The sequence below is a fragment of the Centroberyx affinis genome, unplaced genomic scaffold (genome assembly GCF_046629955.1).
Source record: "Centroberyx affinis isolate AG114_WGS23_722 - 3 ecotype Tasmania unplaced genomic scaffold, CSIRO-AGI_Caff_v1 ptg000467l_1, whole genome shotgun sequence".
Lineage (NCBI taxonomy): Eukaryota > Metazoa > Chordata > Actinopteri > Beryciformes > Berycidae > Centroberyx > Centroberyx affinis.
Genome location: NW_027279126.1, coordinates 1 through 71,961, shown reverse-complemented (window position 1 = coordinate 71,961; position 71,961 = coordinate 1). Strand labels below are relative to the sequence as shown.

General features: G+C 40.5%; 3 protein-coding genes, 1 long non-coding RNA gene and 1 pseudogene across 4 annotated transcripts; all 5 read right to left on the bottom strand.

Moving 5' to 3' along the window:
- Nucleotides 1-2,154: 2,154 nt before the first annotated feature.
- LOC139642353 (C-type mannose receptor 2-like) lies at nucleotides 2,155-5,560 on the bottom strand. Its single transcript, XM_071517155.1, has 6 exons — nucleotides 5,511-5,560; nucleotides 5,239-5,276; nucleotides 5,088-5,126; nucleotides 4,162-4,506; nucleotides 3,116-3,463; nucleotides 2,155-2,315 (listed from the first exon to the last, which is right to left on the bottom strand). The coding sequence occupies exons 2-6, from the start codon at nucleotides 5,270-5,272 to the stop codon at nucleotides 2,155-2,157; spliced, it is 927 nt and encodes a 308-aa protein (XP_071373256.1). The 5' UTR covers nucleotides 5,273-5,276; nucleotides 5,511-5,560.
- A 559-nt stretch (nucleotides 5,561-6,119) lies between these two features.
- On the bottom strand, nucleotides 6,120-8,382 carry LOC139642348 (uncharacterized). The gene is made up of 3 exons (XR_011695040.1): nucleotides 8,288-8,382; nucleotides 7,905-8,001; nucleotides 6,120-6,465 (listed from the first exon to the last, which is right to left on the bottom strand). It is a non-coding gene; the product is annotated as an uncharacterized lncRNA (long non-coding RNA).
- A 1,144-nt stretch (nucleotides 8,383-9,526) lies between these two features.
- On the bottom strand, nucleotides 9,527-12,135 carry LOC139642352 (macrophage mannose receptor 1-like). The gene is made up of 3 exons (XM_071517153.1): nucleotides 12,009-12,135; nucleotides 10,965-11,348; nucleotides 9,527-9,873 (listed from the first exon to the last, which is right to left on the bottom strand). The coding sequence occupies exons 1-3, from the start codon at nucleotides 12,133-12,135 to the stop codon at nucleotides 9,527-9,529; spliced, it is 858 nt and encodes a 285-aa protein (XP_071373254.1).
- A 34,221-nt stretch (nucleotides 12,136-46,356) lies between these two features.
- Nucleotides 46,357-64,916, bottom strand: LOC139642351 (FACT complex subunit SPT16-like). The gene is made up of 24 exons (XM_071517152.1): nucleotides 64,569-64,916; nucleotides 63,201-63,293; nucleotides 62,603-62,773; nucleotides 61,428-61,580; nucleotides 61,008-61,154; nucleotides 59,794-59,945; nucleotides 59,154-59,326; nucleotides 58,339-58,429; nucleotides 58,164-58,237; nucleotides 57,717-57,829; nucleotides 57,028-57,093; nucleotides 56,409-56,507; nucleotides 55,877-55,992; nucleotides 55,260-55,413; nucleotides 54,532-54,659; nucleotides 53,517-53,779; nucleotides 52,506-52,624; nucleotides 51,747-51,985; nucleotides 50,699-50,774; nucleotides 50,029-50,198; nucleotides 49,676-49,805; nucleotides 49,314-49,440; nucleotides 48,578-48,652; nucleotides 46,357-47,330 (listed from the first exon to the last, which is right to left on the bottom strand). Exons 1-24 carry the CDS (start codon nucleotides 64,632-64,634, stop codon nucleotides 47,227-47,229), a joined length of 3,099 nt encoding a protein of 1,032 aa, XP_071373253.1. The 5' UTR covers nucleotides 64,635-64,916; the 3' UTR covers nucleotides 46,357-47,226.
- Nucleotides 64,917-65,536: 620 nt separating this feature from the next.
- Nucleotides 65,537-71,853, bottom strand: LOC139642350 (TOX high mobility group box family member 4-like; annotated as a pseudogene).
- Between the last annotated feature and the right edge of the window lie 108 nt (nucleotides 71,854-71,961).

Genomic DNA, 71,961 nt, shown 5'->3' with positions numbered 1-71,961 from the left:
GTTATCTCTCTACCTGCAATACAGATAGTCATGGGATTCTGGACAAAATCATATCTAACAATAAAAAGATTCTCAGATTTGGGTCCGAGACAAAATCTCATCAAATGGGGGTCTGTGGCCTTAATGTGGACTAAATTAGGAGTACTTGATATGAAAAAGGTTGAGAATCACTGTATTTGGGTATTAATGGTCTGTGCAGCCTTTTCCCACCTTGTGAGCTTCACCAAACACTTGGACAAGCTGAGATTTTTCCTGTGGCTGTAAAAGTAAAAAAAAAAAAAAAAAAAAAAAGGGGGATGTTGACTGCCTTATGACTGTGTGTTATTGGTTGTATTACTGTCTGCTGTTGGTTGGTTGATTGACTGTATTATATCACAGTCTGTCCACTGTTGACTGGTTACACTGTAATGGCTGTGAAAAAGTTTCCTCAGTGAGGACAATGAGGATGATTTTTTTTTTCCTTCTCTATTCTACCAATTTGTTGACACTCAACTACCAGTCAATAATGAAAAACCCTTTGCAATATATTTTATTCACTGGAAGTGGGTCTGTTTTTCAAATACACCATCAGTCAAAGGTTTGGACACACCACATTTTTCTTTATTTTTACTATTTTCCACAGCTTAGAATAACAGTAAAGACATCAAAACTATGAAATAACACAAATGGAATTATGCAGTAGCCGCCCTTTGCCTTGATGGAAACGAAAGGCTTTGGAAAGAAATTCATACATAGACATCAACTTCACTGTTTATATTTGTCTAAGAAACCAATTCCAAGCATTTAAGCGTAAGCCTTTAGATCAAAATGGCTTTAAGAGAATGAAAAACATTAAATTCAATCAGCGTCCTCTCTAGCCCAGTATGTGGATGTGAGAGTTAAATGTAGTTGGGCCATATGCAAACCCTCTAGCTATACATGGTGTGTGATGGGACGGCCTGTCAGTATTTGGCTACCGCTGTACCATGCAGCCCAGGATGAAGAAAGCATATACAATACCTTATTGAAAGAGTCAAAAGGTTACAGCCATAATTTCTTATTGAGCAACACAAAATTAATAATTACACATACAGGTGAGGTGACAAGGTACATGTTTATTTTATTGCTCTCAATCCATCATTCTTCAGTTTCTCTTCAACTCCACCAGTTGTAGGGAAATTAGCATCCTGTAATGACAAAATGAGTCTTAGAGTTAAAGTCTAGGGGGGAAAAAAGGTCTTTTACTTTAAACAAAACGATGCAAATTTGAAGTCTTATTTAACCAAGCAGGTTTACCAGGACGATTCAGGTTTTTAGCTTGTTCCTAAGCAATGTATGTAATGTTTTATATTTTTGTGTCATAACTTTATCATATTACTGTTGGGATAGTGGGCTTTCTCTGGTGAGACAAGATATAATGAGGAAAAACCATCTCTTCTTGTTTATTCAAGCAGCAGCGTGTCGTCCGGACGTCAGCTGATGCAGGCTGGTGCTGAAAGGTCCGTACGCCACGAGACACTTTGTGTGTTCGGAGCTGAGCGCGACATTTCAGAAGTTTCTTTCCTGGAGTCGACCCTCACCTGGCCGCCCGGCCGCTCCCTGCTGCTCCTGGCGTTGGAAGATCTGTCCGTCTTTGTCACTCCGCCAGCTCAGCTTGAAATCAGACATTCTGTGATTTCTCAGGCTTGTCTCCAACTGAAGCAAACACCAATATTACAAACTTAACTCTCTTCCTGTCACACTCTCCAGTTGTACCTGTAGCTAAATGTAAAACATGTCACTGTTTCTCTCTCTCTCTCTCTCTCCTTTATCAGTTCCCCAATGCTTCTCCACTAGGGATTGGACAATATATTGAAATTCAATATATTGCGATACAAAAAATGTGACAATGCGTATCGTGGGGCAGAAAAATGAATGAATGAATATATTAGCTCCGTTTTATTCTGCTATAGTAATCACAAATGAGACGCTTGCCCATCACAGTTTCACAAGTTCTCCATCCAAATTATATTACTTACATTTTGTAATGACATTTTTAAATTGTTGTTTACATTCTAGCGAGCCAATGCCATTGTTAGAAAGATTTGTGGCTCAGAAATAAACATAATTCTGCACAGTCAGACTTTGTTGTCATTGAACTTTTTATTTACTACATCGTATCGTGGCTGTATTGAATCATGAACCCCGTAGCCCTAACAGCTCTTCCTCTCTCATAACAACTCTCTCTCTCTGTTTCTTCCTGACCTTTTGTAGTAGTGTGGCGCTGACTGTAGAGTCAGTGAGATCCACACCGGTGCTCATCTTCATCCTCACCACCATTTTCCTAGCTTTGAGACCTGCAGCATCCCAACACAGAACCACACAGTCAGATGATTGAATCTGATGAATCAGATGATTCAATTCAGTGCACTTTTTTTTTTTCCTATCGCCATTAATGCCTATGAAGAGTCTAAACCCACCGATGTATTTGCCAGTCAGATGCTTCTATTGTCTGTACTACTGCAGGTTTGCCCGACCCACCGGAAGTCCCATTGTTTTCAGAAATACATTAAAACAGCTCGATGAGACACACTGCTGCATTGACAAATACAATCCATCATTTTAAATTACGCATGTATTGCAGTTTTTCCTAACAGGACTTCATCACACAGCTAGTTCTTGTGGTTAATGGGCACTATTTTCACTTTTTCCATTACTGCGCACTACGGCAGTGAAGAGGCATAACTGAACTTAAGGCAAATACGCACAATGATCTCTTCGCACTCAATTATGGCAGAAAGGAACTATTTTTGATGCAACTGCAGTGATTGTTCCATTATAAATAGGAAAAAAATACAAAATACAATTTTTGTTATTTAAAAAGATGGATTACCTTTGTAAAAAAGACAAAACATTGCACTGGTATTACCCCCAACTGCTCTAGTGGAGCTGCTGCATGGCAAACAGTAGAAGATTGTGGTTATTTTTGACAATTTCAAGGTGTGTGTGTGACTGTATGAATGCTAAGCAGGGCGTTGCTGTAAACAAACCTGTGTGCTCTGTCAACAACTTCTTCTCTTCTTCTTGAACCACAACTGCAGAAGGTTAAGTTTTGATAACCCCTACTTGATCAAAGCCACTTGTTTCAGTAACTCACCTCCCTGGCAGACGAACGGGGCCCTGTGATCGCACGGAGCGTCGTCCCAGCGCCCGTGCAGCGACATTGCGACAGCAGCGCACTTCTCGTTTCCGAAGTAATTGTCAGGACCGCCGTTCAGCCAGTACCTGAAGGAGGTGCCGCTTCCGTCGGACCACGTCCAGGAGTCCTTGAACAAGCCGATCCACGCTTTGTTGTTCCCGGCCAAGTTGTTAATCACCACGTTCTCCTGGCCATTCCTCACGCGGGCCAGGTCGGTGTGCTGCTTTCTGCAGATATCTTGACCCTGCACCCAGGTCCAACTTCCACCTGAGTAGAATACATACCTTACCATGCCATCACTCCTACCTACAAAGACACAAGACATTGAATATGAGGTTCTTATTCCGCAACAGGGTGGTGAGGTGAGTCGGTAGACCGCTCTTCAACTGAAATCCCCGGATTCAAGCCCCCCCGCAACAGCAAGAATCTGCTCTGCCGAAGTGCCGTTGAGCAAGACACTGAATCAGTAGATCAATAGTAGACATTTTCCCTAACAGATTTGTGTAGTTGTTTTATGGCTTTAGAGTTACAAGCTCTCGAGATGCAGGGACATGCATGCAAAGCCACATCCTCTGACATCATACAGCCGCCTTGCCTGAAGATGGCTGAAAGGAAAATTTTATGGAAATTTTAGGAAAATGTCCACTTTTTGTACAATAACAAACTAAAAATCACTTTTGGTGGAATTCACCTTTAAGTTAGTGTTAAGCCTGCATAAAGCTAATATAGTGAGTTCTGGCTGTATTAACCAATGTAGTGATTCAGTGTTAGTGAATGAGGATCTGTTGCATAAAGATTAACCCAACAGAGACTTAACTGTATAATGTTAAATACATTGTTTGTTTGTTTTGATCTCACCTTAACAAATTTGTTTTTGTTTTTTTTGCTTTATCTGTTATGTTTAATCTGTTTTATCACTTCACTTCACTTTTATTATTGTACAAAAACCCAAATCAAACTTTGCAGGCAGAGAGTTGAGTAAGCTGTGTGTGTTTTCTACTCACGTTCATAACACACAAAAGACCTGCCGTCCCCGCACACGTGGTCGTTCCACGTCCCTTCCTCTGAGATCTCTCCACACCCCTCCCTGCCCTCTGCGTCGTTCGGTTCACCTTCTTTCCAGTTGGTGAAGTGAGCGCTCCCGCTGCCGTCGGACCACAGCCACCGCAAGGGCCCTCGCCTCTCGAGCCCAATCCAGCTGGGTTTTATATCGCCGCCCAGAGCCTCGGCCAGCCGGTTCATGTCGTCCATGTTGTCTACGGTGGCCAGGTCAGCGTGCTTCAGTCTGCAGTAGCTCTGGGCTTCAGGCCAGCTCAAGGACTGGTTGATGAAGTGGTACTGGTGAGGTGCTGTGGAAAGATAAGATAAGATTTGGAGCTGAATTAAAATGCTATATCCATTTGGGGGAAGAAAAAAGAGAAAAAAACTCACTTATTATTGGCAAAATATCAGCATTTGATTTATAAATTATTTGAAAATAATATAATTAATAATTCATTCTGATTAATTGTCATGCTCATCAAAAAACCATGCCATAATCTAAAAGTTGCACATGACTTTAAAGTCACAAAACAGGGTAGATAATCAGATTAAGGTGCAGGTTTTTCTTAACAAACGTGGCAGTTCTTCTTTATTCACATTTTTTTTATTTTTTATTATGATTTATTTATGGGTTTTTTCAGGTTTACAAATCAAACAGTATATCACAAACAAAACATAGGTACATCTCAATACAACACATGAAGCTTCACAGTTACAACAAGAGAGATTAACAAACAACAATTTATTCACATTTTTATGCGCTACCGTTTTGAGCACCTTTTCCAACTGTTCCACATTGTTGAAAAACATGCACAGTACAAATTTCACAAATTCTGTTAATGTTAATTTGTTCTTTGTGAATTAGTTCTAATTCTGAACATATACTTACTGGGTTGAGCGGTGATCCTTAGAAACATGAGGAAAACCCCTTTGAATGAAGCACATCATGTTATTATTTTCAAAAACCATTATAGTCAATCTGCAACAGGTGAAAACACTGTTGCTCCAGTAAGTTAACAGTGCTCAAGTGTAATGCTCACCAAAAAGAGGGATAGCACCATGTAGCCAAACCATTGATCTATATGAGACAACAATATAGCTTATCATATCTGAATTCATATCTGAAATCATATCATTCAATCATAACATAACATAGAAAAAATAAGTATGAAATAAGTAATAAGAAAGTGGAACCTCAGACTCTTCACAGTGTATGTACTGTACTCCAATAATCTCCAATATTCAAATGATTTTAAAATAATTACACCATTAGTGTAGTTTCATTTAATATCTCAAAAAATGTTCAGCTTACCTCTCCTGTTGGTCCAAGCTTCTACACAACTTGGTTCTCTCAGTATTTGGCCTCACAGAGACACACAGGGAACATTTCTGTCACATTTTCATGCCATTTCATGCAAAACTGGACCAGTGGTGAGGAGCAAACAGCAGCATATTTGGTTACCAGTGGTCCTTTGACATCCAGCTCTGTGTTTCCTCTGACTGTCAAAGTTTTCATGTTATTTGTTAGCAGTGCTGCCTTGCCAGTCTGTCACTGTCTTTATTCTGAGTTTCCATTCTAGCCAAGTTAGCACTGATTGACTACCATAAAGACCATAAAGATTTTGTTTTTATGTATACATTTTACCAAGCACTAAAATAAATGTAAAAATTCACTAAATTCTGTCCATTCAAATGGATTAATTGAAGTTACATTTGTATCCATGTTCAGAAGTAGCATGATAAAATAGACTTTCTAAGTAACAATGAAAAAAAAAAAACTAGCTCAGTGTAATACTTAATTAATATTACATATATACATTTATTATATTTATTGCAATTGCATTTATTGGATTTGAAAAACCATAAATAAATGGAAGGCAATGATATTTGAAAAGCAAAAATCAAGTGAAGAGGCAGCCCAAACACTGTCTAAATCTAGCTGCAGTTCATTTGTATTTACATGGAAGTATCTTGGATCCAAATGCAAAACCTTTGAGGAAATTTTGACCACATACTGTGCAGCAAGAAAAAATGGATCTGATGCGATGGCTTCCTCATTGAGTATATACAAAACAAATACATGAGAACAATAGACACTCAAAAGTTCATATAATAGGACAGTTACAAATACACTGCATTTGATCTCACACTGCTGTCATCTTACTCTACTTTCCCTTCCAGATCTGTTCAAGTTCCTCAACCTTCAACTCCAGTCCAGTCTCAGTAATGGGACTCCATGTTCTACTTCCCTCCGGCTGCACACTCACCTGTTGGGAGAGAGAGCACACATTTCTATAGTCACACTCCCCCTATAGGTGAGCAAACAGTGTGGAGCAGAACTGTGAAGAATACACACCAGGGTTGGGGCCATTCATGAACTGAACTGAGAATGCCTGGTGAATTCCAATTCAATTCCTGGAGTTGGAATTGGAATATGAATGTCACCCAGCTCCAAGGAAACAGAATTGGAATTCTAAGAGAGGTTGTCTTGACTCGCTAAACATTATAAATCAAAACATTATGAATCAAATAAAAGACAGTTCAACAAATCAAATGCATTCAATCGTAATGTATGTATTACAATAAGATGTTATGCATCAAATACCAGCTGAAAGGTTCCTCTATCATTTTATGATATTCAGTATTGATAATATATAACACTACATGTAATCTGAGATATGTGGTAAGAAAAAAAAACAAAAAAAAAAAAAACATGGATTTTCACAGCATTTTATTGAATTAAATTCAACTTCCTGAAATTCCAATTCAATTCCAATTCTGTTTGCTGTAGGTTTTTTTCAAATTCTAGTTCCAATTCCTAAGTTGAACTGGAATTGATGAGTTAATTCATGAATTGACCCCGACCCTGATACACACACTGGGCCTTGAGTATTCATGTGGCAGGTGATGATGCCGGCCTCTTGAAAAATAAATCTTTAGAGAGTTTTAGTTATACCTTTAGTTTCAATTATACCTTTAGTCATACCTTTAGTTTCAGTTACACATGTAGTTATACATTTTGTTTTCAGTTCTATCTTTAGCTATACCTTTAGTTTCAGTTATATACCTTTAGTTTTAGTTATACCTTTAGTTATAACTTTAGTTTTGGTTATACCTTTAGTCATACCTTTACTTTCAGTTATACCTTTAGTTTCAGTTACACATGTAGTTATACCTTTTGTTTTCAGTTCTATCTTTAGCTATACCTTTAGTTTCAGTTATATACCTTTAGTTTTAGTTACACCTTTAGTTATAACTTTAGTTTTGGTTATACCTTTAGTTATAACTTATTTAGTTATACCTTTATCTGTCCAGCAGCTGTAGAGTATAGATTGGAGAAGTAAGCTCAAGACTGGGAGATTGGGAGAAGCTGGGGTCAAAAAAAAAAAAAAAAAAAGAAAACGAACACTATCATGGATTCCCATGCATACAACATATTTCCACATCATAAATACATCAAATGTAAGCATATTTTGTATTTTAGTGTCCCTGCCATGATGATAGCCATGTTGACATTTACATATCTTACACATTTGCCTGTCTGCTCCGTCAAATGCCTGTAATGGTTAGAATTAATAACTTTTGTAATGCTTACAAGAATGCAAATGCAAATAGATTAGTAGCATCGCTAGCAAGTTAGCTGTGTCCTACATGTACCCATAAGGCCAGTGTGTGTCTATACTGGAGAGATACAAGAGAGACTCACTCTTCTCCTCTTTTGTCTCGTCCTTGTGAAACACTTCTGATTTCACCCAGCGGATCTTGAATTCCCTGATGCCTTTCTCTCTCATCTCCGCCTCCAGCTAGGAAACATGCACAGGAATCGGTCTTCACATTAACATTTACATTACATTTCCTCAACCTCCAGCTGAAGAATGCTGTAGTGGTAAATGAAAAGGTGGATAAGCTGTGAACTAATGACAATAATGTATACCATTCATTTATTTTAGAAAGATTTTGTTTTTTATTTTATCAGTAGATAAATGAAAATGTGGTTAAACTGAGTAGCTGGTTTTACCTTCACTACACCCCTTCAGACAGGGAACAGACTTGTCAAAACATTTCTCAGTAAAAAGTCTCTTATCTCACCTGCTGTAGGATTTGTTGTTGGACGACTGAGTCAGTCAAGTCAAAATCAGCCTGGATCCTCGTCTTCAGCACAACCCTCTTGTGAAAGACTGAAAAATAGTTGTTGATGTTATGGCTAAACTTACATAGATCTGTTGAACTTCTAACAGCTGCTGAGGACTTCTGCTATCTGTGGCTACGTTCACACAGCAGCTGAAAGTGTCTCAATTCTGATTTTTTTCCCCTCACATGTGACACATATCTGATGTTTTCTAATCAGTGCAAACAGTAAAAAGTGTGTTGAAATTCCATTGAGCGGGAACTTTTTTCTTCCAAAACATTGGAAAGTATGAAAAGTGAGTTTTGAAAGCCAGAAATCTCAGCACCTGGAGAGGTAATATTGGTTTTGATCAACAACAGATTATGGTAATTTTTGTAAAAACTTTACTTATTGCCTTAAAGCTGCACTAAGCGATTTTCCAACCACTAAAGGGTGATAGCAACTGCAACACATTTGTAAATAAACCAGGTGGACTACGCAGGCCACAAAGGAGAAATCTGACGAAGGACCGTGCATAAAGGCTAGTAGCTAATCTAAACGTACCTACGGAGAAGTGTCACGGGTTACCAGTCTCGCTTTGACAGATTTTTCTCACGCTGAAGGTCACATGTGTCCTACAATGACAAGTGAAGAGGGAGGTAGCAACTTTACTAGTTTATCAAGTTTACTTGCTCGCTTTGTCGATTCCGCCATTATGAGAATTTTTGTCAGGAATGGGAGGGGGAGAGCGGCGCTTTTAAACAGTGAGAGAGGAGACAAGCTAGTTTTTAAAAAAAATAAAAGATGAAAATGATTTTGACAACAAGCTTTAGAAAAGAGGTGAAAACAGCAACACAGCTGGCTGCTGTGTGGATATTGGTTTATATCATTATGTCTCAATGAAATCTCCACATAGCACACATTAGTTTCAGGATTGGTTATAAGGTCTGATATTGCTTATTGCAGGACACAAATGGACAGAAAATGTTTTCAATTTGGATATTTTTTTTTTATAGGAAGTCTCTCTTTTCCATCGTTCTAAAATTGCTGGTTGGTCAGCCTACAGACAGTAAAATGTTGAGAATGAATAACTTTGTAATGCTAGTGAGCATGGAAACAGTGAGCAAACTGTACCATGCAGGTACACAGAGCTGCTAGTACTGGGTACAGTAGCTGTACCCTACATACTGATAATGTGGAGATGATGGAAACTAGCTTGTCTAACACCTACAGTGGCAGAGAAACATGGATTTGGTGTCGCACGGCCTCGCGCTCCATTTCCAGCCGTCAACATGAGCGCAGTTAGGACCCTCTCCTCCATCGTCGGGTTGCTCCTGCCACCAGTATCTGAATGAGGAGTTGCTCCCGTCGGACCACTTCCAGGAGTCTTCAAACAGGCCGATCCAGACCAGCGTTCCCTCCGGCACCAGGCTCTGGATCTCCTGGTTCTCTGTCTGGTTCCTCACACTGGCCAGGTCTGTGTGGTACTGCCTGCAGTAGCGCTGAGCGTCGGTCCAGTTCTTTGCTGTTTCCACAAGAATGATGGTCTTCGGGGCGCCGTTTCTGCCTGTGACCACAGAAACAATCAATGCTAACAAATGAAATGCCAACACACAAATATAATAAATAAGTAGGAGTGTGTTGAAAATGGTGCTCAAGGCTGATCACTAAACTTGTAAACACCATGCTGATAAAATGGCTAGCATTCAGCAGGGATGAAGGATGAACGCTACTGCATTTAAGTTGTTCATATAGCTATTGTTAAAATCACAATAACACCACATTTTGAGAGCATCTTGCTTCCTTAATGGGATGTATTTCCTGTTGAAACAGGATGTTGGGGCGGGACATAACGCAGGGACGGATCATTCAAAAGTCTAAACCAATGGGATATCGGTTAGGGGGAGAAAGGCAGTTGTATTTGATGGGAGGATTAGTTTGATATAAGAATACATAAATTGTCAGATAGGTGTAGGTCTGATAGAATGAGCTAAAAAGGTGCAAAGGTAATTTTTCACACTGAAATCGGTGTGACTTTAATGTAGACTGAGACTCTTGTGCTTTGTTTGGGTGCTTCCAATGCAATAAATTACTCAAATGCATTAGTGGTGCTTCATCCCAATTGAGTATGAGAGCCCATGTATTGTTCTGGAGCACACAAATATAACATTTACTGAAAAGGAGCAAAGATTTCATACAGAATGTCAGAGCATGTGTGAAGGTACAGTAATAGTATTTGTAAATCTCATGTCTTTTGTTTGAAGGAAATTGTTTGTGGAACCATGACTTATGTTAAATGTGTGAATGTTGTGGAATGAGTACATTGTTGGTTATAAATGAACAGTCAAATTGATGTCATTGTTATAAATATGTTTGATATCAATTCTTTGATATCAAATTGAGAAGTGGGATGCGTTAATTTTGTAAATGGAAACCTTTTTCCTTTTACCCAAGTTTATTTTGTTAAAGCATCTCAAAGACCATCTTATCGACCCAATAAAGAGTGAATGGTCAAAAAATTCCTTGGGTCCTAATGTTTTTATAGACATTCTGGTGCAGAAACTGTTAGAATATTCTTTTTTTTAAGCTAGTTACAGGCAGAACAACAACAAACACATTTCAAAATTAAAGAAGCTGAAGTCTGGTCCATAATATTACCATCAAAACATAAGAAGAAGTTCAGTAAACCGCAGTCTTGGTGTTTCCATTCCCCTGTGTCTCCCATGGCGGCACACCGCTGGATCCCTGTCTCGTTGATGTGTTCGTCACCAGCCCACCCCCTGAACTCAGCTTCTCCGTCTCCATAGTAACCCTCGTCCGACAGGGACCACCTCCACCTGACGACGTCTTCATGCAGCCCAATCCAGAAGTCGTTGAAGTCGTCGCCGATTATGTCCGTGACCCTGTTCATGTCCTGAGCGCTGCCGATGGTTGCCAGGTCGGTGTACCTCTCCCTGCAGTAGGTCCGGGCTTCAGACCACGTCTTCGGTTCATCGTGAATGAGAACGTAGTCGCGGCTGCAAGACGAGGAGGAGCAGTATTCTGTTGGCAGAGGGGAGAAAATCAAGCAAAAGCGTTGTGTTTTGCAAAACGTTTATCATAGTTTCAAAGACTGTCGCATATGCCCCTAGGTTTCTATTGCAGTAGAGTGGTAGCAGGCTTCCCGGTGTTACCGGACAGGCAGAGCAGGCAGCTAGCGAAGTTATGGTTTCTACTAATAGGGATCATGACTGAAAACATGTTATTTGGGCCCAGGGTTCAAAATACTGAACTCTTCCTTTAATTTCAGACTTTCTGAGTCGTTTTTAGCACTTTGTTGGCTCGTTCATGTGCGCTTTACTGGTAATTCTCATATTTCCAACATGACTTGAAGGCAGCATAAGACACGGGGAATCTTTCATAGATATCAGGCCAATAAAGAGGCTAAAGAATGTAATGCAGTGTTATCTTAAGAAAACATGAAATGCCAGTTTAAATTGTCTGAACCCGATCTATAAAGTAATTCAATAAAAGTGGATCACAAAGAATGTAACACAAGTAACGACCAATCTGTTAGATCAGTCACTGTAATGTGATTACAGTAACTGCAGCATTAGTTTATACTTTACTCCCAACAGTGTTTGTGAGTCATGAGGCTCTTGCTCAGGTGTTTTGAGGTTTTTGGTGTCAGGAGGTTTCTGTGAAGCGGTGTGATGTGTTCACCGTGCGGAGGGGGCCACTGAGGGAACGTGTCGACGGGAAGCTCCTCGGTGCTGTAGACTTCCACCTCACACACTCTCAGCGCCGTTTCCGACGAAGGCTGGAACACGTTGACGTAGCGACCCTCCATCCCTCCACAGTCCCAGATGATCACGAATTGTCCAGTGCTGGGGACGACGCCACATCTGAGATGGAGAGAGGGAAACCGGTAAGGGAGGGATACACAGAGGGTCACAGGGGCAAAAATATAGGGATGTTGTTTGTGTGGTGTCATGTACCAAAAATACTCTCAATCCATTTTTACACGTTAATTTTCCAGCATCTCTGTGCTGTGTCTTTAAGGCTCATTAATGTTAACAACCCTCTGTTCTGATTGGCTAACCATTTCAAGAGTGAACCATGAGACACCGTGGCCCGGCAGCTACAGGTAGGGAAAACTCTCAGGTAATAAACAATGACAACCGCTCAACACTGTTAGTCTATTATTTCTTACAAAAATTATAATGAGTGAACCTTTGTGACGCCACAAAGTTACGGAAGTCCAAACGGCTTGTTTAGAGGCTCGCTTTTCTAATATGGATTGTGTGGATTTAGTTGGCTATCGTTTTTATCGTTAGCGTTTTGATACTTTCACCATGCTTAGACCATCCAGGTCCTTTATAATCAAAGAGAATCCGCAAAAGGAAAGGAAATCCATTTTCCACAAAATGGGACCTTTAACAAGGAAGAACACAAATAGGTATACGAGTTATAAAGGTTAGAATTGTATTGAAATAAGTTCTGCTTAATGGATCATAGCTACGCCAAATTTACCAGTGGATCCTAATGATCTGGAAAAGGTGTTAAGCCATGTTCTATGAGGCATGTATGTATATTTGCAAACAAGCATGGCATTATTTAAATGCCAAATTTCAGACGTGGAGTTTAATGTCACATTCTTTCTCATACAAAAAAAGAACAGCATGTATCTTGACTATTACAAATCTCACATTACCTCGGATTGTCGTTGCCGTTGTTAACCAGCGAGTTGCCAATTCGGACCTCAGCTCCCTCGCAGCAGCTCTTTCTGAAGGCAATGTTGACGCTGGTTACTTTGTAGGGAGCCAGCAGATCCACTCTCACCCACTGGCCAGGTTCGTCTTTAGTGAAGCTGCAGGTGTTTAACTGTTTACCATCTATAACTTTTCTGGCTTCACCTGGGGTTGTCAGTTTTCGGGACGACTGAGCAGCCACTCCTCTCAAAGCCACGTTTTCTGGTAATGAGGAGAGAGTTAAAGAAGAAGAGTAACAGAAAAATCAAGCAAAAATGATGCATCTGCAAAACTACGTTTTTCAGGAAGAAAGACAAGGAGGCTTTTTGTGTTTGATGCCCATGCACTTTTGGAATTAAACAATCAAAATGTCATTTCTGTCTTTCTTCATTTTATGTGCATCTTGTGTTTTCATTTTGGTTACATGAAATGTTCAGACTGTGTTACCAATGGTAGGGACACACCAATACCATGTCGAAACAATTTCAACAACTGCAATCTTACCTCCCTTTTTACACTATAATCATTACCTCCAACAAAGTGTGAAGGAGGTTATGTTTTCATCTCTGTCTGTTGGTTTTTTAGCAGTATATCTCAAAATGTAGCAAATGGATTTGAATGAAATTTGGTGGAAAGATAGCAGTTAACCCAAAGATCAGTTGATCTGATTTTCATGATAATCTGGACCTGGGATTTCTGCCATGATTTCTGCCACGATTATCGTTTGTTAGCTATAACTATCATGCTGTGTTCATGTGCTGATGGGAAACTGGGACTTCCAAGTCGCTTGGTAAACAGTGTTGCATTCACATGATATTTTCTTTGAAATTCAACCCTGAAGGCAAATGATAAACATAAATCATTACGGAGGCTGCAGCTTTGCAAGTTGGAGAATTGTTCAGTCTTTTACGCATCTTTTGTTTTGTTGTCACTTGTAATGGAAAATTATATAATGTGCTTATAATTATGATAGGTACTTTCCTAGGTTGATTTTGCTTACTAAACCTTTCTCAGTGGCCGGGACATGACCCCAGCCGAAAGGGCAACTTCTGCTATCATACTCAGACTTCTGCTATTGTTCAGACAGAACAGAAAACAGACTTATGCTATTTAAAGGGAACTTCACCCTTTGTCCTTATCAGTCTGCATGAGATCTTGTATGCTCTGTAACTGATCCTTCCCTGCGCAGAGAAGCTTAATAAAGAATAATCAAGAGAGTTGTTCAAATTTGCCTTTATTACCAGAATTTCCATCACACACTCTTCCAACATGGCATGCCCATTGGAAACATAGGCTTTCTTAAAACACTCTGTAATAGGCCACTATCTTTTATTGAATGGGAATAAGCATTTTTCCTTATTTACAGTATGGAGTATAAGGAGCTTACCAACAGCAGTGCCATACACCTGAACTTCACACAGAGTCAGTGTCTTCTCCTCACCAGGGAGAACTACGTAGATGTAGCGGCCTTCCATTTTTCCACACAGGTAAGTGTATATGTGCTCTGTGGAGGTAGCGGCGATGACAGCACACCTGACAGGAAGGACGTGTAGCAGTAAAAAGAAAACAAAAAAAACCTGGGTCAAATAGGATCATCAGGTCATTTTTAACATTTTGTTTTAACCTGATAATTAAATATCAATTGGATGAGGATAATTCAGATAAGGTCAGGCACACAGTCACAGATACATAAAGGATTCTTAATTGTCTTTAAAATATACTGAACAAAAATATAAATGCAACATGTAAAGTACTGGTCCCATGTTTCACGAGCTACATTAAATGTCCCCTAGTTTTTCCACTTAAAGCTCATTTCAACTCTTCTGCACAAATTTGTATGTTAGTCAGCATTTCTCCTTTCCCAAGAATTTCTTTTAAATAAATGATTTTCTTGTATGAACTATAATTAAGTCAACTCTTTGAAATTGCTGCACGTTGTGTATATATTTTTGTTCAGTAAAATTTCTGGGAAACCCCTATACCCCAGTATAGTTTATGGAAAACCCCCATTTCAAAAGGAGCATACCAAGGCACTTTGACCTGCAGATACTGAGGCAAATGGCCAATGTGCTGTGGTCCACCAGGCATTTAAAAAAAAATTGAAATGCTCCTTTACCATTTGTATATGTAGCAGTAAGAATTATTTGCAGATACCATTTGACACAGGTCTGGGTGGCAGTAAGTGGCTTAAAAGCTACTGTTATCATGATTGTTATATAATAGCACAGAAATGTCATTTTATAACTCTGTGGGTCCTCTAGCCCCAGTACGTTCTCCCCTTTACATCGAACTCTTTGCCAAAATCTGTCAGAATAATTTATTTATGTTTATTTCTTTATCAACATACAATCATTGTAAAACATAACCTAAGGACCTTGAGTCACACTGCTCTGCGCCCCACAGTGAATTTTAGTGGCAGAAGATGTAGGAATACAAGGCAAATCAGTTATAAAAGCTGACCTTTTACAGAAACATGTGGTACTTGCCGAATCATAGTGTGCCAAAATTACCAGTGAACCCTATCAAGCCGGAAAATGTCTTAAATCATGTTCTGTGAAGTATGTGTTGGCCAATAGGCAAGGAAACAGATTTTGGCATGGTGTTTGACATGATCTCTCCCACACAAAGTCCAAAAAGAAGAACTGAAGAACGTATTGTGACTATATGGTTCGTCTTGTATCACCTCGGGTTGCTGGTGTCCCTTTTGAGGCCGATGCGGACCTCAGCACCGTCCAGCTCCTCTGAACAGCAGCCGCTCTTGTTGGCAATGACGGTCACAGCAGTTATGCGGTAGACATTCTTCAGGTCCACTGCCCACCATGGGTCGTCCTTCAGCGGGACTGAGGTGCAGGTCGTTTTGTTACCCTTAACCCCAGGACGTCCATCGATGGCATAGCGCGGTACTTCAGAAGCAGACGTAGTCGATTGTAAAGCCCGTCCTCTCAACGCCAAGTTAGCTAGCAGGGGAGGTGAGAAGGACATGCTGTTGGCTACGAAAACGTCTACGAATAAGTTTTACTAAGGTGAATAAAATAGATTTATAGATTTCTTATATAGATTAGATCAGAAAGATTTCTTGATTTCTTTTTTTTTTTATTCTATCATGCTTGCATTTTAATCCTGTTGCGCCAAGCTTGGCAGCGAACACGACTAATTTTGTCTTTAGGGAATCTAGGTTTTGCTGGAATTTGCAGATTGCAGACTGTGTTATTAGTCACAAATACCCAATTGACACTTGTCCTACTGTAAATACTAGATGGGCAGAGAAATTTAAAGCCACCTGGATAGAGTCCAGGTGCTCAAGTTCAAAACGAATGCCTCTTCACCTCAATTCACGCTGCCTATAGCAAAGTTACACCTACTGTGTCTCTTTCCGTTGGCCTCCTTCCATCGACTTTGCATGCATTCGTGCCACCTCTACTTGTTTTTTGCATTCAGTCTGAACACATGGTACAATCTGAGGTTAGAGACAAAAGCCACTCTAGCATCTTTATCCGCCTTTGAAAACTTTGACATAAGGTCTTTCAAAATATCACGTACAGGAAGGTTTGTAATTTATTTGGTTTTTAGGCCTACTTGCCTTTCGCTCTCCTACATTCTCTACTTATTGGGCCTCATGCAGCAACATTCTCTTAAATTTCTCTTTTATTTTCTCTTAATTTTCTGTTAAGAGAAAAAAAAAGAGACGTAAACTCCAGATGCACCAAATGTTCTTAACCATCCAAATCTGCTCTTACCCAGGTGTGCTGAATGATGAATCCCACTTGATCATAAATTGGAGGCGCGTGGCTGATTGCTTGTTATTAGCATAGGTAACGCCCCCTAAACACCATATAAGGGCAGGTGTTGTGCCGTGTGCAAATACTCTGGCACATGGCCAAGAATTAGAGAGGCGCTCTTGGCAATCTGAAACGGCTCAGCAGCCATTCATCCGCCTCATCAAATAGATATGTGCGATCTCTAAAAACATGTTCTCTGTAAGGCCTGGATGGCCAAAGCATCTCAGAGCAGCATGTAAGCCATTCAGAAGCTGAACGCACGCAATATCATCCAAGGGTTTTTATAGTCTTAATTGGGATCAATGGACCAATAGTATTTCTTTAGCCCACAAATTTAATAATCCAATCATTATAATTACTCTAAAACATATAATAATCTAAATTTGATTATATGATATTCATGCATTTTTTTATGTTCCTCAAATTTAAAACTTATGTTTCCTTGCGTTGGACAAACAATTTGTGGACTGTGAAAACAAGATTTTTTTTTTCTTATCTTGGTAAGAGTGCTCTCGACCACTGGTAAAATTTTCTCTTACCTAAGAGAAGAGCAAAAATAAGAAAACATTGGTGAATCCCAGAAATCAATGGGTACTAACAAAATAAGAACAAACTGTGGATACGAACAAAAAAAAATATATATATACAGTATATATCGCGTATATATCGCTTCCTGCATGAGGCCCATTGTCTGCTTGTGTTCATTGAGCCAGGGCAGAGCTTTCCTTTTCACCTACTGTATTGTACTGTTGTATTAAACTATTGATAACAATGGCATGAAGTATAGGCTACACAAATTTATAAGGTGCTGCAAGTGACTTTGGAGAAGCAGCTGCCTCGTGATGTTTTACCCTTTTTCTTTAAGTGAGTGCAGTACTGCTTAGGCCAAATCCTACAATATTTACAGAAATATTTATATTTAGCTGTGCTGCCTCATACCTCAACTTTATACATAAAGAGAAAGTAAGAAATAACAAGCAATTAAAGAGAATTTAGAGATGGGGCAAAACCTTTTGTGTCAATGGTATCATGTTACCTCTGGTGACATCAGCAGTGGCGAACACTTTCACCTCACATAGCTGAACTCTCTTCCTTTCTCCCGGGAGGAAAATGTTGACATACCGGCCCTCCATCCCACTGCAGTGGTAGACCTTGTAAGACTGCCAGTCCACAGTGATGACTGCACACCTGAAGGGAGGAGGCGGGGTCAGGGGCAGACACACAGGTAATCAAAGTAGACAAAGCCGTTGGAGGAAGTCGCTAGCTTCTACTAGCTTCTACTAGCTTCTACTAGATTAGCTAGTGTGCAAATCAGAACTAGACCGATGGTTAGCTGACCAGATACTATGGTTAGCAAGCTGACATCATCTAAACACAAAATCAATCAGATCGTATCAGTGGCAAAGTCATGATCAGTTCCCAGTCAAACACTTTAAATTAACTAGGTTACATCTATTCAATTCCTTTGAGATGGCCAAGTTGTACATTTAGAAACACAAACAGCTGTTCTCAGAGCACTGTTGCCCAAGAGATAAAGACCTCCAATATGGCCGCCAGAGGGTGTGTTACATCACCTGAAGTCCTCGAGATAGATAGATAGATAGATAGATAGATAGATAGATAGATAGATAGATAGATAGATAGATAGATAGATAGATAGATAGATAGACAGTAAAGAAAAATGGATTTATAAAAATATAACACAAACATAAAGAAGCAGTAAATATAGGCTATATAATTGGAAAAATGACTAATAGACATTTTGACATAATGAGATATTTTACAGGGATATTTAGAAATATTTAACTGGAATTTATTCATATGTTGGCATACTGACAGTGCATTTAATTCAGTACAGTCGTATCACCTGGGATTGCTGTTGCCGTTGTTCTCTATTGAGCTACCGATGCGAATTTCAGCCCCTTTAATCTCATGACTACAGCAGTCTGATCTTTGGACGACATGAACCGACAAGACTCTGTACGGGCCCCTCATGTCCACTCTCCACCAGGGGTCGGCCTCCCACCTAGTGGCAGTGCAGGACTTGTATCTGAAGTGTGATGCGGTGTTTCCATCGATCACTACTCTCGGTGGATAGGTGGATGAATAGAGAGAAGACTGCGCAGCCACTCCGCCTCGCACCACGTTAACTGGAGAGTTGGCATAGAGACATAAGCAGTCCTCGATGTCAACATATGTACAAACCGAATAAGACTAATAAGAACATGCAACAGTGGAAAGCAATTGCTGAAAGAAATTCTAATAATAATAATAACAACAATAACTACCACTTAGCAAGTTACAAAATGCTGTAAAATTAAAGGAACAAAACAAAACCATACTATCCAATTCAGTGCATAGCATCGTCTTGTGTCTGTGCTTTACATCATGATTTACTAATTCTTTCTTTTGTTTGTTTTGAGTTGTTTTTTACATCTCACCTGCACAATGTTATAATTTCCCTCTTCTTTCTATTTTATCCCTGTGCAAACACTAAATAAACTAAACGAAAAACCCGAACCATCCCCTTAATACAAACGCTTTTCTTACCTGCCTGGTGAGTGACCCTCATGGTGAGAGAGAGAGTCCCTGCAGATAGAAGCGTAACGTTGATACAAAAACACATTAGCACACATGTGAGTGTACAGAAGTAAGAAATAAGAAAGAAATAAGTCCTCCAGTATGGAGTGGTTAAGCTCTTATCTGTTATTCCTACAGTTTTATTCTTGGGCAAAGTGGAATTCCCTCTGGTTAAAAAAACTAATTTTAGTTATATCCCAAAATTAAATATATTAATTTGGAAAAACAACATATCATTAGTTCATTTACTATCTGATTCAGTCTGTAAACACATATGAATATTGTTTTATCAATCATTTTGTGAGACTATTTGTCACTTTATTTAAATGGTGGATATCTAATTTCCACATTAATATGACAATGTGTATGTATGAATGAATGTATGACAATGTGAATTACTCACCCCAAAAAAATATGCTTTTCCAACTCCAATCCATGATCTACAGGGGAAAAAAATAAAGTTACTTTATGGTGTAGCATATTGCATATCAATATCAATAGCTCTGAATATTAAAATGAGCTTAAAGCCCAAACCTGTGGTTGCGGTATGACCTCCACTGAAAGACTGTTGTCCCACTACTGGTTTTGTATACATTGGGCCTGATTCCGAGTTTGACTTAAGCACTGTGCAGTGGGGCTAAAGCTGTTTTTTTTCACCCCCCGGATATGCAGCCTTCTGCAAGATGTGCGCTTGAGATGAGGAATACGCAAATCAAGGCAAAACTGCTTCACATTTTAATATGCAGATTCTGACCCAAACTTAAGTTTGTATGCATCTCTCCTTACATGCTCAAAACCACAAAATATGTTGAGCGCTCTCATTCTTTTCATAAATGCCAAATACATCAAATAGGACATGATGGTTTAGTCACAAAAACTTGAACTTGTCCTGCCATTTGTGTGCTTGTCGAGTTTTTAAAGGATCATCAAAGGATCGTCTTCTTCATAGCTCCTCTGCTGAATGTCCTTCATGTTGACTTTTCTGCATGGATGCTGAAAATTTGTTTAATAATTTGATTATTCAAATAATAAAGGATGTGTGATTGTGTATATGCACATAGGATTGTGCATTTGTGTGTGTGTGTGTGTGTGTGTGTGTGTGTGTGTGTGTGCACGCACGCACTTTAATTCTTTCGTACCATAATGAAATATCAACCATCTGAAGTACACTGACTGTACAAAATAATAGGGACACTCTTTTCATTAAGTACACTGTTGAGGTGAATCCAGGTTAAAGCCATTATCCCTTGTTGATTTTCCCTTATCAAATCTATACCAAATTGGATAAATACCAAAATTGACATTTTGAAAATGAACTCTACAATAACAACACATATTGTCACAACATATTTTATTCTCAATGTGTATGCAGTGTTGAAAAGTAACATTACTGCCTTTAATTGTGTATGTGTGTGTGTGTGTGTGAGGCTTTCATTATGCATTTTATCATTGCCAAGCCTTGAATGGTGATTTGGTTACGTTTTGCTGTCCTCAAATCAAGCAGACCAGGATCAACAAATGAACAAATATCATGAACAAAATGTGAAACTATTTCATTGCGATCATGAAAGGAAGTCCAAACTGAATGCCAAGAATGCATTCAAAGGGTAATAAAAATAAGAGAATATAAGAAAAGGTTAAAACTGAAAAACTAGTCCTCAGATCTCCAATCCAGTTTGAGTGTGAAAATCTGGCTCCAGGTTTTACTTCACTCCTTCTCCACACACACCTGTTGGAGAGAGACGCTGCAGGTAAATCAGGATCTGTGTTTGAAACTGCCCACTATCCACACTTAACATCTTTGGTTTGGTTTGGTTTTAATCTCACCTGAACAGATTAGTAATTGTTTCTGTGTGCGTTTATAGTGTAATATTTATAGTAACATAATGTGGTATTTTATTGATCCCCATTAGGAAATAATTTTTTGCACTCCACCACAGGGAGCTCAGCAATTAAATGAAATTAATCACAATTAAAGCTGCTACAAAGAAAAAAACAATACTGTTATTTTTTTTTAGTGTCTGTACCTTTCTTGTCTCTGTGTGGCTCTGCCCTTGAGGTCCTCAGGAACAGCTTGAGGTCAGTGGAGCCCTGCATGTGAAGCGCTGCCTCCAACTAAAAGATATTGAGCAGAGCAATATTCTGATTTAGTCTCTATTATTCTGCTGTGTGTTTCTCAGAGCAGAGCCGCTCTTGAGGCAGAAATATCATTGGTTGAATTAAACCTCAGTGGGTGGAGCCAAAGAACCACAGTTTCTGAGCGTGTTAGTTAACTGGCAAACAATTTTTCCATTTATTCATGACTAAGGTCAGCAGCTAAGCTTACCTAGATAGCTATAGGCTAGTATAGCTAGTTTGAGCTTGGAAGGTCAGCTAGGCTAACTAGCTAATCCAGATAACTGAGCGCAGCGCTAGGCTTCATAATATTAGCTTCCTCCTCTCTTACCTCTTGCCTTTTTCACTGGGCCATTACTTAACCATAAAAACAGTTTTTTGTGGCTCCACCCATTGAAATTTAACTAAACTAATGAGGTTATTTCTGCCTCCAGAGCAGCTCTACGCCCAAGAAATGGTTGTTTTAAACCTGCGATAAGCGATTTCAGACCCAATAACCAATCCTGAAACTAACGTGCGCTAGGCTATGCAGAGATTTCCTTGAGACATAGGCCTAATGATATAAACCAATATCCACACAGCAGCGAGCTGTGTTGCTTGTTTCACCTCTTTTCTAAAGCTTGTTGTCAAAACCCGGCCCGACTCGAAGCTCCTCCCGACCCATTAAGTACTTTTTCATTTTTTTAAAACTAGCTTCTCCTCCCACGTTTCTTAAAAGCGGCGCTCTCCCCCTCCTATTCCTGAAAATGAGAGCGAGAAACTTGTTAAACTAGTTAACTTGCTACCTAACTCTTCACTTGTCATTGTCGGACATGTAACCTTCAGTGGGAGAAAGATCTGCCAAAGCAAGACTGGTAACTGTCTTCTCTGTAGGTACCTTTAGCTTAGCTATTAGCCTTTATGTACTGTTTGTCCTTAGGGCCTCCGTCTAGTAGTTTTGCAGTGCTTTATTTACAGCTGCTGGTTTCTGTCACCCGCTAGTGGTCGGAATATTATTGCAGCTTTAACTAAAACTCCAATCTGCTACTTGCAGGGTTGCTGTGAGTGAGATGAAAAGGGAAAGTATTTCAACATGGCCCCAAGTTGGAGCGGGCCCTTCGGAGAGGGTCGGTGATACAGGTGAGGGGCCGCTTCTCATAGCGACCGTGCTTACCCGCTGTATGACTTTATGTTGGATGGTGGGGTCTGTCAGGTCAGAGTTAGTCAGCATCTTCATCTTCACTACAGTCCTCTTCTCCTGCACGGCTGAAAAAAATATAAATATGATTTTCCATGCTGCAGATTCAGAATATGCATTGCTTTCTAATACTATGAGTACAAAAAAAACTGAACAGTTCATTGGTAGGTAATATGTTGGTTCCACATAAAGAGCTACAGGCTAATACACATGGGCTAAAATTATTTTTGAAGTTGTAGCCAATGTGCTCGAGCTGTTTTGGCTCAAATTGTATCAAAGTACAGCTGGCCAACCATCAGCAATGGAGCGGAGCCGATGGTAAGCCAGGGTAAGAAAATGAATGGTATGAAAATGGGAATATTAATGAATATAAATGAATATGAATATAGACACTATCTGAAGACCTTTGACCATGAAAAGGTTTTACATTTTAGCGGGTTTAATCATCTGTACTTCGGACATATTGACTAATTGTTTAATTGGCAATAGGAACAAAACAACAGCTAAAAAAGTCTGAAAATCTGCAATAGGAATACAATAACTAAAAAAGTGCAGTCACCAAAGCAAGGGAACCAACTTTCCAACACTGTAAGAAAGTTGTAAAATGTTTGAAAATCTTTGGTTGCATTGATTATTACTACACTGTCTGCTTTAATGCAAATATAAAATAAAAAGAGTTGGAGGTGTGATAAACAGATTCATACCATGGCTGATGGTGGTAGAATATTCACTTTTGTCTCCAAACTTGGGCTGATGCCTTATAAATGTCACTGACATCATGTATTTGAGCCGTGGTTTATTGTGGTCATTACAGATAATGACTGATGAATTTAAGATAATGATTTCTTTTTACAGAATTGATTCTGTTTGATGCATCTTTTGGGACATCCATCTTAGCTCCTAGTGTTTGCGAGTGTTTTCAAACTCTCACTTCCTAGGCAGACACACACTTGTAAATGAAAAACCTGCGCTGGACAAGAGCTAGACAACATTTCATAAGTTTTGAGAAATCAATTTTAGCTTCCATTAAAAAAAATCTGATTAATCTCCCTTCAGATCTCAAGAAAATGCAACTAAAAGAATACAGATATAAAAAAATTGAAAATGAACAGGAAATATATTCAGATTAGATTGACGTCCCATAAACAAACTAGAGCGCATATTAAGTAATTTAGTATTTTTGCTTTATCATCATATGCTACATTGTTCTCTTTTGAGTTCTCCTTCACCGTTGAAAACCCCCCGGTGTCTGCTTGACCTTACTTTGACAGAGAAAGCTGAATTTGGTGCCACATCTCCAGTCGTCCCATCTGCCATTTTGCATTTGAACACAAGCCTGGGTCTTGTTTTGGTTGTTGGGTTGGTCCCACCACCAGTGTCTGAACGAGGAGTCGCTCCCATCCGACCACCCTCCAGGAGTCTCTGAACAGGCCGATCCAGACCTGCTGCGTCTCTGGTACCATCTTCTGGATCTCCTGGTTCTCCGCCCGGTTCCTCACACTGACCAGGTCTGTGTGGTGCCACCTGCAGTAGCGCTGAGCTTCAGGCCAGTTCTTCTCATCAGTCACCAGAACATATTTATCCCCTTTGTTATCTACACGTAGACAAACAGGAGAAATACTGAAGCATATTTTGAAGGTGAATGCAAAACTTGTGAATTGGTGTTGAATGTGTACATGTTTTCATACAGTATGTATATTGAATTGTCCATAGTGCGCTTTCACGGTCTTGTTCTTGTGCTATTTGTGTCAGTATGAGCCCTGCAGACTTGTTGTCAATCAAGGTTATTATAGTAAACTAAATTAGAGACTAAAATATCATCAACATAAAAAAAAACTAGAATAAAATCTAAAGCTGAACAAAAACTTATTAGTTAAATGTCTGTGTAGATTCATGTCAGTCATCCAGGTAGTTAGATGGGTAGTTAAATAAATAAATATATAAAAAGAAAATCCACTTCATTTTAGGTCAAGTCCAGTGGATATTATTTTTATTTTTTTGGACAAATTAGTGAAATGTTTTTTGTGTTTGTCTTTTGTTTACATGCAGGGTGAAAAATGAGAATGAAATTTGGGCTATTTTCATTGAACACTAATTGAAAAATGTATGTAAATAAATTTGAAAAAGAATTCATCAGTTATTGTTTCTATTACACAATTCCTGTTGCAAACACATATCTGTTCTGAACCAATAGCATTACACGTTGAAAAATAATACCACCCCTACAAAAAACACTAAAACTAGAACTAAAACTAAATAAAAACGAAACTAATGCTAAACATTTCTAAAAAAAAACAACAATAATAGTATAATAATAATAATGATAATAATAAACACTACCAAACACATACTGAAAACTAAATCTAAACTGACACTGAAATAAAAATTGTAAACTATTTAAAAATAAAAAACTAATGGAACATTAAAAACTATAATAACCCTGATGTCAATATGTAATAATGTATTTACTGCTTGGTCTAAATCCTGGTCTAGATCCTGGGCTTTATGAGAGCTAAACAAGCCTTGCACTTCGACAGCGGTTGTTTTGGGAGGAGTGGACATTATTCAGTTACCTTTCACTCTCACTAATCTAATCTGAGACTGCCACGCTAAAATTAACATGCGACTTAAAAAATGATTGTAAATAGGGAGGACTGTGTATATATAGGGGGGAAACAGGGGGGAATCCAAAGCAGTCCAAAAGTCATTTTTAAAACCTTACTCTGTTGGTTGATCGTCAGTCAAGTTAGGGTGCAAGAAGATTGTATGTATCCAAAACTAACCGATGTGTAAGCACTGCCAGCCTCACACACACACACACACACACACACCCTCCTAACCACACCCATATTATTCCTGATTTTGGATATTTTGTTGACTGGCCAGCCAGTCCTATTATGTCCCCAGTGTGTACAGTGACAGAAAGGCACAAATAACAAACTTCACAGCTGCAAACATTTGAGTATGTTTTTTTTTTTTTTTTTTTTCCTGACAATCTGAGGTCATATCCTAGTTAGCAGAGCGACATAAATAATACAGAGGGATAAAATAATAAATCATTTTTTCTTGCCTGCCTGGTGTGTGACATCCAGAATGATAAAAATTGTCACTGTGAATTAGAATTAAAACCATCAAAATTAACACATGCACACACATAAAGGCACACACACACACACACAAAATAAAGCAATATTCCAGATAAATGATACAATAATTCTTTAATTAAAGTTGATTTTGCGGAGTAAGATGAAGTTACTGACCAGAGAAAAGCAAATCTTTCAAACTTCCCCCCATGACCTGCAGAGAGAAATTCCACTCTTATGTTTATTATCGCAAGCGGAGATGAGAATAAGAGTGTAAATACATCAACAGTTATTTTGGTTTAACATTTTTCATCGGCAGCCTGTATTTTCTAAACAATGTAGCTCTGTTTAAAAAAAACAAACAAACAAACAAAAAAAAATCATGAAATGGGACAGTACCTCTGTAAGTGCAGTGTTGTCTCCACTCTGTGTGTCTTCACTTGGAAGACAATTCAGCCCAGCATCTTCTTCTCTGACACTGAGTTTGGATTCTAAATGGACCATGACAATGAGTGAGTGGTTGTGTGTGTGTGTGTGTGTGTGTAAGTGAGAGAGAGAGACCATATTTTGGTTTGCATTCGACCACCGCATGTGTACATGATGTCTGGACAAGACATTTGCTTACCGTCGGTTAATGTTTGTCTGTGTATGTATATATGTGTGTGTGTGTGTGTGTGTGTGTTGAGTTGAGGAGGGGCGTGGGGGGCCTGCGTTTGTTTTTAAATGACCAGGTGAGACACTTGTTTGGCTCAAGCTAGTCCTTTTCACACCCTTTCTTGACACTTTTTTTTATCATATTTCATGGAAACCTATCACAAAAATATTATTTTGCACCACAACATGCAAATAGTTGAATTTCAGTTGAAAAAAACAAGACACATTTACTTAGTATAGGTTTATTTTTACCCCAGCGCTGTCACCACAGTGCCATGGCGATTTAGAGGCAAATTCAGTCAGGAGTGAAACACCTGAGTGCTATAAACTTCATCATGGTGTACTGCACTTGAAATTAAAAAAAGTTTTCTGCAAATAATGTATTGAGCAGTATGAAATCAATAAAGGGATTTAAAGTTGTATTATCCTGAAAAATGTACTTAAATAATGAATCTTCACATGTTAGGTATGGATTTCCGAATCCCACAATGCTCTTCTCATATTCAAAAAGAGCTATACGTCATGAACAGATCTGAACTGAACTGAACTGAACAGGTTTTGTACTGGAGAGGCATCACTGCATGAAAGATAGTCCAATAAACAAAAATTACAGTCACAAGAAGAGCAAATCAGAAACTCCACCAAGTTTTCCCACCATGGATTTAGACCTCCATGTGGTTTCTCCTGATATCAACATGGAGTCCAATAGAAAATTAATGATGAAACTAATATTGCTGCAATAATATCTTAGAGGTTGTGAAACGACTTCCGGCTGCTTTTGTTACTGGGCAGACTCTACTCGCCTATGAGCCATTCACCACTATGCAACAGTAGCTTGATTAGTTGATAACTTGATTACTGAAACATTGCATCTAACCTATAGATCCACCATAGACATAAGGCAATGCACAACGTGTTTCATTTTTTTAATCAAAATTTCAGGTGTTTCAAATTACAGATAAAAGCACCTTTTTTACTTGTATATTCCTCACTAATTACCAGTCATTGTAATGATATAACTAGTTATTACATCTATTTTACTTGGATATTACTTAGATATTTCCAGTCATTACCGTGTAATTAACGTCCTGTAATTTAAAGGGTTATCTTCAAATGTTTTGGTCAAACAAATTTTCACACACTCTCAGAACAGAGATACACTGTCTGCCTTTTGTCTGTTTTTATCTTAATGTACATTGCACCAAAAGATTGCTGCCCACAACATTATATTGTCTCAATTAAGGTCAAGACCACACAGCAATCTCACGCATTTTTACAGCCAAGCCAAGGTCCCACATCCTGATGTTGTGATATGGTTCACCCCACCTGTAAAGCTACTGTGCACGTTGTACTTTGTAACACAGGAAGTAGAGACAACTCCTTAATACAGGTCTGTGTCAAAAAAGGGACAGTAGGTTAAAAGTCAAAGAAGCGGGCTTACAAAGTGGCAGGTTGCCGGTTTGCATCCCTGGACTGCTGACCTGCCCTAGAGCAAGGCACTTCACCCCCATCTGGTAATAATAATAAACTTAATTTATGTAGACATTCACATTCCAATTCCAACTTCAGGAATTGAATTGGAATTTACCATGCATTCTCAAGAAATTAAAAACCCTTTGATTTTTGATACATTACTCAACTGAAAAAAAAACAATGCTTTCCTCTTACTACCCTCTTTAGGTGGCACAGTGGAAGAAGGTTGTGGGTTCGAATCTCCATCCCAGTCCTCAGGTGAACTGAAGACTCTAAATTGCCCATAGGTGTGAGTGTGAGAGTGTGTTTGTGTGAAGTAGGATGTATATGATCTACTATATACCATAGTAGTATGGTATATGCTGTATATGTACATGATGTAGTAAATGATGTATATGAAGTATGTATATGACCTAGTATAGCAGGGGTCGGCAAGTACGTTTGGCCTCGGGCGAAATTTTTTCCAAGCAACTGAATGGTGGGCCAAAACATAATATCTTGGACAGAACCTTTTTTTCTACCAAACAAAACTTTTTTTTCCTAATCTATACTATTATATATTGTACAAAAGAGTAATTTAAGAAAGATATTTGTTTAAAATAAAGTAACTTGAATTTGCTACAGACTGTTATTAGTGTGTTATTACTGCTTTGTCTCCTGCTCCGCTCTGTGGCTGCGTTATAAAACAGCTTATAATAGTAACCTGCTGATAATGTGATAATGTGCTGTCTTTAATCACCGACAGACTGTCTTTTAAGACATGAATGTGTGTAAATCTCATATTTCCCCTCTCCACACAGTTAATAATATAAATAATTATTTTATGGACTCAGGATTGGATATCCGACGTACGTTACTCTCGCGTTACATCGTTACCCGCGTTATTGTGCGGGAGGTTACATTGTGTGCACAGAGACATTAGCAAAACATTGATAGCTAGCAAGACAAAATGTCACTGTCAAAAGCAATGAAAAGAAAAGTTGACAGCGAAGGTAGGACGTACAAAGAAGAATGGAAAGAAAAGTATGCATTCATCTTACCTGATTTTATTAACGCCAAACCAGTCTGTCTAATCTGCAACGAAGTTGTTGCAGTTTGCAAGGAATACAATATACGACGGCACCACGACACAAAGCATGGCAAGATCAGAGATTTTCAGTGTCATCTGGCGGGCCAGATACTATTACAGGCGGGCCAGTTTTGGCCCGCGGGCCGCTAGTTGCCGACCACTGTAGTATAGGATGTGTGTGTATATATATGTAGTGATGATGTAGTATAGTATATATGACATGTATATGACTGTGTGTAAAATGCTGTATAAATAAACAAGACTAGACTAGATCTTCAAAAGTCAAGTCACTGTCAAAAACCACCCTGAGGTTTCTGGCCACTAAAATGTAAACAGAAATAAATGCATGTAACTGTGGATGTGCAGCAATCTATTAGTGGAAAAGGGCAGCTAAACGTTTCCTGGGTGGAAAACACCGATGAACAGATGAGCACAAGGCAGGAAATGAGTCATATCACCTGCCTCATGGCCCTGCCTGTAATATGAGATAAGGATAAGTTCAGCGTAGTATCTAATCAGTTGAAACCTACTGTTTGTGGCAATCACACCCTCAGTATGACATAAGTTCTGTGTAAGTTCAGCGTTTATTCAACTCAGTTCAACTCAGTTCAAGTGGATAAGTTGATATCAAAGAAATATTGCATGATCTGAGATACATAATGTCAAGAGCATGTCATGTTCTTTCAATGAACTTGATAATGTACAACGTGAGGAAAAAATAACTTTGTAGGAGAAGGTGTGAAATTTTTCAAAGAGTAACCATCTCATTTTGGAAGAAAACTCAAAAACTCTTTGGTCAGAAGCATCACATTTTGTTTCTCTACCTAGCTAGTCCACAGTTAAGTTTGTAACTGAGCTGAGATCAGTTATCAGAATACTTTTCTTCACAACACAATAACTTCAGCGTTGTGTGTCTGATCTCAGCTCTATTAACTCTGTCTACGTCTTGCTTCTCAGGACTGACAAGTGAAGAGCTTCACTCCAAACTGACATATCCATCACAAAAGGATTGATAGCAAAAACTTCAACAAATGACTTTATTTTTTAAAAAGGACTGCATGTAACTAGCATGTACAGTGTATCTACAGGACAAAATGACAAAACAGTGCATCATCCATCAAGAGGAAAATGGAATATGAAAATGAAAAGACCGGATCATCTACATGTAATTCAATGTATTATGGAATTCATTAAATGTATTGTTTGTGTAATTATGCCATGGATATACAAAACTGGTTCTGTCATGTGTCTGTTTCAATAAGCAAAGAAAGCCTACAATAAATACAAAGTATGACCGCTAAAAGTCAGACAGTAGTTGTTGCAAATCATTCCTTTATTTGTGTTAACTGCATGGAGCAGGATGGGCCAGATGGGTTGGGTTTGCTGCACAGGAACACATTGAGCGCCCGAAAGATAAAATAATCACAGGAAAGTCAATCTAGTGTATTTTTCTGTGTCTGACTGACAGCCTGACACAATGTGAACTGTCTCGACGCAGTAAACCCCACCCATGCGGCACTCAAACAAACGCACAGACCCTGGACTACGGCTCTAAACCGCGGTTGTCCAGTCCGATGTCCGTCCTCTGCGGACGTTCTTGGAAAGGTTCCCTGCTGATCACCCAGCACAGAATTCCATCTGTTATCAGACGAAGGTTTGTCAAACAAAGCAAAATGTCATACAGCCGTCCAGAAACAAATTCGTGATTCAGTATCATGCACTCCACCACAAAACTAGGACAGTAAGTCGCAGCAGAAGTCAGGGCTAGTGCAATTACTTTCGACGATTGTCCATTTGGGCGATTGCAGGCCGTGCCGCATATCACCAAAGCCGTAGTCATGGCCAGGACCCCCATCGCCACCGAGGCTTCGGTGACCTCGAAGAAAAGTATGCTGATGAGATACAAGGTGAGGACGACGGGCAGGGACCAGTACAGCGATCGAATTTTGCCGCCGGCGCACAAACGCTTGCGGGACAGGACGAACTCCAGCGCCGCCAGGAGGTGGAGAAGCACTCCGCAGCGCCTGGAAGCCAACCAGACAGCTATCAGCTTGTGGCAGTATTTCAAATCGCAGTAGGAGCCCATCACCTGCATCGCCACCACGGGCGTGGACAGCGACTGCAGCAGGGCCACGAAGAAGAGGGACACGCTGAACACGGTGAGGTTTCGGGGCTCGGCGCATTTGCGGCAGAAGGAGACCATGACGAGCGCGATGGCGGGGAGGCCCACGCAGAGGCCGCCCAGCAGGAGGCCCAGAGACACGGTGTCGTGATGGTACGCCCTGTCGCTGAGGAGGAGGCCCGCGTCCCACCGGTACGCGCTGCTGCTGAGCTGACTGCTCTCCATCTCGTGGCCGTCTATGAGGAGGATGGAACATTACACATTTGTTTTTAAAAAGAGCATTTATAGATTGTAGATGTGAATTGTCTGCTGGTCAATTTACTGCACTGCAAAAACAAACTAGTTTTATTATTTTATCTTATATCCAGACTTTTTTTTTTTTGTGAAATCATCTTTCTGCACCGGTTTCAACAAATTGTACTTTTTTTCAGGATAATGTCACTTGTTTCAGGACATGTGAAGTGGAAATTAACTAAAATTGTATTGGAGAAAGTTTCTTGTTTCAGAATTGTCTTCATTGTTTTATGATGATTTCTTGAAAGATTTTGGCATGTATCAAGTGAAATTTATTGAAACCAGCAAAATTGAGATAGTGCAGTGCAGTGAGATAATTTGACTAAAAACATCACAAAATAAGCCTGATCTTGAAACAAGTTAAAAATCACTGGACAGCTTGCCATTTTTTGCAGTGTGTTCATGGAATAAATTTTCTGTTTCATTTTATACTCTGAAAGTAGAAGATCCATTTGTGTCAGATATAATAAGCCTTAAATGTTCAATTAAAAAGTCTTCATTCTGAGTTGACTGACTTGAAAGCAAACTGTTCTGTCCCTGTATGCAGGAGAAGCAGGAATCATTTTGTTTTCCTTGAGATATTGACTTTGTCTACATTATCTTAAGTTATATGCTTTAGTCACAATTTATTTAGATAGTCCAACGCTGATAATCTACTATCAACTGACTATAATGTGTCACTAAAACATCTACTGAGTTTCAGGTGATACCATAGTGTGAATATTAGTATGTATAGATGTTCAGTGTCTGGGTTAGAGTTGACCTTAGGGTTAAAAATAGGGTCACATAGTCTATCGAGATCCAGCAAATAGACAAGTTACACTTTGAAAATCTACTTTCTGTCACCTGATAGTTGAGTATCAACATTGGACCATCCAAATAAAGCGTTGCCTTTACTTTTGTCTGCACAAATCAATAAAAATGTGACATCAAAATACAATATTTGGTCTTACCTGAATAGTCTCAATCCAGAGAAAAGCAGCAAACGTGGAGAAAAGATGTCTCTCTCTTTCTGAATTGATGTAGATTTATACCTCCGGGGAAGGAAGGGGCAAGGCTAGACCTTTACCTCTCCTATCTTACCTCTACGCCTTTTCGATGCCCAGCGAAGCAATAAAACGGATCATTGTGCAACTCCATTGCAGAGCTTTTGGACAAAGTCTAATGTATAAATATTACAATTACAATATACATTTTTGCAGGATGAGTCATCAAAACATGTGCTGTTTACCGGATTTTGATATAAATTTCTAAAAAATCAAACTTTTTTGGCCTATATTGGTGAATAGGTGAGTCCAGCAACATCGGCAAAAGGTAAAGCAGCTATAGTGCCAATCAGCTGTATATCTGTTCAGCGGCCATTAGGGCTGCCGTTCTACCACTGTACCAAATTTTGGAAAAATTGGCAGGGTGGATATGTCTAAACCGGAAATGAGCTCTCCAGTGCCTCCATGTTGTTTGATTGGCCAATAATGGAGGGTTTGCCCCTTCTTCTGTCTACTGATTGGCCACAAAGTTTGATGGTGTTACATGAATCCGTTCAGAAGTTATATGCCTCTTTCTGAGAAGCCACGCCCACTGCCACGCCGCCTTTGGCCAATTGTTGCGAAATCGGTGTTAATCAGTTGTTCCATGCCCCACGACCAAACTTTCCACAAAGTTTCATGCAAATCCGTTCATAATGTTTTGGACACTAGGTTAAGTGACTTCATCTGTTTTTGATGAAGCCATTGTCTTACTATCTGCATTGACTTTGGTTGCGAGCTTTAGACGCCAGCTGATGAGCCTGATGATTAATTTAAAGGAGATGGATGTGCTATCTAAACATCGTGAAAGTATCAAAACGCATCGTTGCCAACTAAATCCACACAATCCATATTAGAAAAGTGAGCCTCTACACGAGCCGTTTGGACTTCCGTAACTTTGTGGCGTCACAAAGGTTCACTCATTATCATTTTTGTAAGAAATAATAGACTAACAAAGTGTTTTTTTCAAAGCAGTTGAGTGGTCGCCATTGTCTATTTTCCCTACCTGAAATGCCAATCAGAACAGAGGGGTCATTGATATTAATGAGCCTTAAAGACACAGTGACAGAAACAGTCTGTTCTTGGAAAGGCTCAGAGAGATGCTGGAAAATGAACGTGTAAAAATGGATTGAGAGTGTTTTTGGTTCATGACACCACACACACAGCTTTTAATGGACCTCAAGACATAAAATAAAACACTGGAAAGTTTTGAATATTGGGCCTTTAATTATTATGTGCCTGAATCTGTGGTAGTGACCCCTTCTGGCCTGCAAATGGCACAGATTGCCTGCTTGAGCATTTCATACGACCAGTGAGATAGTGCCCTATCATATCCCATCATATCCCAGCTTTATACAGTATATGTCTCTTTCTGTAGAGGAATCACTTTCATGGTTTGTCAAGATGGCGATGTCCATAATTCCATAATCTAACACTGAAAATCAAGAGGTGTTATTTTTATTCCATGTATTTGATATTTGCAAGGAATTATGGGTAGTGCCACATAGAGAAACTCCTTTGGATTGGCTACTTCTGTTCCGGTTCCTATCAGTAGTTGTAGTTGAGATAATAATAATCATCATACTTTATTTGTAGAGCACTTTTCAAAACAAAGTTACAAAAATGTATATATAAATAGCAAGTGCAAACATGTTTTGGATTTTGTTTAGTCTGAGAACTGTAAGCACATTTGATCAAATATCTGATGAGTCACACACTTTCTTCAATATATAATTATAGTTTGACCTGGGCCAAACATTTTGTAAATGTTTACACACGTGATGCTGCATGTAGTGATTTGAATACAAAAGAGTCCATAGTGTAAATCACTCTAGAGGTAATTCATGTTGGGACTTCTTCTTACCTGATGAGTCTTGAGTTCTTGTACACAAGGGCAGACAGCTGTGGTGTGACTGTCTCTTGACTGGGTTTCTATGGCCTTTTTTATACCTTGTAAACTGTTATATGCCTGCACACGTCTTCCTTAATTCCCCTACATCAGCAGTGATGTGGTGGTAAAATAAAAAGAGAACAAACAATGAACTCCAGTTGGTTGAAACAAGACTAGGTTAGCCTGCCTGTTTGTCTGTCAGGAACTGAAACATCAGACCCATGACTTTCTGTCCATAAATGGTACTGGACCTTCTTTCCATTAAGGTTCCAGAAGATACTTCCTCAATATTGAAAGTCAATGAGACATAGGGCAACACTCAGACTCAAAACTTGAATGCGTGAGTGTACTTGTGCATCAGCTGCCACCATATAAACACTGCCGCTATATAAACTGTAAACCTTAATGTCATCCATACCTTAATACATCCATACATCCGTGCATACAAGCAAGGACACACCAAACGGTAAACTAAATGAAATGATGAAAACTTGCAGCTACCTCTCGTCTGCATTTAGTTGTTTCCAAATAAACAAACAGCAACAGCTTAAGGGTAAATAATATGTCGGCTAATTAGTTATATCAATGGCCTACACAAAGGGACTTATGTGCATGCGCGTTTCAACAATGGGGAGTCAGTCAGTGAGGGAATTAAGATTTAAAAACATTGTAGCCTATTATGTAAAAGTGTTGACAGTGCAGGTTGAAAGTGAGCTACTTCTCATGCTTGTTATGTAGTGTTATAGCTGCTGGGAAAGAATACAAAAGGTGACCTACATTCCTGTTCATCATTTACCCTGAATATGAGCCATCAAGTTCATTTCTCCTGTCAGTTTGAATGTATCATATGATCTGGATTTATCAAACCATTACACCGGTTTCATTGTTTTATTGACGATCGAAATCTACTGATACAGTGTGAAAGGAAACGCTGACACAGTACAAATTCCATCATACAGAGATTAAAAACTGAGCTTCAAACTTTAAAAACTAGTTTCAAGCTTTCAAACCTATTTTTTTTTTTTTAAAGTATTGAGTATGTATTGAGATGCAGTAACTAGGCTACTTAATCATCCTATTGAATAAAATCAGTGTAATATTGAGGTATCAAGCCTGACTTAATTTGGCAGTACAGTTCCCATGGTGTTATCTAGTACTTTCATAATAGATATTGGAAAGTCCAGTAAGGAAATATTTCCAGAGTATTACATAGTAATTATTCAGTAATAATCGCACAACTTACCACATTAATATAGTACTGTTATCATGCTAATGAACACTTTTATCACCAGAAATTATCTGCATTTAACTGACAAATTAAACATTACAACTACAAATAGTTACTTGACATCACCAGAAGTTACTCTCTGATCATTTCTATGTAATTACACAGTAATTACTCTGTAATTTGTGTATTTTTGTTTGTTTTTTTGTTTGTTTTTTTAAATGGACATGTTGCATTTTGGAATGAAACCTTTAGTTATTTAGTTGATACTTCTTTAACGTAAATCTCAATTGGTTTTCAAGGGTCAGGCAAAAATACTATGAGTTATCCAAACCAGCCTTCTTATTGTGAATGAAGAAACTTCAGGTTACACATTGGTATTGTATCACAGATTAAAGTCTTGGGATTTGGGAGAGAGATGCTTATATTTGCAATTACTGATCGTTCTCTCCTTGGCACCCGGAAAAACAGGGGGCTAGGCTACTCTACGGTAAAGGGCATTCCCCTTTACCAAGTGATTTTTGGTTTACAGTTATTATAAATATGATCTGCAACGCATTGAATGGTGCTGTGACATATTTCACATTTCACACATAGTCTTATCATGTAATTACATTTACAGAGGGAGGAACTGTAGGAAAGGTAGGGTTCTCAAACCCCAGCTGCTGCTGATGTTGTTGTTGTTGGTGTGGGGGGCCCTTAAGGACAAGATAACACAGGCATGAATCTACGGTGAGACATACGTTCAGCTTCAACATTAGAGACACATATATTTCGATGTAGCCCAAATCTGGTGCCCCAGAGTTCATGGAATTAAGTATTAAGCACTCAAGAATAAAACTGGGAGTGTGGATCAAGAGGAATGTGAGCATTGCCAGTAACACGATCCGACTCTGCCAGAGAGCTGTAGGACGGGACATGGGTTCATCTGTACGTAACGCAATCACTGACGCAATGATCGCCAAAGCCAAGCCGCAGGCGACAGCTCCCAGCCCCACGGCAGCCGCCATCACACCGTAGAGGAGCGTGCAGAGAACCACCACGGTGAGCGTGATCGGCACCGACCAGTGAACAGAGCGCAGTCTGGCGGCCCACTGCGGTCGCCTCAGGGAGAGGACGCACTCCAGGGCGACCAGGAGACGGAGGAGCACCCCGCAGCGTCTCGACCCCAACCACAAGGCCACGAAGTGGATACAGTTGTCTGAGAGGCAGGCTGTGACCGAGACCTCTATCAGCATACCGACTGTTGATATGGCGTTGAGAACGTCGATGAAGAATAGAGAGGTGAGGAAGACGGAGAGGTTTTGAGGATCTCTGAGCCGGCTGCGCTGGGACGAGAAGACCACGATGAACATGATGAGACCCAGGATGAGGTACGCCACTGGAAGCCCTATGGATAGAATGTCTGCCTCGCTTCCTCTGAAGACGACGCCTCCTGTTTCCAGCCCAAAAGGAATGCTGCTGAAATGATGAGTATTGTTCTCCATGATGTGCCGCTGGTTAGTTTTGGCTACCTGGTGGAGGAGAGAGAAAAGTCTTGTTTTTCTCTTTTCATACAAAGAACAACAATATCTATATATATAAAATGCAATGGACAAAGGAAGAAAAGAACAGAGGAGAAAAAGGAGGAAATGCATATAGATACACATAAACAGTACAATGTTACATTCAATAAAATCATCATAAGAAGCAAAGACCATGGGCCAAACAGAAGCAGAAAACCAGATGTTCTTCAAGAACATACAGTAAGTAAAAAATACTACACTACGGTAGTAATTCCTACTTTTAATTCCTAATTTTTATTATATTCACTGGTCAAAAATAGCTTCATCTGCTCAGATATTAAAGACTGCAAACTGATGAAATGCAAAAAAATGTAGGCCTTTGTCATCTCAGGAAAAGGTGCTGCTGAAAGATCAGAGGTGTTTTCTGTAATCACTGGAAAATTATAGATAACACAAATATTACATTACTTACCAAGACACTCACGGCTGATAAGCATGTAATTAGCACTAAGCTAGTTTTCCCATGGTGAAATTTACATCATACACAAAAAGCAAATCATATATCTGTTCTCTGGCATACCTCAATATTTACAGACCAACATGCATCAATTACATGCCAAAATATTAAGTTAACAGGTAAGTCATGTTGGGATACTGGAGACGACTTCTTACCTGATGAGTCTTGAGTTCTTGTACACAAGGGCAGACAGCAGTGGTGTGACTGTCTCTTGACTGGGTTTCTATGGCCTTTTTTATACCTTGTAAACTGCTGTATGCCTGCACACGCCTTCCTGAATTTCCCTACATCAAGTAGTCAACCATCCAACCAGAATCCATACTAACAAAACTGGGAACTCTTCCTCTACATGCATTTACCATATTTTCACCAATACAGCTGATTTATGCTCAAATGCTATATCAGTACCTGGGTGCACTGACCACAACAAAGTAGCTTTTACAAGGAAAGCTAAGGTTCCAAAAGCAGTTCCAAAGATCATTTATAAAAGATCATACTCAAAACTTGAATGCGTGAGTGTACTTGTGCATCAGCTGCCACCATATAAACACTGCCGCTATATAAACTGTAAACCTTAATGTCATCCATACCTTAATACATCCATACATCCATGCATACAAGCAAGGACACACCAAACGGTAAACTAAATGAAATGATGAAAGCTTGCAGCTACCTCTTGTCTGCATTTAGCTGTTTCCAAATAAACAAACAACAACAGCTTAAGGGTAAATAATATGTCGGCTAATTAGTTATATTAATGACCTACACAAAGGGACTTATGGGCATGTGCATTTCAACAATGGGGAGTCAGTCAGTGAGGGACATACAGAATATTTTCTTTCAAAATACATATTTTCTAGTAACAAACATGAAGCTGATTCTGCTTCCTGCTTACGGTGTACTATGGATTTATGTTTTAAGGACCTATATGAGTTTAAATTGGTGGGTAAACTCTTTACAACAACAAAAGTTGAGCTGAGTTCAGGTGGGTTGACGCTTTAATCAAATCAAGTGAAGTCCATCTTTATTATCCCTAAGAGGGAAACCCTGTTGACCAGCATCCACATGGTGAGAGAAAGATTTAAAAACATTGTAGCCTATTATGTAAAAGTGTTGACAGTGCAGGTTGAAAGTGAGCTTCTTCTCATGCTTGTTATGTAGTGTTATAGCTGCTGGGAAAGAATACAAAAAGTGACCTACATTCCTGTTCATCATTTACCCTGAATATGAGCCATCAAGTTTATTTCTCCTGTCAGTTTGAATGTATCATATGATCTGGATTTATCAAACCATTACACAGGTTTCATTGTTTTAGGGCAACCAGGAGATGGAGGAGCACCCTGCAGCGAAAAATAATCAATAGGAATCATTAAGAATTTTAATTTAAAGTGCATAACATTAAACATAATAAAAGATAGAAAATGGAAGAAGACAGAATAAAAAATAAATAAAATAAAATACCAAAGTAGCAGGAGATCAGTAACGCAGACAAAAGGTAGCAGGAGATCAATAATGATCAGTAATGCAGACAAGGTGACCTATAGGCAACGGAGAACATGTACATTTTTAGCCTAGATTTGAAAATGGTCAAGGTAGGGGGCATGTGTAATGTTATCTGGGTGTTTATTCCAATTTTGTGTAGCGTGATAAGAGAATGCTGCTTCTCCATGTTTTGTATTAGCTACTAAGCCATTTGACATAGCTCAGTACTTCAAAGATTTTTTCACTTGTAAAGTTAACAAATCAAGAAAAGATATGTGATTGTGATGTTGTGCAATGTGTTTCTTACATACTGGACCGCATTGTGAAGAATAAAATTTGTAGGTCTGAGTTTAGTGCAATTGGCTCTGTAAAGGTTGAGGAGCTTTTACTCTCCATCAACAACTAGAAGCCATCAGGCCTGGATAACCTGGATGGTAAGTTGTTGAAAATTGCAGCACATCAGGTGGCCAGTCCAATTACTCATATTTTTGATCAAAGTATAAATTGGGGTGTACATCCACAGGCTTGGAAGGGAAATCCCGTTGACTAGCATCCACATGGTGAGAGAAAGATTTGAGTTTTTCACATTTTGACAGTGGTGGTGGAAAGAGTTACTTCACAGGTTTATTAGGTGGTGCTGCTTGGGAAGACTGCAAAAAGTGACCTACATTCCTGTTCATCATTTACCCTGAATATGACCCATAAAGTTATATTCCTGCAACTGTTTTGATTCTTTGAATATTGCTTGGAATTTGAGAAATTCAGATCATATGATCTGAATTTATCGAAGCAATTCTACTCGTTCCATTGTTTTATTGAAGGACCTTGAACCTTGAATTGATCTGCTGGCAGTATGAGAGGAAGAGTAGAGCAAGATTTAATGTCACAATATTTAACCCTTCTATTATGTTATCGGTCAATATGATTCATTTCAGTGGTTAACTTCTCTTTTTCTAAATAAAATTTGATGACTTTTCTACTTACAATATGGACATACTGGTGTGTTTGTGAAATGTCTTCTGATTTTGTATACAAAGATGATGATGTGGGATCAATTTGATCCAAGGACTTTCATATGTGTAGGTAACTGCATCGACACAAACGCAACAATTGTAGTTCTTTCTTGTATTTTATTGCTGAATTTATCTACATTTAGACTGCGTTTAGCTCTCCCTCACACACGAACACCCCCACCCTTAGCACCTACACGTGTGCGCACACACAACATACAATAAATCATGGTGTCAACCCTCCACCTCTCCAAAAACCAAGCATTATTTAATTTATTATGAATACTAAAGATTTTTAAAAGATATAAAATACACACACACACACACACACATACACTCAGAGTGGAGAGTTGAGATGGAGATTATGGTGGATATCACTGAGTAAATGTACATAAATGTAGTATGTGAAATGAAAATGTTCTTGAATTCATTTTTGATTGGTCAAACAAGGCCAAATAAAGTTCTTGCAGGTATTAACTGATTATGTGACTGTTTTAATGTTTCAGATGTATGCTTTCTCCTGCTCTCCACTCCTCTTCATGTCTTCACTAATCCTTCATTCATCCCTCTATCTCAGTTCATGGGTTCCTCATTTTGCCAGTGATCTCCTGAAGCCCACGCTGATGGTCTTGGGAAGTCCCAGTTCTATCAGTCGATTGCGAAACTGCCAAACACAGAGAATTTAATTCAGCAAAATTAACATGATCCAAGTGCATTTTGTTAGCTTGAAATGATAAGGCTGACTTCAGAGTAGTTGCTTTGTTTAAATGTTTATTTTACACATTTTCTTGAATCTAATTTCAGCTTCAGCTTCACACGCACATAAAAACATACACGGACACTTGCACAGAATTTCCTCTCTCACCTGCAGCAACACCTCTCTGATGTCGTCCTCACTCAGTTGTGTCTCAGAAGTTAAGAACAGTTGCAGTTCAATCACCTGGTCTGCTGAGAACAAACGTTAACTATCACAGGCCAGATTACAGACTACACCTCACATGTTGGAAATTAATTAAATCATCTACCAGTCGTTTTAGCATTTGTCAAATGTTTAATTTGCCAATCAAAGTAAAAAATGATTAGCATAACTCAAGTCCAAGTCTTGCTATTCACGACCAAATATGAAGCAGGTGGACAAAATGGTAATCTCTTGGGGCATTTACCAAAGAGCTTTATCTATTTCCTCTTGTTTTCCTGAGAGGATGGCATTTTTTTGACTGAGATAATTAGCTTTCACCACATGGTGACTCTGTTACTCCTGGTTAACATGTACACATCAGGCACACGAGAGTACTGGTGTAATTTATGTGAAGAATTGTCATTAGAAAGTATTTTCTGATGCTTCCTATTTTTAAAAAACAGTTCACTCACCAGGAGTGGTACGTGTTTGATCCTCCTCTGGGGTCGACGGCTGATCAGATGAGGTCATCTCTGTACTAAGATGGTGAGTGGTTGAGTCTACCTCAGTGGTGGTTATTTTGTTTGGGGTCACAGTGGTGGTGTATGGAGTTTCTTCTGCAAAATGGAGACATGGTATGGACAGAATGGGACGATGGCCACCATCTCTGAACACACAAAGAAGTGAGCGCCACCCAACCTTCATCAACAGAAAATCATCAAAAGAAAAAGCGGCGCCCACACTGTTTGATTGACAGGTGATCTCTGGGAAGTGCTGTGCAGAAACACCACAGTAATGACAGCTTGTCTCCAAAGATGTCACCAGTATTTAAAACAAAACAAAAAACATGAATCTCACAGATCACCACTTTGGTCCCACTCACTTTTGTCTCCGTAGCAGATGAAAGGCAGGGCCTTGCTGCATCGTTCATCCGCCCACCGGCCTGCGTTTCCCAGTTCAGAGGCAGTACAGTTCTGCTTCCCACCAAAGTTGTCAGGCTGTCCGTGCTTCCAGTACCGGTACGTGGACTCACTCTGATCCGACCATTCCCGGAGCCTGGAGACAGAGTTCAGAGAGTTCAGAGAGTTCAGAGAGTTCAGAGAGCGGTAACCCATGGTTACAAGGGATGCGCCTCTATGTTGGAAACAAAAAACTGGTCCAGTTTGGCTAAAGTGAGGGGTTTGATTCCTTCTGGGGCCACCTATGCTAAAGAAGCATCTGCCCATGGTACTATAAAGTCACGTTTGACAAAAACGTCCACCAAACAGCATGTGTTACATTCCAGACCTGTACAGGCCAATCCAGACACTCCTGTTGTTGGTTAAACGCTGTATTTCCTGGTTCTCATTCTGGTTCCTAACACTGGCCAGGTCTGTGTACTGCTGCCTACAGTACCGCTGAGCATCAGACCAGCTCCTCTCCTGCTGAACAAAAATGAAACGCTGAGCGGAACTGGTTCTCCCTGTGAAAGAAAGAAAGATGGGAAACATAAGGAGAAACATAGGAGGAAGGACTGTTTATCTCACTGTCCCAGAGCTTGAAAAATCTGAGTTAAAGCTGCAGTTGATATGTTTGAAGGAAAACAGGAAGACTAACGCACTTAGCCCTCCTCTCCCCTCCCTCCACTCCCCACCCAGCCAGTAGCAACCGGCGCGCAGCTGATAGACAACACAGATCGAAGCCCTCCTGCTCTGAAGTTTACCTCAGTTGGTCAGATGCCTGAACCACAACAATAACCAGCAATGATGCGATCAATATTGCAAAGAATCTGACATATTATCTTACTCATTTATGTTCATCGAACAAGGGGGAATTTAAACAAAGTGTCAACTCATAAAAGCTGCCTACTGCTTTAAGACTTGGGGAAAAGGTATTTGTGATGTTATGGACACAAATTTCACTATCTTGAAATAGTGGATGATAACGTTTGCAGATGACAATGCCACTATCCAATTTACACTCTGCATATTAAATTAATAAATTGTTGTTTTATCTATCTTCTAGATCCGTTTGGAAGAGTTTGATCATTCCATTGGATTATGTTGCTGACAATTTTGCACAGGCAGTCAGCAATCTGTAATGCATTGTCTCTCGACATAATTAGTCATAATCCACAACATTTCATTTTCATCTGTCTGCCTGTCTGTCACTGAATCAGAATAAACTCTGAACAGAGACCATTGTAGCAGACGAAGGAGCTCCTCAGGGAGCACTGCGAGTCGGCCCATATCCCTCCGCTCCACATCCTGACACAGTGCTGGTTCCCGTGGAAGTTGTCGGGCTGACCAAAGTCCCAGTTCCTGTAGCCGGCCTCTCCGTCTCCGTAGAAACGCTCGTCTGACAGAGACCACCTCCAGTTGGTGAGGTTGTCGTACAGCCCGATCCAGGCCCTCTTTGTGAAACCACCGGTGGAGCTCTGCACTGTGTTCACCAGCAGGTTCATTTCCTCTATGTTGTCTACGGTGGCCAGGTCGGTGTACGTCTCTCTGCAGTGCGTCTGTGCGTCCAGCCAAGGCAAGGCGTCACGGATAAAGTGGTACTGACGAGGAAGGCAGTGGGTTAGAGCGCACAGCCCTGTGGACGGTGAACACGAGAACACATGTACAGTGATAAGAGCGGAAGTAAAAAATGCATAATTTGTATGCATAGAAATGGCATTATTATCAGACTTTTTCTTTGGAAGCCCTGAGAGGCAAAAGAAAAAACACATCTCTTGGGGGTCCAATTGTTTAGGTTTTTTCTAATATTTTTTTTCTCCTGTGTTTTAAGAGGATCAACAGATGGAAAAGGGGATCCTTGTTCCACGTTATATCTTTTATACACAATGTGTATATATTTCTTTTCTCTTTTGTTATCTTGAGATAAAAGCAACTTTTCACAAAGTTTTTTCTGTCCATTTTCCTCATTGACTTCCAAAAAAGTTCCAAAATATATTTATAATAGATTTTGCGGATCAAGAAAATCTGCAGAAAGTCAAAGACTCTTAGTTGCCTCTTTTATCCAGAGAACATTACAAGCACTAGTACACCCATTTTCATTAAATGCATACATTTTTTATTGTGCTCCTGCTTTTTACCAGTAGGAATCACTCCCTAACTGTTTTGGCTCTACACTTCACCTAATAAATCTATGAAGGGCTGGAATATAATTTGAGATGTGTGTCTTGTGCAATTTCTATGTTCGTTTACATAGGTGTTCAAGTGCCTGCATCTAGATGATATCCATTGGATGAGATTTTACATTGTAGAGGTGATATACTGACCTGTGAGGAGCAGGAGGAAAGACAGTCTCCACTTCATGGCTGGACAGCTTCCTTCACACCTTTCTCAGTGGCTGTTTGCCTGTAATATTAACATCTACATTTTAGGCATTTACCAGACACTTTGAATAACTTGTGAGGGCAATAATAGAACAAGCTTAAATTAATTTAATTCCAAAATTAACAGCATTCAGTAATAAGGAGTATAAGGCTCAAGGAACCCAGACAATATAGAACAGCATTTTCCTACATTTAGACTTATGCTGTAATAGAGTACATCACCTCAGAGCATGTGCACCAATACATTAAATAATTTGAAGATCCAATAAGCCTACTTTATTGTCATATGAACCAAAGTAAGTTGCTGGGAACTGGTCTGTGCTCTCAGGATAAACAAAACGAACATAATTTCTCTACAGCACGGTGCCATCTGCAGATAGCTGCAGATATTGCAGTTTCATTGACAAAATCAAGTCCCAATGGTTGCATGTTTGAATGGAATGGATCCACAGGACTGAGAGCTAGAAATATAATTAGGATATTTCAACTTTTAGCAAAATAGAGCTTCACATCATGCAGGTTTTCAATATTTAAGGCCCCTTACCTGTAGTTGGAGTCTCTGCTTTTCTTGCCTATTCTCCTCTTGACCACGTCTCCCTCTTGCTGACACTGAAGTCCCCTATTTAACTGTGTTGTGAACACGCGGGCTACATTTTCAGGATGAGTAAATTAGCTAAAGTGGCCCAAACCCTCTCACTGAACCAGTTCCTCTAATCCCTCTCAACCAGTCTTCTCTGCTGTCTGTCTCTTTCCCTGTCTGTATGCCGTATGCCTCATGCCATGCACTCAAGTGTTATTTTCTGGGCAAAACAGGTTTTTCTTTTAAAGCAGTGACAGGCACACAATACAGGTCACCTCAGACCCCATTATTCTAGACACTGGACAGCCTGCCTCAGTTGGGCTAGCCAGACGATAAATGTAGCCTAGCTCTTTCAGCTGAGGTATTTGGTGTCAAAGGGGTCAAAAGCTGTCACATGCCTTTGTATACCAACTAAAAGAAAAATAATTCTTCCCTGAAGGTAAGGGGCCGGTTGCACAAAACACCTTAAGTTAAGATTTTCCTTAAAGTCTGAGTTAAGGTTTCCTTAAAATAAAATCAGTTGCACAAAACACCCTTAAGTCTTCTCCTTAAGGTTTCCTTAAAATGTTCACTTAAGTATTTAAGGTTTTCTCCTTATCTTGGTCTTATACTTAAGGAGTTCCTTAAAGTTAGTTAAACCGTTGCACAAAAGACCTTAGCAACCAAAGTAAGGAAAAAAAACTTAAGGTAGGCTACTGACTCTATCTTAACCGCAACATGGCCGAGTTTATGGCGATAAATGAAGAAGTTGTCGTATTTTTTTTAGACCTCTTGGATGGACCTCTTCTTGAATAAATTTTAGTTGCAATTTCGTCCCACATTTGTTGTTTTCTGTTTGCTGTTATTTGCGGATAAAATTTACTTTTTAGTATGTGCTTTCTTTTATTGTATTCCTCCAGAAGTATAATCTTTTCCTCCTCTGACTAATTTGGTGTTCTTGTCTTCTGCCATTTTTTTTACTATCTATAGGCCAACTTTGTGCAAGCAAACGGTCTCCATGGAAACCCCCCCCCCGCTATAACTTTGATTCTGGTGACCCTAGAAACAAATCCTTTTCACAGCACACATTTTGGGTTATTTTTGGTTGACAGAGTGAATCTCATGCAGGTGACCCTCACCTGACCTGAGATAAGAGGGGGATGCATTTCCCGGCAGGTAGAAATGCAGACCTGCCGAGGTAGTTAATACTATATAAGAGCAATTCTCCTCACAAACCGTTAAAATGTGAGAGTTTCCCCTTCGTTGGCTTGTAATAGTGTAATTCGACTGGGACAGCGGCTTCCGCGAGGTGCATGCCTTTCCCGGCAGGCATGCAGAATCCGGCATAACACCTGACTTGTTGACTGCGGAGGGATATGATTAAATGTGATAGAGCCTCAGAATGTGTTCAGTGGCCAATCAGAATTCAGCATTTAACAATGCCGTGTAATAATGTTCCATCTCCGGTCTACGATAATAAATTCATTGCGATCAAGGAAAAAACAGAAGCAATCAGGAAGAAATCAAACCACACAAAATAAACTACAGTTCCTTTTAATTTTATTACAAAAACAAAAACAGGGTTTTCAGAATTAACAGTACAACAATCTACTCGAAATGAACAGAAAAGGACAGAAAGAAGGAAAGGTGGGAGGGAGACGGTGTGTATTGGTTGGTGTGTGTGTGTGTGTGTGTCTGTGTGCATAAGTGTACAAATCCCGTTTAAAAAAAGAATCTGAAAACAGAATCAAAAAAATGTATATCTGACCCCCCCCCCCCCTCCAAAAAAATACAAAGATGTTTTATCATTCCACAATTAAACAAACATCGAAGAAAACGTGAGGTAAAGGGTGAAATGACGAGTAGACAAGGAGGCGGAGAGAACAGGGAAGTGGGGAATCTGAAGTTTTTCGAAGTTTCTGTCATATATAAAACGCTTGGCAGAAGATATGTCAAGTCTTTTTTTCTTTTTTTTAACTACCCATTAGTTAAGAAACTCATCTTTCAACAGAAAATAAACACAAAGTTTGCAATAAAAATCCATTTAAACACACATGCACACACACAGACACGACCCCTGATGGATGGAGGGTGAAAATAAAAAAGGAGGAGGAATGAAGAGGGAAAAAGAAACAGAAAAAGAGAAGTTTTGTGTCTTACTGTTTTGCTGGTATGTCGTTACCATGTCAACACTGACCAACACAAAAATAAGGGGGGTGTCTACTTCTATATACACAATGTGTATCTGCGCATGTGTGTGTGTATGTGTGAGGAACATGAGTGAAAAGAGCCAGGTTGGGGTAGAAGGGAAGGGTCGGATCAACTAGGTTTTGGCAGTATGTGTGTGTGTGTGCGTGCGTGTGTGTGTGTGTATGTGTGTGAGAGAGACAGAGAAAAAGAGAGAGAGAGAGATTCAGTGCCGCCGTTTCTTCTTGCTGGGCGTGGGGGCTGGTGGTCGGACCTTCCTCTTCCTGTTGGTGGTTTCTTCTGCGTCCTCGTAGTGACTCTCCCTGTCGGCTGGAGGGCGAGAGAGAGAGGAGCGGTGCAAATCAGAAGAATTGAAATGGGCAATAATGTAATGTAACGAACATACAGGAATTTGTCTTGCTGAAGAAGAGAAGAACCCCCCAGCAAATAACCACAGATGGCTCACAGGAATCCCAGAACTGAAGCCTTAAAGATGGTGAACCATAGCAGTCAGGTTTGCTACTACTGCTGAAACGATTCGTCCATCAATCGAGCAACAGAAAATTTATCAATTCTAATTTCGATAAACAATCGTATGTCATTTATGAAGTAAAAATACCAAACTTGTGCTGGTTACGCCAAGATTTGCTGCTTTTCTCCATTTCTTATCATAAAATTAATACTTTGGGTTTTTTGGCTGCCGGTCAGACTAAGTTAGAAATTTACTTAAATTTAATTTAAAGACATCATTTTGGGCTCTGGCAACTTGTGATGGGCTTTTGTCATTTTTGGCATTTCATAGACTAAATAATTAATAAAAAAAACCAAAAACAGATTCATTGATAATGAAAATAATCGTTAGCTGCAGCCCAAGTTACCACTTTCTTTAAACAGCCAACGGACTTGCACTTGTATAGTTAAGTGCACAACCTCTACTGTCTTTAACGAAAGCCCTGTCAACATGGGATGCATTCGCAAGGGAAAATGAAATTTGCTGAAATGAACGGTGCTCCGGATAAAACTGTTTGAGGTCATGATTTTACAATTTGTCACCGTCTGATTTAGCAAAGCAAAACCTGAAGTTTGTGCCAAAAATGCATTCAAAACTTTCCACTCTTGATTCCACTACTGCCTCAGCTTTCCATGACAAAATCTGCTGTCCAATGTTTTTCATGGCTTTTCTCATGTTTTAATTGTAGCAGAGCCAAAACGGCAACAAGAGGAAGATGGAAACATCACATTAAAATCAAATTACTTCTGAAATTAAATTATTAGAGTTTGTTTTGCATGTGATTAGTATTATCAGAGGCTCCTTTGTCTTCACCAAAATACGGTAGGTAATTTGCACTGGAATGTTTACTTTACAATTTACAGACATGGTAAGTTCGTACAGGAATAAAACCACAGATGAACTCAAGTATTACAAATCCCTTCACATCCAGACCAGATCCTGTGCGAATTGGGCTAATGAGTTGAGGTTGTACACAGCCTCAACTGACTTTGTAAATGCACACAACACTGCAACATACAGTTTTCGATAATTTGATTTGAATCCTACGGCAGTTCCAGATACAGACCTTTCCTGGCTTCTTCCTCCAGCTCGTCCCAGTCTTTGCCGCTCTCCTCCTCGCTGCCCAGCGACGCACTGTAGTCTAACAGAACAAAACACACAGGAGACATTAGGAACTGTGTGTGTGTGTGTGTGTGTGTGTGTGTGTGTGTGTGTGAGAGAGCGCGAGCAAGAGAGGAGGTATTTGTGACACATCTGATAAGATACCAATCTCTCATTGAAAATGGACCAGAGGGGTTAAAATTAATTAAATAAATATACTCATAAATGGATCGGAAGTTCATCAAACAAACTGTAGCCAATACTCCAAAATTCGCCTGTGTTGGCTCCGATTCAGATACTTAATATATCGGATCTTGTGTCCCTAACTCTAAGAAACACAAGCACCCCTAGGAGACATTAGGGACTGTGCTTTAATGCTGAGTTGGGTCATATCTTAATTGCAAATACTTTTTTCTGGTTTGATACCAGATGGGTTGAGTTTTGCCACACTAGACAAAACATTACGTCCCAAAATATTTAGACAGTCACAGGCAAGTATTTGCAAGTCAGTTAGTATACTTCTCTCTTGATTGAGAACCTGACACCATGCGAATTGTCCTTTAGTAAACCCAGACTCGTCTAGGACTCAACCAGCGCTAAACAAATGCCAAGAAATATTACTATTCGACCCTGGTCTGGTTGATATGAGTGTGTGTCACAGCGTCAAATAGTAAAAAAAAAAAAACTCTTCTGAGACGTACCAGAGTCCTCCGTCTCCGAGTCGTAGTCTTCGTCACTGTCTTCCTCTTCCTCCTCATCCTCTTCTGCAGAGGGGTTGAACGTCTCGTCCTCCATTTCTGACTCCGAGTCCTCCTCTGCACCCTCTCCCTGAGAGAGGATTACAGGAGGAGCAAGAGAGAGTGAGACAGATGTGATCACAAACACACAGCAAAAGAAAATGTGAGATATTTTCCTTTTCCAACCCAAATCTGTTTCTAAGGCACAGTAACAAGCACAATAACTTTGAGCTCAATTAGTTAAAGAAATTGACAAAAACAAAAATTCTACAGTCTTTCCACCACTGTAGAAACCTGCAGTGGCGTGCCCGCTGTGCTGTGCCTACCTCGCTCTCCGGGTCCAAGAAGGACCAGCCTCCCTGCTCGAAAAAGCCCTCTGGATCGTCAACAATGGTCTTCATGATCTTGGTCCAGTTCAGAGACTGGACTCCCTCTGTGTATTTGATGTCACAAGAACTGGAGGACAAAAAAGAAACCAGTATAGTACCCGAGTTCAGATTTGTAATGCATAGAAACAAGAGCAGCAACAAATTACTTTGACACACTTTGTTGACCAGATTGATTAATTAGGGCAATTAACTCATTTAAATCCAAATAACTAATGTAGCAACCAAGTTAATTAACCAATTTACTAGACATGCATTCCCTTAGCCATGCCGTCATGTCCGTCGGGCCTTACTTGAGCCACTCCTTGATGGGGTCGAGCGAGTTGACGGGCACGGCGTTGATCATGGTGACCTTCTTGTTGTAGTCCTTGTAGACGATGACCACGTCAAAGTTCTTCAGGTGGAACTGCACACGCTCAAAGTGGACCAGCTCCACCTCGTCCAGAGTCACCACAAATGGCGGCTAGGGAGGGGGAGAAAAGATGTTTAAAGAATAACAAAATGAATGATGAATGTTTTGGTAAAATGCTCTAACTGTATAGATTAAGTGTAACAATTGTTTCAGTGAGGAACAGAAATTGACAGACAGGATTCCTTCACATTTTTGCTGACCAACTTCCATGACTATTCCAAAACTATTACAAGGCATTTAGTGCAATTTCCATGAACATTATTTTCCAATGCCTATGTTGCATTGGCACTGCAATAACTTCTGGGCAGTTATGTAATCAGGAAATTCATAATTTTGTGTTAGTGCTCCTAAAAACTCTGACTAGATGTCCCAGCAGCTTGACATCACTTTTTTAGATGTGTAACATTTTCCCCATAACTTTCCAGGCCTTTTCAAACTTCTGGAGGTTTCCAAGTTGAATCCTGTACATAAATGTCAGGTATAATGACTGGTAAATACTCAGTAGGCACTGTGCTGCAACAGTTAATAGATGATGCAGTGGAGTCACTCACCCATTCAGTAACATTGACAAGGGAACTGGATGTGGGTTGTAGGAGGCAGGTACTCCTGTAGGGGGCGCCCTGGAACCTGGAAACAAGATGCACAGCCAAATCAAACCTTCAGGGAATGCTTTTCACCAGTGTGGGAAATTAATGGGAGCCATTTGTCTAAATTTGTCTACTCTACCAGCAACTTCACCAGGTAATTTATAAGCAATTTATATATATTTTCTATATCGAGAGGCCAGCAAATTTTGGAAACTACAAACCATCATGGCCAGTTAATTAATAAGATAATTAATAAAGTAATTTTCCCCCATCCTATTTTTCACATCTCTTCCTCAGCGTTAACACCACCATTCCTCTTCGGCCTATAAAGTTAACTTTGAACTGTTATCACCTCCTTCACCCTCACATGATAGCCTCCCTTTTCTCCATTCATCTCAGCTGAGGTCTGCACCTCCTATAGGAAGACTAAATCAACATCACATCATAAGCCGCTTCTGACTGAACAGCCTTAGCCACGTCAGCGCAGATCCCCATATACACTGAGGGGTTTGGTATAAACTGCTAACAATTCTGCAATCAAAACCATGAGTCTGTTTGATTTACAGTCAAACTATGTATGGTCATTAGAAAAACACTGAAAAAATACGAGGCCACGCACTGCACTGATCCCATGAACTAATTTATTTACCAACTTAATGTGACATTTCGAGCCATAATGCCTGTTAAGTCCATTAGTTCATGGTATCAGTGCAGTGTGTGGACTTTTTTCCAGTGTCTTTTTCATTAGTCCGGCACTTGTGTGAACTTGGATGTGTGCGCCTTCAGTTATTTTTAACTTAGAAATTGTTAAGTGTGAGAATCATTCCAGAAGTGCCGTTGATTCCAGCTCTGTATAAGCTCTTCTTTCCATCTTCTAATATAAGAAGGTGCCACCACAAATACACCTGTTCTTTCTCACTTCCCCCTCTTATCGCCAGCTGTATTCGTGTCTTTTAATGCGGCAGACTGTTTTATTAAAAAGCACTTTGTGAATGAAGCCGGTTCGACTCACCCCAGGTCTCTGAAGGGGACCTCGAACTCCAGCTCCTCTTTAGTCAGCGTCTCCACCTTCTCGATGAAGTTCTTGAAGGCGGACTTGAGCTTGTGCCTCATCTCCCGCTCCATCTGCTCGGCGTACAGGTCGTCGCGGTCGTGCATGTGTTGATGCTTGCCCAAGTCCGTGGTGATCTCCCCGACCTCCGTGTAGAACTGGACGTCCGTGTGCCGCTTCTTACCGAACATGATGGCGTTCTGGACCGGAGAGTAGGGGCCAAAAATTAAATATTCACCAGTTGAAAAACAAACAAAAAAACGCGACAAAAAAAAAAAATAGACCGCTGACATTCAAGTTAAACTGGTTCTGGAAGAATCTTTACGCTATTTCACATTAAAAGCCAAAACAATTAACATTTTTGAGGAAGGATTATCTTTATCATTCTTCATCCACTCATTTATCTTTTTGGACTACTAACTGATGAATTCAAGTAAAATGTTCTTTGTAAAAACGTTTCCAGGTACAAGCTCACCACCATTCATTCATTGTTTTTTCTTAATTGTCTCTTCCATTTTTATTCTGATGTCAATCTTACATAAAATGGTTTCTTTTGGGGTTTTTTATTTGATCCGTATCGTATTCAAATAAATGAATGTTCACAAAATGAATGAGCAAAAGGGAAAGTTAAATGAGATCCTGTGTGTTTGTAACATGTACTGTAGCAGGCTTTTTTGTTTTTATTTTTACGACAGATGGACTGCCAAACCAAACACGCACCTTGAGGTGGAAGTGCAGTACGATGATCATCTCCCCGTCGCACGGCTGGAAGATGGAGTGTTTGATGTTGTTGTAGAGAATGTCCACTTTGTCACCGCGGACCGACGTGAAGCGGAAACCTGGCCGGTGAGACAAGAGAGAGAGAGAGAGAGAGCTTTCAGTATTTGCGGTTAATAAAAATAGTACCAAGTTTCTGGAATCTCATCCCACCCTTAGCTCTTCGTTAAGTTGGATTTGTAAACTCAAAACTTCTCATTCCCTCTACCAGGCTGAAATCTCTTTTTACTTGAACTGGCTGATTAAAATAAAGCTTACAAATTCTCTTGCCCTATCCCTGCTTCATTTTAATCTCTCCTAACCCTTCCATGTTGGTTTCCAACTCCCCCAAATCTCTACAACCTTTTCCTTTCACAATACTCCTCCACTTGCTCTGTCTATCTCCTACCCATCCCTCCTTCCCCCCCAAACTCTACCAAGGGTTTCATATGCAAGCATGAAACCCTGTTAAATATCTCTACCAGTTTCACACAAAAGGGGCGGAGAAAGCAAAGGAAACGGAAGACCAATCAGAATGGCGCCCAGGAGCTTCTGTAGCCTGTTGGCAGGAATGCAAACCCTCCCTTGAACCAACTCCTGTAAACGGCTTCTGTAAAGGCTTTGCCTCTGTATGATGTTAGCAAAAAATTGAGCATGACAGTGCCTAAAACTGACATCTCCATTTTAATAGACTCAACTGGAATTTTCTTCTGCCCACTGGGAAGTTTAATATAGCGGCAAATATGAGTGTAGAAGTCTCGCAGTCAACCAGGAAGCACTGACTGTGAGAAAAAGGGGTATTTCCCAGACCCAAAGCGTGATTTGGGGAAAATGGTGGATCTGGCCTTGCGAGACTATCCTTCCCCTTGCTTCATTCATTAGTGGGGACTGTTCTGCAGCTGACCTCTGACCTCCCTGTGGAATGGGAGGCAAACTGAAAAGAGAAGCATCACATCAGCATTTCTCCTCCCTCACCATTGGTGTGTGCCTCCAACGAGCCCTGCATCCTCTTCTGGGCGATGTTGGGTCTGATGTAGAGGTCTTTGAGCTTGGGGTTGCTGCGGTTGAGGTTGATGACCAGCGAGTCTTGCTTGACGATGCCCTCCTTCTCCTTCTCCTCCGCCTCCCGCGTCTTGTAGCGCTTCTGTACCTCCTTGATGATGCGGAAGGCGTTCTGCAGGTTGGTGGAGGGCACCGACGGGTCGCCGGGGGCCTTCAGGTTCGACGCCCGGTACGTGCTGAAAGGGAGGGGGGGGGGGTTGACGGAGTTGTAAATCACGAGTGTGTGATCACGAGTCAGATAAGGAGATGGAACAGTTTACATGCTTCGGGGGTGATTGCAGGCTTCAACAAGTTAAAACTTGGACCATTTAATGCCAGTTAGAATCAAACAGTGGTTTTCAGTCATGTGCCATCATGACCCAAGAGTCTGCATTTTTTCATTCCAACCAAAACACCACAGCAGCTAATTTCACTCATTAGTTCCGTTCTCCCTGGTTGCAGCTGTGTTAATCAGTGAAATCACCTGCAGACTCTTAGGTCGCAATGGCACAGGATTGAAAACAGCTGGAAGAATAATAAAAAATAAAAAGTCCAAGTACACTTGCAAAGTTTTAAAAACCCCCACCTCTGAATCATTTTGAATGAATTTTTTCTACTATCCCGGTTGGGCCAGTAGGTCAGAGTTCTACTTGCCCCCAAAATATTTCCATTAGACCAGCAGGCAGAAATAAAAATGGCCAATTTTCTAACTTCTAAGTAATTTATTACTATAAAATGTATGACACCAGCAAAATTACTGAAAAATAAACAATATAATTGGTCGTGAAAAAAGTGAAATTTATGAGCTTTGACAACTCTAACACTCCACAGTATAAACTGTCCCTTATTGCACTACTACTGTATTCAAGGATAAGCCTCCATTCTCCATCAGTCTTGCCAATACATTAAATCTGATCTGATCTGATGTAGAGCTGTCACATTCACTCACATTTCTTTGACGAAGGTGGCGTCGGGGTTGGGGAAGATGTTTCCCTCGTGACGTCCCAGCGAGCTGCCGGGGACGTAGAAGTTGATCCTCAGGTAGGTGTAGTCTCCCTCTACAGACATACTGATGTTCTGCACAGGAGAAGAAAAAGAGGAAATGCAAAGAGAAACGTAGAAATAGAGAAAATGAAAGAAAAAAGAAAAAGAGGTTAATGAATATATTAAACTATAGGGACAAAAAAACCCTAGGATGTAAATATGTGCATGGGTTAGGTTAAGGTTGTAAATCGGCTATTATCAATAACTTCCACTGCACTGATGAAGAGAATTAACTAATTAACTACAAAAGAAAATTTGGGAGACACTGGAAAACAACTTTGTAAAAAGGCAGAAGTTAAAATTAAGCAGACAAGGAAACGTTTAAAAAAGTAGATTTTTATTGTTTTGGTAGTTGATGCCTTACTCGCTCTCATTGCATAATACAGTTAATCAGTTTGCTTTTATTTATGTGGTTTTGATGGTATTTTGCCTTTATACATTGTTGCATGCGGTTTGTCTGCAGTTTTTATGTTTTATATGCTGATTAATAGAGATTAATGCTGCTTTCTTAGCCAGGTCTTCCTCAGAAAAGACCTGGACACACAAATCAACAGATTAACTTCTAACTGGTGCTAAGTAACTGGGATCCAGTTAAGGCTGCGACTGCGAAAGGAACATCAGATAGGAGTGTACCTTGATGGTGGCGATGTGGAAAGGTGTGGCAATGCCAAAGACGGGCATGACGACGGTCTCGTACTTCTTGTCGATGAAGATCTTCATGTCCCTGATGTCTTTTTCTCTGGGCATCTGCGACATGTTCTTATAGGAAACGTTGGATTTTCTGGCCCTGGGGCGGAGGGAGGGAGAGATGGAGAGAAAGTAATTAACGATCAGATTCTTAATTACATGTGGGAAGACAAGGCTCTGTCGCTTACCGCACTCTTCATGTTTCATTTATTAAATGTTTGGGCACGTACTTTATCATTTACACATATAGAAATATTGATACCAACAGTATTTGCCAAGGATCCTGAGCGTTTGTTTTAACCTGCCTTACAGTATCAGAGGGGTGGAGTTTACCAAATCAGGATGATTCAGATAACCCTAGCCCAAAGTAAATTAACTTTCAAATACTTTAATGTGACCTTTTGTTTTGCTCTTGATGTACCGCACCAACAACAAAGCTGGGATACTACATCTAGGAACCATTATCAAATTTCTATGAACCCCAATTTCTCATTTCATAATTTCTACTCCCCTCTCCCTCCCTTTTACTCCTCCACCTGCCCCTTCTCTCCTCCACCACTCACTTCTGGATCTGCTGCTCTCCTTTCTGCTCCGTCAGACGGCGCTTGGCGTCTTCGTTCACCTGATTGGCCAGCTCCTTTTGATGAGCCCGCCTCTTTTCCTCCGCTGTCATCTCATTCTGAACAATAAAAAAAAAAACACGTGTTGGAATCGCAAGATTTTAAAAAGGTTGAAACACACTACATGGATACCCAATACACACATGTATTACACAGCTGTAGATGGACAGACAAACACACACATAACTCACACAAACAAACAGAAACTAATTATTTTTCCACCGGCTGGTTGATTCCAAGTCTTTCCAGCCATTTTCACAACTGTCCCAGTTTTGCCAACTAGATTTTGAGAGAGGAAACGATCTCCCAAACAATATTTACCTGTCAAAGTGGCTGGCAGAATAAACAAACACTGACAGCCACACTCTTAATTTATCAACATTTGGATTGATGGTCGATATTCCTTTACCACTCTGACAAAAGAGGTACATAAACACACACACACACACACACACACACACACACACTCTCTTACCCTGGTTCTGTCTGCCAGCAGAGCTGCACCACGCGCTCCCTTGCCCAGTAGCTCCTCAGCGTCATCTGCATCTTCCTCTTCATCCTCCTCATCATCATTCTGCAAAAACACCACACACACGATAAGTTTCAGTAATTTCATGTTAAGCCAGTTGAACCATGTTCATAAGCCGAAATGACCATGACGATTGAATTTTGAATACGGATCAAATTGATGATTTAAAAACTTTAAAAACATGTTAATCATAAATAAAATCGAAGACGCCACAATTAATTCAGATGCTTTTCCCCCTGTTGTGGGCCTCATGATGTGAAGATGACACGGTAGGTTAGACAAAATACTGTAAATATTGTAAAAAAGGACATAAATAAATCAACATGAAACCACTAAAGTGCGGCCATTAGGACATGAGTATTCTAGTTATTTGAAAGGTGAAAAGAACCCAGCAACCCAAAGACAACACACTTCGGTTATTTGAACAGTGATTAAAAAATAAAAATAAAAAAAATACATGCAATATGATGATAAAAACCAGAGAAAGAGGAGAGACAGACCAGTAAATTAACAGAAGCAGCAAACAAAAACGAGAAAAATTTAAATGCCAAGCAAAGACAGTTACCTTCAGGAATATTCCCACATTCTTGATCTTCTTCTTGACTGGTGTGAGTATCGTGGCAGCTTCCTCCTGTTACAAAAACACAGAAATTTCAGGTTTGTTATTAATATGTTTGGGTGTCTACACCGCACCATTTCCAGTAATGCATTGCCTCAAGACTTTTGAAGATCTGGGCGTTGTGGCTTTGACTATTGGACTCCGTACTACAGTTTTTCGCACTGTTGCACTCATTTAAAGAGACACTGGATAGGAGCCTGAAATGTAAAATTATATTCTGGACTTGTTTGGGGAAATTCAAGGACATAAAATTGGCATGTTTTCCCATTTTTTTATTCAATATCTTGTCAGTTCAGTTTTAAAATGTCTGATTTCACCAGGACTTCTTGACTTCTGCTCCCATATGAACAAAAATATACATCTCTGGGTTTTCCTCGGGATGTGAAGTGTTGATACCAGAGAGCTGAGGCGTATTGATGATTTAATAAAAAAAAAAAGAAATCAAATACTTTTAGGCCATCCACGAATTTTTTTCTCAAATTCTCAAACTTTCAAGGACTTTCAAGGCCCCTGGGAACCCTGATCACAACACAATGTCAGGGAAATCCTTTTTTTAACCACGCAAAAACATACTTCAACATACATTCATTCATTCATTCACACCTGGGAGCCTCGGCAGTAAAAGTGCATCTCACCTCATTGATCTGTACCGTGTCTCCGATGAACAGGGCGTATTTTTTCTGCTCCTCCTTCTTCCCCTCTTTGTTCACCAGGTCAGCAAAACCCAGACTGATACTCAACACCATGCCTGGTAGAGAGACACATACACTTTAACTCTGGTTATGATTATTGTTCATCTTTAAAGATTTATAGATTGTGATTCTGCAAAAGCAAATCTTGAAATTTCCCCAAGATATTCTTTCATAAAATTGAAATTATCTTCACAACATTTAGGCAAACTTCTACTTTTACACCAACAACCTAAATGTCAATTTTGGCATTTGAATGAGTTAAATTTGAATTCCCCTTTATCAGCATAATGCAAGTACAAACAGCATTGTAGAACACAATACTGAATGTTATTTGTAACGTAATGTCGCCAACAAGCCTATGCAACGTCAAATAAATGATTATGTTCTTACCTTTTTTCAATTTGTACTGGTTTTTACCGTTCAAAACCAAGGAGCCTTCTCTGAACTCAATTCCCATGGCAAAACTACAAAAAGGACAAAGCAAAATGAAGATATGAGACAAGAGAGTGTGGATGTGAATGTGTGTGTGAGTACAAAGAGTAGAGGGTGTGTGTGTGCATTTTACCCAAGGTTCTTGGTGAGTTTGGCTGCAAGGTCTGACTTCTCCTTCTTAACGTACTCCAGAACAGCGGTGTAGGCGTCACAGATCTTTACTCCTGTGAATGAGACAGAAACTGGTTACACACACACATATATAAATAGGTTCAAGATGGTTTAAGGGTATTTGGAGAAGTAATATGCAAAATCCTCGTTTTTATTCTGGTGACATCTTTGTTGCTAAGCGCTCATTGCTGTGGTGTTTCTGCACTGTTCTTGAGTTTCAAGTGTCGCTCTTTTCTTTGTCTGTTCAGCCATCGCTGCTCATGCCAACCACTCAGTTCTTCTTCTATTTATTCCAATCAAACTGGAGCCGCTACAAAAACAAAACGCATCACTTCCTGTCCACCAGAGGATTTTTCCCGGGAAAGAGCTACCAGACACCGGGTGTTTAGAATAGCAACTTCAAAGCTTTCATGAACTGAGTAGGTTCAATCACTGTTGTGTTATATCAATCGACAATAGAGTAGCAAAATTGATTTTTATTTATATAAAATGTCACTCATTATCACTTTAGAAAGACATAAAAATGCTGGCCTCTGCTGCAAAGCCTGGCTCCCCATTAATGCCAAGACTGAACAGAATTTTGCTAGATGTTTGGCCTTATTTGGACGCAAAATGTAAGCCTCTGACATCCCTCTTGACAGCTTTGGAACGGGTTTAAAAACATACAGCATCTTTTGATACGAGTAGCTGTACACACCACCCCCACACTCTCGTTTTTGCCATCCGAGCGTCAACAAAAGCCAACGCTCCCACTCCCAGCGACGCGCCTGAACCCACCGTGTTTGAGCTGTTTGAGCAGCTCCTCTTCCACCTGCAGCAGGAAGTTGTAGTTGTCCTGCATCTCCTGCGGGGGGTCGACCATCAGGGTGCGCACCAGGTTGGAGCAGTAGGACTTGTAGCGGATCCCCATGGCACACGTGATGGCACCGAAGTGCATGTGGTTCTTATCGCTGGTGTAGAGATGGGATATGGTCAGTTAAATTAATGATCAAAAGAAACTGAAATTTTCCTCTGGTTGTACCAATTTTTAGTAAAATATGACACCAGCATCGGGCAGCGGGAACACGTTGTGATTAGGGATCGATTTAGTCAGTTGCAGGTGTGGGGCGAATTCAGTCGATTCAAAATATAAACAGAAACTGCAAAACATTTGGTAACGACTGAACATTCAATCTCAGTTTTATCTTAGGAGAAAATCTCACGTCAAAAAGGTTTAACATTTGAATTCAAGTTTAAAATTCAAATGGTTAATTGACTGAACTGAAAGTAGGTTTCACTGCAGGTTTGTTGTATGAACACAAGGGCAAAAGCAACAATGTTAACTATATTTAAATAGCATTTTTTCTGTAAATAATCAACAGCTTTCACATTAACCAAAGGGGATCAAAACATCACACTCAACAAAGATGAGGACTACCTGACGACGCTGAACTTGAGGCTGTAGTTTCCCCCGCTCTGGATGATGGGGGGGTAACACATCTCCACCGTGGACGGGTCTGCACCACCCAGGTACTTCTTCTCCTCTATCGCCTTCTCCACCGACTCCGCCAGCTTACTGTGGCGCACTTTCTGTTAGGGGGGGGGAAGAAGGGACGGGAATATTAGGGAGAGGGATTTACACTTGAAGGGTTCAATTCAAACATGCACTATATCCATTTTGTTAAAAGAAAAAAAAAATGCTACCCCATATTCACTGCTCAATATTTCAAAAATGCTGATTATATCTAATATGTTGCCATTTGCAAGCACAGGTAATATCAATTATAATCCATTGTGTTTTACTTTCATGACAGCAATAATGCGGTGAGAGTAGGCAGTGCATTTTTAAAATGGCTGACATCTCATTTTGAAATTAAGCTCAATTTATTGCACCTGTTAATTGCTGGAAGCAAAGTGATGCAGGTTTAGATGTGACATAAGACACATTTTTCATAATTAACTATTTGATGCCGTCATTTATCATCCACACAACCTGGAGGATTGGTTCAGTCATTTCAGGTATGTGCACTGCCTCTCTGATTTCTTACTAAAACTCACAAAATCATGTCCCATCAATATTCAAACCCAGTTTTATACTTTGGCATGACTGACATCGCCAAGGACAATCCATGATGTGCGATGTAAATATCCAGTGTAGGGCTAGACTGATATATCGGTTTGCCGATACTGAGCCTTTATTAAATATCGGGCCAGTCAACGTCATCCACCTCCATAGCTACATAAAGTCAAAAAATGAAATGTAATGAAAATGATCTTTGTAGGTTCTATTTTTTGATGGGTTAGTAGTGTTTTCTGTCTGTGTTTTCTAAATTAATTCTTCATCCTTTTAAAAACGCAGTAATGTATGCCTGAGTTTCCCCTACCATTGAATAGGTGGGGGTCACCCTTTGAACGCAAAAAAAATAAAATTCTATTTTTTAAATTAGTCTGGGTTTCAGTGGAGAGTTTTAGTGTCCCACCATGGCCTAAATGCTGTTTCAGAGGCTTTTCCACCCTGACAAGAATACATTTCTGGGGGAAAAAAAAACACTGCAAAATTTAAGATATAGAATTGTGATGCAAAATATCGCCTACCAGCAGTTTCAACAACCTGTACTGGCTGAACCCTCATCCAGTGTTCCTCCTCCTCACCTCGTCTGCGTCCACGATCTCCATGACTCGCTCCTTGAAGAACTTGGAGTAGACCTCGCTGGTGACGGCCGCCGCCTTCTTCATCAGCGCCAGCTCCCCGTCCTCCTTCACCGCCATCGTGTAGGCGACCACCGCACTGATGTCCACCTGGAGGGGGGGTGGGGAGACGGGGCAGAAGGGAAGGGAGTGGGGAGGGATGGAAGAAGTAATGGAGGGACGGGGGAATAAAGCGTGATTCTCCAATTCTTCAACGTCCGACATTCTCCAGGTTTTATGAATGAATGCACAATCATCATCATCATCATGTGAATTAGGGCTGCGTTAGATTGATCGCCACATCAAATCGATTACCATAATAATCGTTAGTTGTAGCCCTAATGTCAACTGCGGGTTTAATTTACATTCTGAATTGCGTCTTACCTTCTCCAGCCCCTCGGCGGTGATGGTGTCGTTCCAGCTCTTCATGTACTCCCCGGGGAACTTGTCCTTGCTGAAGACTCCCACCGTTTTCCCTTCTTTGCTGCCTCTGATGGCCTCAATCATCTTGTCAAAGTTGGCCTTGTTGCTTTCGTTCTGAGAGACACGTGACAAGAGGCAGCAGCAGTGTGAGTGTCGGTTTCTTTCAAGAGTCCGATTCACTTTATTGGCCGTTTAAAACAAATGCACAGAAATCCATCTTGGCAGCATGTAGTAACACAGTACATACGTACATGGTGAAAGGACAAGTCCTTGCATATAGTGCAAGACACACAATAAACTGAATATATATAATTACTATGCAAAGCTAGCGCAAAGACAAATTCAGATTTCCAAGTTGCGGGAATAGCAGATTTAAAAACCTATTCCTACAGCCATTAGAATATTAAATAGTTAATAGTGCATGCACTTTATGCCTATAATCATAAATCAGAGATCTTATTGACCATTGACCACAATTAATACTGTATATACTAGGGCTACACAATTTATGTCTAAAATAATAATCCTGATTGTTTTACAAAATAGCATAATTACAATGACTCGTCTTGATGATTTGATAAATTAATTTGATGTCAATTGTTGCGGCAATTAAATGTTTCCAGATTGCCAAAAAGGCCAGTAATCTACAGTTACTAATTGTAGAAACTTAAAATTGTGATATAAGATTATACACAATTTATTTTGCAGCCCTAGTACAGTTTGTGTGGATTGTCATGGCATGTGGATGGTGTGTTTCAAATGTCTATGATGTGTCAACGTTCAGCATGGAGCGAGTTTATGCATGCACACCCAAAATAAGGATGAGGTGCTGGATACAAAAAGTGATGAAGACAAAGGAACAGAAGATGGATATCTGCACTCTGGATTGATGCTCCCATGGCGTTTGATTCAGCAACATTCACCCAGTCCGCCTGACGAAGACGAGCTGGGGTCACAATGTTGCTGAATGAACCACTGAGGGAGAAGCATCAAATCTTACTTACGTGACCGAAACACAGTTGAATAAATTCAAATGAACAGCTAGATTGAGGAAGTAGGTGTGGCTGATTGAAGTGTGTGCTTATTTGGCCTATCTCACATTTCTCTGTGTGCTTCAGTATCTTCACATCTCTTACCTTTTCTCTGGTGAGCAGGGTGATGGGCGGGACGCCGTTGGCATTCTCGTTGCCTTTGGTGATGGCCACCTGTTTGAGGAACTCCACCTTCTTCTTGCTGGCCAGGAAGATGATCTTGGTGTCGCAGAACACCATGATGGTGTCTGTCAACTCGTAGCCAAATAGCCAGGTCTGAGGACAATTCACAAGATACAACAGAAAAGATTATAGTAAATGTAATGAACTGATTTGAGAAACAAGACAGAAATATGAGCCTTTGATTCAGATCTGGGTGATCTCCTGCATCTGGGTGTATAGTTTAATATAGAAATCTAACACTAACTCATGGCCACAGAGTCAGGTTTATGAATCAGACAGACAGACAAAAAGGGAGAGACTTGCCTTTACACCCATCTACACAGTGCAAGTACATAAAGATCACATTCAAATCTTTGAAACACATCATCTATCAATCAGTTAAAGATTCTGGTCCGTTTCTACTGCGCGATTGCCGTTCCCTGCCTTCTTCCTGATCATATCATCCATTCCCTGAACATAAGGCCTGTGCTTGGCATCCTGAGTGATATAATCACACAGCTCCGGCTGCGATATGCTGTACCTGTAAGGCTGTGGATTTGGCATACACGATTTCCTCGTCCACTCCAACAGACACCACAATGGCATCCACTTTGCCGAACTCATCCTCTGCTTTCTGTGGAAACAAAGAATGGGGAAAGAAGAAATTTAGATTACGATTAACTCGCAATTGAATGCTATGCGTATATGGGCAAATTACAAGAACATAGTTATTTTTCTACTAAATCTATAGTGGTTTATTGGGGGGGGGGAAATGACAGATAAGGACTGCTAGTTTCAGTTTGTCACATTGCTGATCCTGAGGAAGGCAGGTGGCTAGTTGTGTGTTTTAAGTCAGTTCTCAGAGTTAGCCATCAGTGATGGGTGTATAAAACTCATCCTGTCACCAGCAACATCAGCACCTGATGCTGGATTAACCTGCAGCACATCAGGGCGTCTGCAAGTTTCATTAAGTTGGATTTGACACGTTTTAAATACCAGTAAGAATGAAATATAACACCAATTCCGCATGAAAGTGAAAACAACTGTAGACTTATTAGAACATAGCTCTGCGTGACTGGGCTGAATTATCAGAGGAAAAAAGCACCAAGAAACAACATTTTAAGACTTCTAAAACTGAAGTTAAGACTTACAAAGCTATATCCCTTTCAAAACCTGTTGTGGCCCCGAGTTTAGATCATGTAATTTGAACTATTTAAAGATTTTTCCAGCACCTGCAGACACTCTGCACATGTAGTAGGATGCTGGCGTTATTAGGAGGCTAGCCAGCTTGCTAGTTGCTACTAAGCAAGTAGAAAGTGGAAACAAACAGCCCGATAATAAGCGGGTTATACAGCATGCCCAGAAATCCAGATGTGTACCTGGCAAATTGTATTTCTATGGGTTTACTTACGACTTATTCGTTTGTAACAAAACTAGGAGACGTTGCTTTACTACACAATTAGCTACTTGGCTAGTAAGTTAGCTTTGTAGTAAACTAGCTAGCAGCTAGCTAACGCGGTGGATGAGATAAGGCTGCTTGGTCCTGTGTGCTAACATGAGGTAGCTGATTGACTACTGAATTTAGCGAGCTAGCTGGCTAGCTACAACGATAGCGGTGTTATGAAATGCAAAATGTATTCTTTAGAAACACCTTCAGTGTAAATGGCGTTTTCGTGCAAATGCTGAACAAAAAAACAGCCAGTCTGAGTGTGTGAACCGAGGCCTTCCGCTCATTGTCGGAGCTGGATACAGCCTGGAAACATCACCACTCATGCTGAAAACAAAGTCAACACGCACGTCAGAAAAAACGCGGCTAGCGGCCAGCATCCTCCAGCCACTTTCTGCACGTTTTTAGCAAAAAACAGCAGACGTCTTTCCTCGGTTACACGCTTTATATCGCCCCCTTTACCTTCCAGTTGCCGTATAATCGCTTGATCCGGCGGTAGTATGCTTCCTTGTCCAAGTTTACCGCCATAGCGAGTCCTCTGCACCTTCAAACTCCAGCTCCCGGCTTCACAGCAGGCCGGATGAGTGTCAACTACCGCTCTTGTTTCCACGCCTTGGCTCGAGACGCCGCTGCGAGATGCTGTTTCCCTTCGAATTTCACTATAAAGGCCTCTCTGCTCGCGCGGACATATAAAACATGTAAACAAACAAAGCACGCAATAAACCGACGCCTAAGTTAAAATTCGCACATTAATTAAAAGGTAATATAATATAATTTATCATGTATAAACAACACGCTTGTTTTTTTTCCCCCGCACGCTGCCACCCACAAACCAATCTGTTATAATTAATTCCTCCGTTTCTCCCCCTCCTTCCTTCCTTCCTTCCTTCCTTCCTTCTATGCTTTTCTCCCTCCCTCCCCCTTCGTGTCTTCACATATCAGCCCGCTCTGCTGCACCAGCATAGGGCCTATTTTCTAATTATATATATATATATTTATATAAAAAAAACAACAACATGCAATTATATGTATATAATATGCCTCCTGTCGGTTTTGGTTGTTGACATATTGTACAAAAAATAGAAGCAGAATAAGGATCTAAATACGTGGTTAAATAATTTCCGCCTTTCTTTAAAAAATTGTGATTAGTTGATTATGTTTGTGGCGCATGTAATGCATTTATGGCACTGCGTCGCGAAACAGCGCCTCCTGCCTCGTTGACCATGCTGCTTTTTCCCGCCACGGCGGATTTTCCCGCCATCGTCATCGGTTCGAAATTCTTCCCCCTGACGTCAGTCTCGCGATACAAAGTTCAAACGCCATTCCAGCCACACAGAACTGACACGCTTTCATGAAGGGAATATATATATATATATATAAAAACTCCTCACCAAATGTATATTAAAACATAAAATATTTTATTTCACCATTAAAAACATTTCCAGGATATCTACAGTAAACCAGACTGATCACTCCATTATTTTCCCTAATCGGGGTGTAAATCCCAAGTGATAACAGTTTTGGAAGCAATTTTCTTGCAATAGGTCTCAATAATAATCTTCTGATGAAAACTGTTATTGTTAAAAATTAAAGATTTATATTCCCTTTCCCCTCCGGTAGTGTTGTCAAAGCTGGTGTGTATGTTTTATTCCCATGTCATTTTTTTTCTCTCCAAACAATAATTTTCACCAAAATGTTCTCACAAAAAACAAAGCAAAAACAATGTCTGCCCGGTTTTTAAAAAGCTCCTATGTTGCAGGGTATTGTGGCAGGAGTGCAGTACAGTGTCAGCTAGAGTTCTCAAGGCAGAGCAGGAAATTCATTTTTTATTTTTGTTTTGTTTTGGGGTTTTTTGTCCATAGGCTGCAGCGGCTGGAGGAATCCTGAATCTTAGCAGCCACTATCACCATTTCTCCAGCTGTGTAAAGTTTTGAAATAGAGTCGGACCTCCACATGATAGTTGGTTACCTTCCAAAAGTGGCTGGTAGAGTAGAAAAACCTACCAGCCACCGCCAAAATTTAAAATCACTCAGCTGGTGTGGAAATTAGCTTTACTTAGACTGTTTGTGCTTAGCCAAATTGTTGGTAGTTTATTCAGTATGCTGGCTAAACAGTTCGATCTGGAAACCCAAGTTACCGCCAGCCATTCAACAACAAAGCACCCATAAATTACTGAAGCATGATTTAACATAAATCACTTGTTGACTGGGACTAAATTCACACCGATCGCTCCTCAGTGGTAACAGTCAAGGGAAGGGCATGCACACACGGAGTAGCTTTTCTCTGAAATGAATGAGCTGCATCGATTAACATCTGCAAGTCAGATCATGATTTCTATTTTTTTCCCCCTCTCAAAACAATTAAAAACACAACGTCCATCTGTATAAAATGTTCTCATTATTTATCAAGTCCATAATTTAAATTCAAGATCGATGATCGGCATTTTCCACTCTTGTGGCTCTTGTGTGTTGAGGACAGAGTCTGCAGTGGAGAAGCCAAGTCTCTCTAGTTATTATTACTTCTTTTCTCTTCGTTATTCATCCATCCATCCATCCGTCCTGCTCTGAGCGGTCATTCTTACCATCAGACCCGGGTGAAATAGTATTTGCAAATACTTCTTCTTTGCGTTTCTTTTCATCTGTTGGAGGAGTTAATACATCTGCAGTAAAGTAGTGCCAGGTTGTCAATCACAGAAAAGTATACTGCCGCCGACTTTCAAATACTTTCCTGTGATCGCCTCGTCATCGTTTCGCTCTAGATGACAAAATAAAACCACGTGTGCAAATACTATCCGACCCACGATCTGTCTGTCTTTCACTCATTCATCGGCACTCGTCCGCCAGATGCGTCCGTTCCCTATGAGACGGTGGTGGAGTTCTGCCCGCGGATGGCACACCAGGCCATGAACACGTCCCTGAAAAGAAAAAAAAAAAAAAAAAGATTAGAAAAGAACACAGTGTTGTGACTTCTGGGTAAAAACGCACTTCAAAACTCCAGTTTTATGGATTAAGGGGAATTTAGAGTTCGTTTTAATGGACGAGAAGTTGATTACAGCCGTTCAAAGCTTCCCAGTTCTCTGCAGCTTCGACTGGAAAGACAACAGAAATATAAACGTCTAAAGAAATGATGCTTGGAGAACAGCTGCATCCAACGTTGGGGTTGAAGGTAACCTCTGAGGTCATTTTTCTCAAGTTTTTTCTGTTTATTTTTGAGTAACGCTACCTAATAGCTATGTTAACTCATCAAAACAATGTAACGTTGTGAAAGGCAATATCTACACAATTTGCCTGTTCAAAACTTTGTAGCTGCATGAGACCCGCTACACAGATGCAACTGGAGCTTCTCGCATCGCACGCAATCAGTCTGAACAGAGCGACACATCAAGCAAGTTGCTCGCAGTGTGAATGTAAGGTTTCACACGTGTATGTACAGTATGTATGTTACCAGGGGGTCAGAGGTCAGAGAGGGACAGATCATATGTGTAGTTCTAATTGGAGCAGGGGTTCAGCGTTCAGCTCGAGAGTACGTTGACACATTTTAGTAATCAGAGGTGAAAGCAAATAACACCATTTCCCTAACTTAGAATTTTCAGGACAAAACGAGAATTTAAAATATAATTCGGCTAATAACTTTACCAAAACCGCTATTTCTAGGAAAGAACATAGAAGAGAGTGTGCGTGTGGAACTGTATGCGGGCCAAACATGATCTGCAAACAATTCACAGAACCTGCTTTAATTTACTCGGAGTACCAGTTGGGTGGGGTTTACAGGATCAGAGCAGTTCAGATCCTGTCAATTAAAGTATCCTAAGTTAATTGACATTCAAATACTTGACTGTAATTTTCAAAAGCTCATTGTATTGTCAAATGAGTGTCAATGTCAAATGCAGCACACCCCAACCATCTGATAATCACAGTAGATTAAAACAAACCTCCAAACGAATGTGTAAATACTGTTGGATCCAGGTTTGGTGTGCATGTGTTTTGTTTTCTAAATCCACACCTGCAGTGTGTGGCGACACACTCGTTGCTACAGTACTCCTTGTCCCAGTCTTTGCTCTCCACGGCGGGGTTGGTGCAGCCGGCACGCACACAGATGTTGGGACTGGCAGTGGGGGTCACAGTCGGCCCCGGGGCTACATTCACCTCTACCTCCATCTGAGAGGGTGAAAGAGTGAGAGTGAGAGAAAGAGAAGAGAGAGAGAGAGAGAGAGAGAGAGAGAGAGAGAGAGAGAGAGAGAGAGAGAGAGAGAGAGAGAGAGAGAGAGAGAGAGAGAGAGAGAGAGAGAGAGAGAGAGAGAGAGAGAGAGAGAGAGAGAGAGAGAGAGAATTACATTTAAGAATTTACTCGAATTACACTCGTATTCAGAATAGGGCGATAATTCAATATTATCGTTTATCGTCTTTGAGTGGAATCTCATGATGATATGTGATTTTGGGATATCGTGACGCACAATTCTGCTGTCTAAACTGATGATAACAAGCTAATTTTATTTTTAAAATGAGGTATGAAACATTTTAAAGGAATATTATTTGACAATTTCAGTTTTGTTTGACATCACACCTAATATTACCATTCGGTTCAATAAGATGAACATCAACTTGGTTATTTAATGAGATTTTGCAGAATGTGAGCCGATCGAAAAATCCCTATGATTATCGTGGTACTGATTTCAACCATCACACCCCGCCCTAAAGACTGACTTAAACACAACAGTTGAATAAATGCAATATCCTGTCATTACAGGCTGCAACAGGTTAAAGTACTTGACACCTTTGCACCATATTAAATGTCATTTGTCAACCTCACATAGGACTAGGCCATATGGACAAAATTAGTATCACGATAATCATAAAGAAATTATTTTTATATCGATATACAGTATAAGAATACTGCCAACATATGCAAAATCTTAAATAAATAGTCAAAATAACAGTCATCACATTCAGCTGCATAAAGTAAGATAACCTCTCTACTTTCAATCTCCCTGATTTGTTTCAGATCTCATTTTAGATCTAGATTTTAATTAGCATTTGCTTTTTATTATTAATTTAGATAACAGAACTGTGTATCACGATAACTCAATGTCGTTATTTCATCACTAATTCTATTAAAAGAAGAATAAAGACTAATATTGGATTATTGCCCAGCCGAAACCTCACAGCAGTGTAGACTGATGTGTAAAATTGTCACTGTTTTGCTCTCACCTCCTTCCAATAAAACCTTTACGTTCAATTTCATTATATTTGTCAAACTTAATGCCAGTGCATATTTATTACAGATCTTGGCTAAACAAAGCACAGTCAGTTTCTCCAATGAGTCATTTTAAACTTTGCTGCTCTCACCCCTTCCTCCACCTCGGCCACCTCCTCCGCTCCCGTCCCGCCGGCCGTCTGTCCCACCGCCACCGTCAGAGCGGAGCGGAGGACAGCGAGGCGGGCGTCTCCCCCGCCGACGTCACCATGATGGGCGTGCTCGAGTCCGACTGGAGCGACGACGGGACTATCTTGATCTGCAGGGGGGGCGGAGCCGTGGCGGCGGTCGCGCCCCCGCCCCTCGGTTTGGCCTGCAGAGGCGGGGGGGCTGGGCGTGCACCATCTGCTGCAGGCGGGGCGGAGGGGGGGTGCTGTGCATCTGCTGCAGCGGCGGGGCTGGCGCGCCGAGGAGGAGCCCGCCGCCGACGCCGTGACCGTCACGCCGCCGGAGGGCGACGGCGTCTGCTTGATGATGATCTTGGTGACGGTGGGGGGGTTGGGCGCGGCGGCGGCGGGGGGCGGCGCTTGGGCTTGGATGGCGCCGGTGCGGGAGCGCGTGGAGACCTGGGGCAGGTCGAGGATGATGTTGGAGGTGCAGATGTTGGTGATGGTGTTCTCCTCAGGGTTGTACTGCTGGGCCCGGGTGGAGCGAGGGGCGGGGGCCGAGGCCGGGGGGCCGAGGCGGTGGGAGCCGGGACCCGGAGGGGGGGCGACGGGGCGGTGTCCAGTACTTCATGGGGCCTGAGAGAGGAGGAGGGGCGGAGATAATGAAGACACAAGTGAAAACAGCATCAGAGCACCGCCACTGTGATGTAGAGGAGCAAAGCACACAGGCAATTCCATTCATACACCTTTTACTGACAATGTTTGGATCAGATGTGGATGTTTGTCAGGTTAAAACAGTGTCTGAGCTGCTAGAGTGACTTTCACTGGTTTCTACTAGGGACGAGACGGTGTGCTTATCTCACGATATGATTCGATACGTGATATGCGGTTCACGATTCAATGCAACCACGAAACGATGTAATAAATAAAAGCTCAATGACAACAAAGTCTGACTGTGGAGAATATGTTTATTTCTGAGCCACAAATCTTTATAGTGATGTCAGTGGCTTGCTACAATGTAGACAATTTAGAAATGTCATCACAAAGTGCAAATAATATCATTTTGATGGAGCTTGTGAAATTATGATGGGCAATCCGACTCATTTGTGATTTCTACAGCAGAATAAAATGGAGCTAATATTGCGGTTTATTTTTCTGCCCCACGATACGTTTTGTCACATTTTTGTTTTGCAATATACTGAATTTTGATATATCGTCTCATCCCTAGTTCCTACTGTGTCTTACCCAGCACCTCACTTTGATATGCATCTCAAACTTACAGTGTGGAACATCACTTGACACAAATACAACTGATATTACCCGATGTTCATCACTTAATATTTAAAAAAAGATAATTACATCCTCTTAAATGTTGCCATCTTGTAAGGAGAGTGCTCTACATAACTATAATAAATAATTTCAGTAATATTCAACTGAAGAGATTTACTTTCATGCCAGCAATCATTTTATCAGAATAGCTGTCAAATTCTCCAAATGTGTGTCTCTCTCACTGTGGAGCTGTAAAGATCCAGAACCAGACACTCTGCCTCTCACCTGAGAAATCTGGCTGGCTCTGTAGGCTGCCAGCGCTTTCAAGTACTCCTTCTTTGCCGCTTCATTCTTCCTCTTGTAAACCTGAGAGCGGGGGGGGGGGGGGGGGGGGGGGGGGGGATGATTATGAGCACCGGCAGCCGTGTGTGAAATAAAGATTCGCACATTCATTTTTCACATCTTAATGAGCCCGTATCTGCTTTCACACAGCTGACTGAATGAGGGAGACTTCAAATGCATCTTCATAAAAGACAGGGTTCTTACACATGCATATCAATCAAACTGACTCTTTTCACCATGTATAGCACAGTTTCCATGGCTGAAATTTGTCGCCGTCTCTTTTCAAAAATTAAATTTTTTTGTTGACTAGCTGCTTTGAATGTCCCAGGTCTCGTTTTAGCCAATTACAACTATCCTTTGTGATTTATCTAATCACAAAATTGGTAATAGGCGTTATTATTCCTTCAAATTTAACTAGATCTACCAGCTTGACATTAACACTCCCTTTCCCACCGACCTGCTTCTGCTCCTCCCCCAGGCTGTCCCACATGGAGGCCACTATCTTGGACACTTCTCCGAACGTGGCGTTGGGGTTTTGTCCCTTAATAGCCGCCTGCGTGTCCCTGAAGAACAAGGCGTAGGCCGACACAGGCTTCTGCGGCTCATTGGGTCTTTCTTCTTCTTCCCCTTCTTCCCCCCTCCCGCTCCTCCTTTCCGCCCCATGGCTGGGGAGGCGGTGGAGGAGGGGGCGGGGAGGGGGGAGTCGGACAGAGAGGGGTCGAGGGAGATGACTCCGGGGAGACGGCGAGAGAGACTGGCGATTCCACCAGGACGCTCTGATAGGAGGGACGGAGAGTGGACAAGAAAGCATGGGTTAAAATGTTTCTGTAATGTTTCTCATTGGTGTGTTTACCCTGCTAGGTGCAGGTTCGGTGACGCTTGCC

Bases quoted from the DNA above. Each gene is read 5' to 3' on its own strand.
- LOC139642353 (XM_071517155.1), bottom strand. From the start codon at position 5,272: ATGGTTTGGCTACATGGTGCTATCCCTCTTTTTG. The intron at 5,127-5,238 runs GTGAGCATTACA...CTTCATTCAAAG, and splicing joins TGGTGCTATCCCTCTTTTTG to GGGTTTTCCTCATGTTTCTA. The intron at 4,507-5,087 runs GTAAGTATATGT...ATCTTTCCACAG, and splicing joins AAGGATCACCGCTCAACCCA to CACCTCACCAGTACCACTTC.
- LOC139642351 (XM_071517152.1), bottom strand. From the start codon at position 64,634: ATGGCGGTAAACTTGGACAAGGAAGCATACTACCGCCGGATCAAGCGA. The intron at 59,946-61,007 runs GTGAGGAGGAGG...CCCCCCTAACAG, and splicing joins AGATCGTGGACGCAGACGAG to AAAGTGCGCCACAGTAAGCT. The intron at 54,660-55,259 runs GTACACTCCTAT...TCTCCTGTGCAG, and splicing joins TCCACATCGCCACCATCAAG to AACATCAGTATGTCTGTAGA.
- LOC139642352 (XM_071517153.1), bottom strand. From the start codon at position 12,135: ATGGAGGGTCGCTACGTCAACGTGTTCCAGCCTTCGTCGGAAACGGCG. The intron at 11,349-12,008 runs GTGAACACATCA...CTCTGCCAACAG, and splicing joins TCAGTGGCCCCCTCCGCACG to AATACTGCTCCTCCTCGTCT. The intron at 9,874-10,964 runs GTAATATTATGG...CTGTGGTCACAG, and splicing joins CTTCTTCTTATGTTTTGATG to GCAGAAACGGCGCCCCGAAG.